The sequence below is a fragment of the Microcebus murinus genome, chromosome 26 (assembly GCF_040939455.1).
Source record: "Microcebus murinus isolate Inina chromosome 26, M.murinus_Inina_mat1.0, whole genome shotgun sequence".
NCBI lineage: Eukaryota > Metazoa > Chordata > Mammalia > Primates > Cheirogaleidae > Microcebus > Microcebus murinus.
This window is the reverse complement of record NC_134129.1, coordinates 6,640,331-6,712,419: the sequence shown is the minus strand read 5'-3', so window position 1 is coordinate 6,712,419 and position 72,089 is coordinate 6,640,331. Positions and strand designations below refer to the sequence as shown.

General features: G+C 35.9%; 1 protein-coding gene across 1 annotated transcript; it reads right to left on the bottom strand.

Annotated features, from left to right (window-relative positions):
- Positions 1-18,651: 18,651 nt before the first annotated feature.
- On the bottom strand, positions 18,652-66,433 carry CENPC (centromere protein C). The gene is made up of 19 exons (XM_012760993.3): positions 66,147-66,433; positions 65,002-65,048; positions 62,838-62,908; positions 62,054-62,148; positions 56,937-57,051; positions 55,455-55,740; positions 54,433-54,642; positions 50,373-50,986; positions 47,640-47,810; positions 44,134-44,428; positions 42,224-42,367; positions 40,220-40,302; positions 34,563-34,622; positions 32,011-32,115; positions 31,184-31,312; positions 28,814-28,909; positions 26,287-26,441; positions 19,911-20,001; positions 18,652-18,843 (listed from the first exon to the last, which is right to left on the bottom strand). The coding sequence occupies exons 1-19, from the start codon at positions 66,162-66,164 to the stop codon at positions 18,773-18,775; spliced, it is 2,856 nt and encodes a 951-aa protein (XP_012616447.1). The 5' UTR covers positions 66,165-66,433; the 3' UTR covers positions 18,652-18,772.
- Between the last annotated feature and the right edge of the window lie 5,656 nt (positions 66,434-72,089).

Genomic DNA, 72,089 nt, shown 5'->3' with positions numbered 1-72,089 from the left:
CCCTCTAAAAAGAAAGAATGTTTTCATATACATTTGGTGATAAATGAGACAAGATGTCGAGAAGAACAGCTGAGTTTACAAAGGGAGCCTGACACTTGTATAGTTCTGTGGATTTCTTACTTATAAGCTACATTCTCTGCCAGTGTATCATTCATAGTTTTTATCAGGACAACTAATCATACTCTTGGAAGACTCAACCAACGCAATTGAAAGCACTTAACTTGAAGACAAAGTGTTATTGTTCTGTTGTTGCCATTCTTGGTTTTTTGTTATTTTTTTTTAAGTTTTCATGCATGTGTCTGGATGTCTATTTCCTTCACCTTCCTCACTTCATTCAAACTCTGACAAAGAGGGAGCCCAAAACCTACCTTCATTGGCAGAGCCTTCTACATGGGCTAAGTGCACACAGCCTCAAGGTATCAGCACCAGGTCAAGAAGAACCTTAAACTCTCCAATTCCTCATCCACCTTTATTTCCATCACAGGCTTAAAACACACTCTTATTGACATAGCACATATAAAACAAAAATTTTCCCATGTTTCCATGGTTCCAAAAACAAACTATCAGAGATAACCTTTGAAGCTAAATGAAAACCACAGTTAAAACAAGTCTGTAATGTTCCAGCCAAAATTATAACGGAATGCTGGACTACACACCCATCGCCATTCTTAAATATGCCCTGCTTTGTCTCAGACACATTATGACTGAATTCACTAGAAAATACTTCCTATTCTGCATGGGTTAGCTATTGTAACACATAGTTAGCTGTGTACTCTCTATTAGTAAGCCACACAAGAAACTATCCCAAGACTTAGTGGCTTAAAATGGTTATTCTGCAATTCAACAGTTGGAGCTAGGTTGAGATGGGTGATGCTTCTGGTCTTCGCTGGGCTCCCATCTGCACCCATGGTCATTTGCTAGGTTGGCCAGAGGGTGGCTGGTCTAGCAAGGCCTCAGCTGCAGTGACGTGCCTCTACTGTTCATGGTCTCTCATCCTCCAGCAGGTTAGCGAAGGCTTGTTCTTCGCTAGATTAGTTAAGGCCTAAACTTGGAAGCGGACTGACAAGCATTCAAGGGCTCTTGAGGCCTCGGCTCAGCCTTGGCACGCTGCCATTTCTGTTGCAGTCCACTGGCCAGCAGGGTCACCTTGCAAAGGGCATGTGCACAGGGAGGAGCGAGAGATCGTGGCCATTTTTAGCAACCTGCCATTTTATACCCAACGCATGTAATGATCTCGCCTTTATTTGAAGACTTTTATATTTGTTGCCATTCAATTTAGGATAGTGATGTATTAATAACAGAGCAGACTCCCAGTGTTACCAAGAAGCTAATAACATTTCCATAGAAACTTATTCAGGTCATTTATACACATTTTCTACACAATACCAATCTTGTTTTAACCTGACTGTATTGTACATTAACTCCATAGATCGTAACTGGGAATTGATAATCAACCTCAGTGCCATACACAAAAACAATGCATTCTCGTGAAAAAAGTAGTGCACTAGGGCTCAGATAAAACAGCGGCATTTTCATTCTTCTGATGACTCCTATGATGATATCTTCATGATTAAACCAGGTAGCTATCTGAATTCATAAGATCCACTCAATCAAAATAAAAGGCACAAATGAAGAGAAGAGAGGTAGAGGTGTTACTTGAAAGGAAAAAGGAAAATTATTTTCCTGAAATATCCTTGCCAGAAGGAAGCCTGGCAGACTAGAAAGAGCACTGGCTTGAGAAATAAAAACCTAGGTTCTATTTCCACCTCTACCACTTATTTATTGGTGACTTTGAGAAAGAGCTTAAGAGGCCGGCATTTGTTCATTTCTATAAATTGAGGCAATGGACTAAAGTGGTCTAAAAAAATCACTGTCAGGCCAGGCGTGGTGGCTCACGCCTATAATCCTAGCACTCTGGGAGGCTGAAGCAGGCGGATCATTCGAGGTCAGGAATTCGAAACCAGTCTGAGCAAGAGCAAGACCCTGTCTCTACTATAAATAGAAAGAAATTAATTGGCCAACTAATATATATATAAAAAATTAGCCGGGCATGGTGGCGCATGCCTGTAGTCCCAGCTACTTGGGAGGCTGAGGCAGGAGGATGGCTTGAGCCCAGGAGTTTGAGGTTGCTGTGAGCTAGGCTGATGCCATGGCACTCACTCTAGCCTGGGCAACAAAGTGGATCTGTCTCAAAAAAAAAAAAAAAATCACTGTCAGCTCTTAAAAAAAAAAGTGTGGTGACTATGGAGCTTCCTGAGTCAGTGTGTAATTACTATGTCCAACTCCATCCTGGCTCATCCCCCCCTTCCACTACTTCCCACCCAGCTTTGGGAAAAAAAAATCCAAAAATATGTAAATTGAATGGCCTTAATCCAGTTGGGCTTAGAGTACTTGCAATGTAAATGATAGAATTCAATATGCTAACATTCGCAGTGAGTGACAACTTGTTTGACAATCAGATTACATGACAGACAGACAAGACAGGCTGCCAAGGCCTGTGTGGCTGGCGGTGGGGGTGTGAGGAATGACAGGGACAGGAAGGAAATAAAGGCATTTTTTCAGAAAACAGATTATCCAACAGAGTAAAAATGAAGCAGTTCTGAAGGCACATAAGACTTCCAGACAAATTGCTTCGCACAGGACTGGCAATGAGAAAAAGTATGAAAGCTAAAGTCCAGGATAGGAGTAGCGCTCGGGGGAGCGTAGTGAAGGAATGTGCCAGAAAAGAGGCAATTCAGAGTCATCCCTAGGGTTGGGGCTCCAGGAGGGACCCAGCACTTAATTCAACTGAACAAATTCAACAAATGTAGACTGAGAGCCTACATTATGCCAAGCACTTGTTTTGCAGCAAAATAAATTTTTATAAAACATACTCTTGTCCTCATGGAGCATTTTAGAAAGGGAAAACAGACAGCAATTTCGGTGGGAATAAATGAAGCACTGTAGAGTTGCTGTGTATGGTCAGGGAGGTTGCAATTTTGGAAAGGTTAGTCAGGGAAGGCTTCAAGGAGAAGGTGGCATCTGAGCAAAGACTAGAAGGAGTTGAGTCCAAAGGTCCCCTACCACTTGCATGAGCCTGGAGAGGCAGAGCGCGCACGAGAAGTCAGGCAAAGCAGATTTGTTACTCACAGATAGGCAGCAAGAAGAAACACAAGTCTAGAATCCATGGCAATCCAGTCCTCCAAGGCTCAGGAAAGCCCCCCAGGGCAGATGGCGTTCTGCCTGCATGTGCCCCATGTGGCACTACAGCTGGGGGACCCCAAAAGCACTCCACCCTGGGTTTTATACCATGCGTGTCACTGGGATCGCTGAGTTCAAGCATTACAGGACATCCTGATCTAGGAGGAATAGCCTGGATGAACAGACCCTTCGTATTGAGGACATTGCGTGCTTGGTTCATTCCACAGTTGATTCCGAGTACTACCGTGGGAGGTGGGAGAGCGAGATCAGCCCACGCCATCCAGACACCTGTCCTCCTACAGTGAGGGGATGACACCGGTGGACATCTGAGGACAGATGTTCAAAGTAGAACATGCCTCCTACATTCTAGGATCTGCAAAGAGGCCAGGAGAGCCAAAATGAAGTGAGCAGAGGAGAGAGACGTAAGAGACCAAAGAGAAGCTGGTGTGGGGGCATGTTGGGAGGACTTGAACTTTTACTCAGAGCATCACAGGAAGATTGATGTGAGCAGAGAGGCCTGACATGATGTCATGAAAGTCAGGGACTTTGGGCTCTGACCTTGTTGGTCACATAAACATACATCAAAAGGGCAAATGTGTAACAGAGTCAAGATCTCGAGATCAGTTTGTTCTTTATTCAATCAACAAATATCTAAGTGACCAAACAGAAGCCTAAACTCTAGGGATGCAACCGTGGCCATAGCACAGGCATGCCACAAGAACTTGCGATTTAGTGGGAGAGAGGAAGAAGAAAAGAGACACAACTCAGATGGAACGCTTCTTTATTCCTTTATAAATAACCTAATTTGCTGTAGATCTCGAGCTCCATTCAATAGCAGAAAAAAAAAATAGGTTGCCTATTCATGGTAATTTATTCACTTCTGCATTTAAAACGAAACAAAATCCTCTTCCAATTTGGTTCAGTCTCTGGTTCTGCCAGATGCCGGGGTATCTCCTCTTAGAGAATAGAGGAAAGCTTATACAACAAGAGAGAGGGGACTCTTCCCATGTTCATCTGCTGAGGAGTCCCGCCCACCTGGCCGTGCTTGTGAGCATCTCTCCTTTCAGCCTTTCTCAGCGGAAGTGTCCAATCCAGGCTGTTGTGTCAGCACCGTCAAGATCAATGGTCTCCCCAACCACTGAAGACTCAGCTTGGCTCTGGCGCTCGCAGATGGTGCTGGTTCTCTGCGACTTTCCCAGGACCCCCAACTTGGGACCATCCACTGCAAGCAGGTTAGCAGCACAAGTTCAGCCACAATCCGCATAATTGCACATACACAGAGTGATGTGCAAACACTTCCGCATCTTCTTCATGCTGCACACGGACCTCAAGGAATTAAGGAGGGTAAACTCCTACAACCAGCTTGCATGGGAGGGAAGCTCTCTGCAGGACATTTCCACACAAAGAAAGCCAGGCACAGATAGATGCACTCTGCTCTGTCATTTCTCAACCTCTCTAACTTGTTTTTATTTCCCCAAAAGTGCAAACCCTGAGGCGGGGACAGGGAGCAAACTCCTACACCCCATGTCCTGCTCCTTTTCTCCACCCAGGCTCCTACCCCAGCTAAGAAAGGTCACTAACTTCCCTCTGTGCGCTAAATACCCTGACATAGCTGCGATCCTCTGTACTCAACAGCTTGGTCTCAGGACCCCTTTACACTCCTAAAAAATGTGAGGAGCCCAAGGAGCTTTTGTGGGGGTGGTATCTATTAATAGTTAATACATTAGAAATTAAAACTGACGAAATTTCATAATATTGATTTCCAAATTAATTCTAAAATAACCATAAACTCATTCATTATATGTTAACAAAATACACATAACGTTTTACAGGGGAAAAACTAAATTGTTCAAAACAAATAGTAAAAAGAGTGACATTGTTTTATATTTTTGCAAATCTCTAATATCTGGCTTGGTAGAAGACAGCAGGATTCTCATCTCTGCTTCTGCATTCAATGTACCACAACATATTATTTTGGTTGAAGTATACGAACAAAATCTGGTCACACAGATAATGTAGTTGGAAAAGGGAGAAGTATGTGTTCAGATTCTAACATGTATTCTTCCATACTATGCCAAAACTGGCTAAGAAGTGTTTTCTTAAAGTTACTTGCAATATGACAGCATTTGAAAATCCATATTAATGAACTTTTTGAACCCCATTATGTTAAAAATCCATCGGTCTTTCTTACATTTTGAGTAGATCTTTTTACCCATATATGATTTCGTATCACGCATTGCTCATTCGAAAATATTAGTTCACTGAGTTATGTAGATCTTCCAAACGTTGAGGCATTTCACTATATCATATATAAAACTCACACTTGTTACTATATCATCAGCAAAGTCTTTATGTATTGGGCCATGGTGAAGTTCAAGGTGGCAGATATAAGTCTTCAAAGAAAATTCCAATTTTCACTTGAAAGCTCAAATTTATCACTGGAAACAAATACTGTCAGTTGTTTTCTCTGATGTTACAGGCTCATGTAGTTCACTTTCAAGAAAATATTTGCCAAATACCCAAGTCTGAATTACAATAGCTTGTCTGTCAATCACTCACTCAAGTAAAAATTGCGTTCCATGAACAAAGTACCTGCTCCAGCTCAAAAATCAAACAAAAGTGCTTTTCGTCTAGACTGCCATGGTATTTTTAAAATGGCTTTACTGAGATACAGTTCACACAATTCATCTCTTTAAGGGGTACATTTCAATGATTTTTAATATATTCACACAGTTGTACATTACACATTGTAACTGCAATCAATTTTAGAACATTTTCAATCACCAGCAAAAGAAACCCCCCACCTGGTTGCCTCCAATTCCTCCAACCTCCCCAGGCCTAGGCAACCAACTGATCCATTTTCTGTTTCTGTAGATTTATTTGTTCTAGACTTCCATGTAAATGAAATCATGAGGTCTTTTGTGACAGGCTTCTTTCACTTACCAGTGTTTTCAAGGTTTATCCAAGTTGTACCATCCCAGTACTTCATTCATTTTTATGGTCAGTTTAAAGTCTAGGTTATCCATACAATGAACTATTATTTGGCCATAAAATAAACAACCTAGCCAGGTTTGGTGGCAAGTGCCTGTCCAAACTAGTCAGGAGGCTGAGGCAGGAGGATCTCTTGAGCCCAGGGGTTTGAGGCCAACCTATACAACATAGCAAGACCTCCTCTCAAAAATTAAAAGTAAAAAAACTGATGATGTTTTCACTTTTGGGCTATTGGAATAATGCTGCTATGAACATTAGTGTACAAGTTTTTGTGTGGACATATATTTTAATTTTTCTTGGATATATATCTAGGAGTAGTATTGCTAAATCATATGGTAACTCTATGTTTAACCACTTGAGAACCTGCCAGACCATTTTCCAAGCAGCTGCACTATTTATCATACCCACCAGTAGTGTATAAAGGTTCCCATTTCTCCACATCCTCTCTAACACTTGTCTTTATCTGTCTTTTTTGCATTAACCACTCTAGCGGGTATGAAGTAGTATGTCTGTCACTATGGTTCTATTTGCATTTCCCTGATGGTTAATGATGCTGAGCATCTTTTCATGTGATTATTGGCCATTGGTATATCATCTTTGGAGAAATATATATTCAAATTCTTTGCCCATTTTTAAATCAGGTTACTCTTTATATGTTCTAGATACTATTCCAATTTACAATTTGCAAATATTTTCTCCCATTCTGTGTGTTGTCATTTCTCTGCATTGATGGTGTTCTTTGAAGCACAAATTTTTTTAATGGTCAAGATTTATTTGTCATTTTATAAGAAATGCTTTACTTTCATTTTCTAATATGATCCTCATAACCATCCTATAAGAAGAATGGAGTAATTATCCCCATCTTACAGGGGATAGAAGCGAGGCACAAATGGTTTAATATACCCTAAGTTACACACCCAGTAAGTGAAGTGGAGGTTCAAACTAAACAATCAGTCCAGAGCCTATGTTCTTCATCTACTGTACAATATAGCTTCCCTAACTGTACTCTTTTAACTTTTTAATTATTTTTTAAATTTCAAAATATTAAGGGGGGTACAAATGTTTTTATTACATGAATAGTTTTTACAATGCTTTAGTCAGGGCTATAAGTGTGCCCATCACCTGAATAGTGTTCATTGTAGGTAGGTTTTTACCCCTCCCCTCCACACACCCCTTCTTGATTTCCAACAATTTTTACTTCTTTCTGAAGCACAAATTTTTTAATTTTGAAGATGTCTTCTTTATATCTACTTTTGTCACTTGTGTTATTGGTGTCATAGCTAAGAAACCATTGCCTAATGCAAGGCCAACAAGATTTATGGTTATGTTTTCTTCCAAAAGTTTTATAGTTTTAGCTCTTAATTTAGGTCAATTCCTTTTGAATTTTTTGTACATTTTGTAGATATCCAAATTCATTCTTTTGCATGTGTGTATCCAGTTGTACCAGTAGTATTTGTTGAAGAGACTATATTCTTTTCCCATTGTTTTGACACCCTTGTTGAAAATCAGTTGACCATCGATGTATGTATAGATTTACTTCTGAACTCTCAATTCTGTTCCACTGACCCATATATTTATCCTTGTCCCAGTGCCATGTAGTCTTGATTACTGTGGCTTTGAGGTAAGTTTTGAAATAAAAAAAAAATGAGGATTTCACTTTGTTCTCTTTTTCACAATTGTTTTGGCTATTCTAGCTAGGTCCCTTGAATTTGTGTGAACTTTAGCTTGTCAGTTTCTGCAAAGAAAACAACTATTATTCTAACAGGAATTGTCTCAAATCTGTAGGGCAATTTGTGGGGTATTGCTACTATGATGGTTAATTTTAGGTGTCAACTTGACTGGATTAAGAAATATCTAGAGAACTGGTAAAGCGTTACTTCTTCATGTGTCTATGAAGATGTTTTGAGAGGAGTTTGGCATGTGAGTCAGAGGACTGAATGGAAAAGACACTCCCTGAATGTGGGCAAGCACCATGCGATCAGCTGTGGGCCCAAATAGGAACAAAGAAGGAGAGAAAATGATTTCCTTTCTCTCTCTCCAAGACCTGGAATACACTCTCCTCTTCCTGCCCCTGGACAGTAGAACCACATGCTGTGTGACAGGGGTCCTCAACTTTTTAAACAGGGGGCCAGGTCACTGTCCCTCAGACCGTTGGAGGGCCATTGGAGAGTGCGGCGCACATTCCACACATGCGCACTGTGGGCCCGGGAGAGTCGGCTGCTAAGCAGGACAGGCAGCGGTGGCAAAAACACCCAGCGGGCTGGATAAATGTCCTGGGCAGGCCAGGACTTTCAAACGCAGCTTCCCAGGTTCTCAAGCCTTCAGTTTAGTACTGAGAATTACACAACTGGCTTTCCTGGTTCTCAGGATTTAAGACTTAGACTTGGACTGACCCATGCTACCAGCATCCAGGGGCTCCAGTTTGCAGCAGCCCGTAGTGGGACTTAACCTCCATAATTTTGTGAGCCAATTCCCCTAACAAATCCCCATTCATCGGTTTGTCTATCTATTATGTATCTGTCTATAATATTGGCTCTGTCTCTCTGGAGATCCCTGACTACTACAGCTACCTTAACAAGTCTTTCAATCCATGAATACAGGATAGCTTTCTATTTATTTAGGTCTTCTTTAATTTAAAAAAAAAAAAAAAGTTTTGTAGTGTTCTGTGTACAATTCTTGCACTTTTAAAAAGTCTTTTCAATGCTATTTTAAATACATTGTTTTCTTAACTTTCAGATTGTTCATTGCAAGTGTATAGAAATATGATTGATTTTTGTATGTTGATCATGTGTCCAGTAATGTTACTGAATTCATGTCTTAGTTCAAATAGATTTTAGTAGATTCTTTAGGATTTTCTATCTACAAAATCATGTCATCTGCAAATAAAGACAGTTTTACCTCTTCGTTTCCAATATAGATGCCTTTTATTTCATTTACTTGTCTGATTGCCCCTAATAGAACCGACAGTATAATGCTGAATAGAAATGGCCAGAACAGATATCCTTGTCATGTTACCAATCTTACAGGGAAAGCATTCAGTCTTCCATCATTAATATGATGTTATTTGTGGGTTTTCTTATAGATGTCCTTTATCAGACTGAACAAGTTTCCTTCTATTCCTATTTATTTACTGTGTGTATCATGAAGAACTATTGAATGTTTTCAATTGCTTTCTCTGCTTACATTGAGAAGATTGTGTGGTTTTTGTCTTCTAGTCTATTGATGTGGTGTATTACATTAATTGATTTTCAGATGTTAAAACAACCTGTATTCCTAGAATAAATCATACTTGGTCGTGGTATATAATCCCTTTAATATATTGCTGGATTTGATTTGCTTGTGTTTTGTTGAGGAGTTTTGTGTCTATATTCATAAGAGATATTGATTTGTAGTTTTCTTATGATGTCTTTGCCTAGATTTGGTATCAAGATGTTTTTTTATAGAATGAATTGGAAAGTGTTATCTTTTATTTATTGGAAAAGCTTATCAAAATTAGCATTAATTCTCTAAATATTTGGAGGCATTTACCACTAAAGCTATCTAGTCCTGGGTTTTTCTTTATGAGAATATTTGTATTACACATTTGATCTCTTTACTTGTTATAGGTCTGTTCAGATTTCTAGTTCTTCTTGAATCAGTTCAGGTAGTTTGTGTCTTTCTAGAAATTTGTCCATTTCACCTAAGTTTTCCAATTTATTAGAATACATTTGTTTAGCTACAGAACTTTGATATGAAGCAGAAAAGTTTTATATATATTTTCCATTTCATCATACAGCACAATAAAAAATACATGCACTCAAGGTCAAGATTTAATAAAATTAAATTTGTACTGCTTCAGCAAGGACATTCTTAAGCTGCTTTAAAAAAAAAGAAGAAAAGCTTTAACTTCTTAGCGATGAAGAATGACTACTAGCGTATTTGGTGCCAGCTATTTAATTCATGCTAAGGTGAAACAGTTTTACTCATAATTGCTTTTGTACAATCAGTGTAAATATCAACACAATAAGAAAGACAAATCAAATCACTTCTTAGTTTTATTTATTTTTTTTAAGAACCCAACTACATCAAAGAATCTCAGAGATTTCCCTCTCCCGTACCCCTCGGAGTCTACACAGCATACTTTGAAAACTACTGGCTTATAGTAAAGACCCTATATTTCAAGTTTTGGACATTTGAACCATGTAAATCCTTTCTCTCTTGTAAAGTTCTCACAGAGGAAAGCCTTGCTTACCAGACTATTGTTTCTGCAATGCTCTTTTAACAAAATTTTTAAATCCAGTTAAAATATTCGACTTAGCAACGTCTTCTATGCTCTCAGTTATACCAGCTCTCACAATGAAGCAGTGGCGCCTAAACTTCAACAGATAAAGAGCTGCAGGGCAAAAAATGACAATACCAGGAAAGGAAAAATGGCTCAAAATCCCCAAATTTTATTTCATTTAACAGGCAATATTACGGTTTTATGGGTGCTCTTGAATCTATGGAAGCACAAAGAATGGGTGCCAAAAATCACTTCTAAGAGGAGGTAAGGCATAGGGGGTGAGGAAGAACATGCCACAGAGAAAGGGCACATGTAAAAGATCCAAAGGCCAGACAGAGCATCTGACCCAGTAGTGGACTTGGGCTACAAAGCAAAGTGAGAGGATATAGATTTAGAAATAAAACTGGCAAGGTAAATAGGGACCATATTGTATTATTCAGAGTTCTCTAGAGAAACAGAACCAATAAGATATATATATACACACACACACACACATATATATGTATAAAGAGAGAGATTTCTTATGAAGGATTGACTCATGATAGTGTGGAGGCAGACAAGTCCCATGACAAGCCCTCTACAATCTGGAGAACCAGGAAAGCCTGTGATGTAAATTATGCCAAATCCAAAGGCTTAAGAACAAGTGGAGCCAATGATATAATTTCAAGTCTGAGGGTAAATGCCTGAGAACCCAGAGCTCTGATGGCTAAGGGCAAGAGATGACGGATGTTCCAGCTCAAGGAGAACGTTAGTTCACACTGCCTCTGCCTTTTTGTTCTATGCAGTCCCTCCAGGGATTTTCTTAAATAACAGAAGTTTATTTCTCAAAGTTCTTGAGAAACTGCCTGGGCAATTCAAGATCAAAGTGCCAGCAGATTCAGTGTCTGGTGAGGGTCTTCTTCTATAAGGGCACTAATCTCATTTATGAGGGCTCTTCCCTCATGATCTAATTATCTCCCAAAGGCCCCAATCAATTTTTAAATTTAACATTTAAAAAATTTTATTTGTATATATTCATGGGGTACAAGTGCTATTTTTCTACATTGATGTATTACATTGTGGTGAAATCAGGGCATTCACTGCATCCTTCACTGGAGCAATGCACATTGTACTCACCAAGCAACCTCCCATCATCCACCTCCTCCTACCTCCCCACTCCTCCGAGTCTCCGCTGTCCATCATTCCATATTCAGCTTTCATGCGTACAAAGTATTTACTTCCTGATTGTAAGAACATGCAGTATTTGTCTGAGTTGTTTCATTTAATATAATGTCCTCCAGATCCATCCATGTTGTTACAAAAGACATGATTTCCTTCTTTTAATGGCTGAACACTATTCCATTGTGTATACGTATACCACATTTTCTTTATCAAATTGTCCACTGATGGACACTTATGTTGATTCCATGTCTTTGCTATTGTGACTAATGCTGCAATAAACATATTATAAACATCTTTTTACATATTATTTTCCTTTGGGTAAATACCCAGAAGAGGTATTATTGGAATGTATGATAGTTCCATTCTTATTTCTTTGAGAAATCTTCATACTGTTTTTCACAGAGGTTGCACTAATTCCACTAACAGTGTATAACAGTTCCCTTTTCTCTGAGTCCTTGCCAACATCTATTTTTTGTCATTTTAATAATAATCACTCTGAGGCCGGGCGCTGTGGCTCACGCCTGTAATCCTAGCTCTTGGGAGGCCGAGGCGGGCGGATTGCTCAAGGTCAGGAGTTCGAGACCAGCCTGAGCAAGAGCGAGACCCCGTCTCTACTATAAACAGAAAGAAATTAATTGGCCAACTGATATATATATATATAAAAAAAAAATTAGCCGGGCATAGTGGCGCATGCCTGTAGTCCCAGCTACTCGGGAGGCTGAGGCAGGAGGATCACTCGAGCCCAGGAGTTTGAGGTTGCTGTGAGCTAGGCTGACGCCACGGCACTCACTCTAGCCTGGACAACAAAGTGAAACTCTGTCTCAAAAAAAAAAAAATAATAATAATAATAATAATAATAATCACTCTGATTGGTATAAGATGGTATCTCACTGTACTTTTAATTTGCATTTCTATGATAATAGTGATGTGGAACATCTTTTCAAATGCTTTTTGGCCATTTGTCTTCTTTTGAAAAATGTCTCTTCATGTCCTTAGCCCACTTTTTAATAGGATTATTGGTTTTTTTGTTGTTGAGCTGTTTGAGTTCCTTGTAAATTCTGGATATTGGTCCTGCCAGGTGTATAGTTTGCAAATGCTCTCATTCTACAGGCCATTTGTTCACTCTGCTGATTATTTTGCTGTGCAGCTTTTTAGTTGAATTAAGTCCCATTTGTCTATTTTTATTTTGTTGCCTGTGCTTTTGAGGTCTTAGTCATGAATTCTTTGCCTAGACCAATGTCTAGAAAAGTTTTACCTAGGTTTTCTTCTCATATTTTTCATAGTTTCAGGTTTTACATTCAAATGTTTAATACATCTTGGGTTAATTTTTATACACAGTTGAGAGAAAGGAGTTTGGTTTTATTTTTCTGCCTATGGAAATCCAATTTTCCCAGTACCATTTATTAAAAAGGTATACTTTCCCCAATATATATTCTTGTTGACTGTGTCAAATATCAGTTGTCTCTAAGTTTGTACTTTATCTCTAATCTGTTCCATTGTTCTATGTATCTCTTTATATAGTACTACAATGCTGCTTTGGTTACTCTAGGAATTATATGATGTCAGCCCATATTGATAAGGGCAGATCTTTTTAAATTCAGTCTACTAATTTAAAGGCTAGTATCTTCTGGAAACATTCTCACAGATGTACCCAGAAATGTTTTACCAGCTATCTGGGCATCCCTCAGCCCAATCATTTGACACATAAAATTAACTATCACACATATCATGAAGGCTATTCATTGTTACATTAAGGACATCAAACATTTTATTGAGAGCAACAGGGGAGACATAGATCACTTTGGCTGTAGTGTGGAAAACAGATTAGAAAGGCAAGATGGGTCAGAAAAGCAGTTAGATTATTGAAGTAATCCAAATGAGAGAGAATGGGGGCATGAACAAATGCAGTAGCAATAGGTGGAAAGAAGTGATTTTTAAAATAAAAACATAAAAACATCAGGATTTTTTAATGCAGGGAGAGAGAAAGAAACTAAGGATAACTCCTAAGTTTCTGGTGGATGGTGTGGTGTGTTAAGATGCACAGGAATGAGATGGGGACATATATTTTAGGTGGGGAGTTAATTAGTTCACTCTGGCACAGGTTGAGTTTTGGGTGCTTATGGGACATATGAGTGGAAACATCTGGCAACAATTTAATAGAAGAATTTCTGAACCTCACTGAGAGTAGCTGAGTTAAGGACTATACATTTTTGGAGGTACCAATCTGCAAGTTGGTGTGACTTTTTTCAACCCTGCTCAGCAGCTTGGATGCAAGAGCTGGAGGCAAGAGGTTGATGACCTGGTGATGATGGAGCATGCTGGGATAATGGCACCAGTTCCAGAAATTCTAATTTTCAAGTGGTGATGAAGAGCTTTTGCCACAGAAGTCAGCAATTGTGGTCCTAAGGAATAATAGTATCCAGGAGCATCCTTCAACTGTGCAATTAAAACAGATAAATAGAGGGCTCAGAAGAAGAAAATCCGCAGAGGGAGAGAAAAAGATCAGCAGGGTTGCATTGCTTTAATCAGGGCTTTTTCTCAAGGCAAGATTCTTCTTGTAGAATGGGCATCTTCATTCTTTTTTTTTTTCACCTCTCCTTCCTCAGTTTTTTAGTCAGGATTCTTGCAAGGAAAAATCACTACATTTTAAGCAAGAAAGGACACGACACAGGAAATTAAGTGCTTACAAACCCATTGGTAGGGCAGATGGAGCAGGCCTCCTCAAATGACTCTCATGTAACAAAGAACTGACTTTTGAGCCTACTACCTCAGAGCCTGCCCCTGGAGCTATGCCAGAGCCACCCTTACAACTATCTCTGAACACCTAGGAAGATGGAGAACAGTCACCTGAAAATTCAATGCAAGAACTGGGAGTCACATCAAGAAATGACTATTGCCAGCATTGCTTCTCAATACCCAGGGTGCTGGAGAAAGGGGCCGAAACAATTCTGTGGGAAGACTGCATGTTTCCATAATGTCAGTTGCCAAAATCATAAGCCAATAACCGCTGTAGAATAGCCTCTCCTTTACTTCTACTTTCCAAATCTCATGTAAATGCACTTATTTGGGAGAACATAATATGCATTTAAAACCTAGCTTAGAAATGTAATTTTTACCTTTCCAACCACACTAAAAATAGAAAGAGACCAGAATGGAGTTTGGGAAGAACCAAATGGAGTTTGGGTGATTCAATTCAGAATACCCACTTCCTGGGGATGCCAACAAAGAAGAAAATGGAACTTTCAGGTTTTTCTTTCAGAAATGATGTGTATCCTCCTCGTCACCCTGTTCAGTGGATATGTGTCAAGAAGTGATTAGGAAGTTACATTTCTGCTCCTCAGATGAGGATTTACTAAGCCATCGATTTCTCTTATTTGGATTCTAATTTGAGGTTTCACATTTTCTCATACTTTCCTTAAACCTTCTGTAATACCTGATGGACTTTTCCCAACCTGGTGTCACTTTCAGGTCAGACATCCTCTCTCCCCAGCCTAACCAATGCCTTGAAACCACTCCTTAGTTGTGTAGAAAATATCTTGCATTGGAAATCTGGAGATGTAGGTTCTAGTCATAGCTTACTACTGACAAAATGTATAACCTAGGAAAAAAATCATAATCCTAGACTGAGCATATAGAAATGTCAGAACTCACTCATTCAGCAAATGTTTTTTTGAGAAACTACTAGTAAGTGACATTATTGAGTGGCAAGCACTGTTTGAGGCACTTAACATGCAAAAATGAACAAAGTAGTTGAAAAGCTCAGTCTTTATGGAGATCACATTCTAGAGGGAGGATAAACTAACGTAATGATTAAGTGAATAGAGTATTTTAGGAGGTGACCGGAGCAGTAGTTAGTCTAAGGATAATTGTCCTCCACTCTTGAGGCAAGATCCTTCTGAGTACTTTCATCAACGTCCCATGTCTCATGAGCTTTTCCAGTCCAGCTGGTGAGAACAGGCACCATGCACTGTTTCTCCTACTCCTCTCACATAGTTATTTCCCCAGCCTTGGGTGGTCTCTTCACAACCATGAGCCAATTACTACTCTGCTAAATACTTTAGAGGAACTCTCCAGTTTTCTGAGGTTCTGTGTGTAACTACTTTCTCTCTAGTACTATGTCCTGTCAACTCCAGCTGCCTTGGTCTCCCTTGATTCTCAACTCAGGGAATCTGCCAGATGTCCTTGAGTTTCCCCTTCTTTTACCCACATCCTGGAAGCTCTCTCAAGGAAATAAGCAGGAGTCATTGTAGGTCTCACTTCATTTGTCTCCCATTTTACAGAGTCATTGTATTTTATAGCATGATTTCCATTGTTTTATAATCTAATCTTTCATGTATTCTGTCTGCTTTGGGGGTTGTTTTAGGCAGGAGGGTAAATCTAGTCCCTTTTACCTCACTGTAACTGAAAGCAGATGTGGTGATGATATCCTTTCTATGTCCCAGTTGGTATGTTTACTAATTTTATGTAATGGTGAGACAAAATACATGAATATTTACCTCTGAACCATTACTACACTGATGAACCATATTGACGTTTAGATGTTGATTAGAAGTTTTATGAGGATTGATGAGATGGTTAATTTTAGGTGTCAATGCAGAAAAAGCATTTGAAAAAATTCAGCACCCTTCTATCATAACAATGCCTAAAAAATAGGCATAGATGGGACTTACCTCACAATGATAAAATCCATATATGACAAACCCACAGTCAACATCATACTGAACAGGGAAAACTGAAAGCAATCCCACTTAGAATTAGAACCAGAAAAGGTTGCTCACTACCACCTTTTCTATTCAACATAGTCCTGGAAGTCCTAGCCAGAGCAATCAGACAAGAAAAGGAAACCAAGGGCATCCAAATGGGGGCAGGAGAGGTCAAACTATCATTCTTACTGACAATATTATTTTTTATCTAGAAAACCCAAAAGATTCTGCCCAAAGACTCCTGGAACTGACAAATAAATTCAGCAAAGTCTCAGATTACAAAATCAATGTACACAAATCAGCAGCATTCTTATATGCCAACAGCAGCCAAGCTGAGAACCAAATCAAAGACAGAATACTTTTTACAATAGCAACAAAGAAAGTAAAATATCTAGGAATATATTTAACTAAGAAGGTGGAAGACCTGTATAGGGAAAACTATGCAACACTGAGGAAGAAGATAGCAGAGGATACAAACAGAGAGAAAAAGATACCATGCTCACTGATCAACAAAATCAATGTTGTTAAAATATCTATACGACCCAAAGTGATCTACAGATTCAATGTAATCCCTATTAAAATACCAACATCATTTTTTGCATATCTACAGAAAATAATTCTATGCTTTGTATGGAACCAGAGCTACCTTAAGCAAAAGGAACAAATTGGGAAGCATCAATTTACCAGACTTCAAGCTATACTACAAAGCTATAGTAAGCAAAACAGCATGGTACTGGCACAAGAACAGAGACAGACCAACAAATCAGTACAGAGAACCCAGATATAAAACCATCCTCACAAAGCCATCTGATCTTTGACAAAGCACACAAATACATACACTGGGGAAAAGAATCCCTATTCAATAAATGGTGCTGGGAAAATTATTCTCACTAATGATAGTAGTGTTAAGAACATCACAAGATAGCTATCTGATAAAGGATTCAATAATTATTAGAATAAATATTTTAAGCATTTTTATTTAAACTTAACATAACTTTGAGAAACCTTTATGATTTAAGAGAAATTGCAAAACAACGGCACGTAGATAAAATATATGTAAAACTTTGAGTAAGTTAGAAGATTGAAACAAATTACTAAAATCAAAGTATCCAACAAATGTTTAAGGTTTTCCCATTAAAGTAGTACCCCAAATTTTACTTGTAATACAGTAGTAACATTATTTCTACTTATAGAGAACTAGTAATAATGTTATTGGACTATTCAATAAAGAAAATGTCTAGCTGAAAATTATTTTTCTAATAAGAAAACTGTTTATATGTATGTATTTATAATCAGACTATAAAATACATGAACAGAAATCATACCAATTATATTTATTTCTATGAAACTCATTATTAACAACAAATTGGTCACAATGTAAAGATAAATAATCCTTCATTTTTATGGCAGTAAAAATTTAAAAAGCAAAGCACTAGAAAAAAACCTTTCATACCTCATTCCTCCTAAGCCCAACCTTCCAAACCTGTTTTGAATATATGTATTTAAATGTCAAATAACAAACCTGAAAAGGGGGCTGGCCTAGGACCATGAAATATCAAATTCTTCAGAGTTAATGATAATTATAAAATGCTATCTATATCAAATAAACTTTGATTAGACTCTTTAGCTTAGGTTTATTTATTGATGTATTTCATTTTGATATTAAAAAGAGGAAGGAGAATACACACAGAAAGCAGTAGAAAAGGACACTGCCTCCAGCAGAAAATATGAACAAAAGCATGATAGAAAAAAGTTTATAAGTAATAAATAGATGTCATGTGAAGACAAAGACACCAGAGGTGAAGATACCATATGACAATAGAGGTAGAGATTGAAGTGCTATAGTTGTAAGCCAAGGAATGCCAAACAAAGATTGCCAGCAAACCACCAGAAGTTAAGAAAGGGGAAGGAAAGATTCTCCCCAGTAGGTTTCAGAGACATCATAGACCTGACAATACTTCAATTTCAGACTTCAAGTCTCCAGAACTAAGACAATAAATTTCTGTTGTTTTAAGTCATTCAGTTTGTGGTACTTTGTTACAGCAACCCTAGGAAACTAATACAAATAGATACCATTCACCACAGTCCTCTACTATTGGATTATTTAATGCTCAGTGATTTAAAACTAATATTTGGAAAAGGTTTTTTAAATGAATAAGTATATTGGTCAAATCTCTTCTGACAAAGAGATGTCCTATATTTGGTTTTTGTATTCTTTTCATATTATTAAAGTAATATCATAAATATGAGTATCACTATAGGCCATGTGTATAGTCATGGAAAAATTATAAGGTATAAGTGGGAGTTTGAAATGTTAATCAAATACAAATTTACACAAAACTAAATAAAATTTTTATTTTAAAACATCACAAGTAATTACAATAAATGCCCCAACTATACAAACTGTTTTTTATATATATATATATATATGTATATATATGTACACACACGAATATATTTAAACTTGCTTCACCTTTCATCTTTTTATCTGAGTAAAAAGAAGAACACTTTCCTCATTCAGGAGATTTTTGATGTTATAATAATTACCTAAAAGTAAAATGATAAGAAAAGAAAAATTACTTCCAGAGAAATCATTTCCTTTTGATTAAATATTTAGTCATCACCTGGCAGTCATAGTATGTAACATAAAATAAAAACAATTTACCTAACCCAAAGTAATTCATTTAATTCTATGAACTGAAAGACTTTAGAGTTAGCCACCATATGTAATCTTAAAAGGCTTGAAAGAATAAAAATTTCCCATCATTATGGTAATGAATGCAGAGATAAGTTAGACCAAGGTGCAGGAAAGGAAAATCTTTTTCTGAAACATATCTTTAATAGGTCTCTAGAACTGCTATGGATTCTCCTAAACCAGACATAATGCATATACAAGGTAAGAATAAAAGGTACAGCGTTAAGTAAAATAAAATATCATAATTTAAAAAGACAAGTGCTATTCTTAAATGAGGTAATAAATAACAGCAAAAGTGAACTATAGATGACAGCAAGAATCACATATGGCACATCTAGTAATACTGCGTACTACTACTGAGACTTTCTATATATTAGAAATTGATACATACTAAGATTAACCAAGTTAATAAATATAAAGTATTCAAAACAGTGCTGGCTGGCACATACTAAGGACAATATCAACATAGCTATTATTATTGTCTCCTTGTTCGCTTATATATCCTAAACTTTCAGAATGGATTAAAATACCTATTTCCAATGACTCGTGCTCTTCAATAGCTGGAGGAAGCTCACTGTTACGTGTGTTTAAAATAACCCAATAAAACTTGTTTGAGTACATAATTTCTTAGAGATAACACGGGTGAAATAATTTTCCTTCTACCCTGATATACAACATATCCTCTAAATAAATATTTTTATGTTCAGCAATAAACAACTCTTGTTCATTTTTCACGTACCAAAACACTAATACATTTACCTAATGGTAAAATTAAAGGACAATATGTATCAGACTGCTTTGGCATCAGTCATATCACACTTCATTTTGACCATGGTGGCTTCAATTTTCATAGTGCCCATGAACAATTATATAGATACTATTTAACTATGTAAAATAAAATGTCTTTCATTATGCTTACCTGAAGGAATATAGAACGAATCCCCAGTAGTTATTATATAAGATGTTTCATGTAAGGTACACAAAAGGTCACCAAAGTTAACATAAAAAACCTGTAAAATTAAAAATAAAAATCTTATTCCAAAGTGAACCATGACAACACCACTCCAAAGAACCTTAAAGAAAATGTGGTAGGCAAAATAAAAATTCCCTATAAATGCCTGTGCTCTAATCTACATAATCTGTAAATATATTACATTGCAAAGGGAACCCAAGAGAAGGAAACTATCCTTGATGATGTAGGTGGACCCAATCTAATTGTATGAGCCCTTAAAAATGGAGAACTTTTGATTGCTGGAAGCAGAGAAGCAATGAAGCAGGAGTCAGAGAAACTCAAAGCACGGAAAGGATTTGCACTGTTGCTGGCGCTAAAGATATGGTGGCCACAAGCCAAGGAACGTGCACTATTTCTAGAAGCCGAGAAAGATACCCTGGCTGACAGCCAGTGAGGAAAAGGGAACCTCAGTCCCACAACCACATGGAAATGAATCTGCCAACAATCTGAGTAAGAGTGGAAGCTGAATGAAAGCAGATTCATCCTCATAACCTACAGAAATGAATACAGACCTGCCAACACCTTGATTCCAGCTAATACCAGCCAAACCTGCCAGACTTCTAACCTATATAACTGAGATAATAAAAGGTTATTGTTTTAAGCCACTAAATCTGTGGTACAGTCATGGGCCACACAACGATGTTTTGGTCAATGATGAATCACATAAAACAGTGGCAGTCCTATAAAGTTATAATGAAGCTAAAAAAATCTTATTGTCTAGTGACAACTCAACACATCACTCATGTTTGTGGTGATGCTGGTGTAAACAAACCTATAGCACTGACAGTCTTATAAAAAGCATAGTACAATTATGTACAGCTGCAGTCCCCAACCCCCTGGGCCACGGACCAGTACCGGTCCCCTTCTGTGGCCTGTTAGGAACCAGGTCACACAGTATGAGGTGAGCAGTGGACAAGAAAGCGAAACTTCATCTGTATTTATGGCTGCTCGCCATCACTTGCATCACTGCCTGAGTTCCGTCTCCTGTCAGATCAGCGTTGGCATTAGTTGCAGGAAAACAAGCTCAGCGCTGCTCCCACTGATTCTGCATTATAGTAAGCTGTATAATTACTTCATTATATATTACAATGTAATAATATTAGAAATAAAATGTACAATAGTATAATTCGCTTGAATCATCCCCAAACCACACCCCCCACTCAGGTCTTTGGAAAAATTGTCTCCATGAAACTGGTCCCTGGTGTCAAAAAGGTTGGGGCCTACTGATGTACAGTATATAATATTTTATAAACAACTACTTGTTGGTTTATGTATTTACTATACTATACTTTTTTAAATTAGAGTGTACTACTTCTATTTATTAAAACAAAAAATCTTAACTGTAAAACACCTTCAGACAGATCCTTTAGAAGGTATCATTAGGAGATGACAGCTCCATGTGTGTTACTGTCTCTGCTGACCTTACAAGAGGACAAGATGTGGAGATGGAAAACAGTGACACCGATGATTCTAACCCTCTGTAGGAATAGGCTTATTGTGTTTGTGTTTAGTTTTTAATAAAAAAGTTTAAAAAGCAAAAAAAAATTTAAAAATTTAAAAATAGAAAAAAGCTTATAAAATGATATAAAAAATTTGTACAATTGTACAATATGGTTGTGTTTTAAGTATTACAAGAGTCAAAGTTTATGAAGTAATGTCAAATCTCACACTATATACATAGGTGGCACACTGGCAATTATTTGTTTTTTAGGGGGCAACTAAAATTAAGAAGTGTAAGGCCTTCAAACACTCAGATTCTATATCTTCCACCAAAATTCATATTTTAAAATCTTAAGCGCCCAATGTGATCATATTAGGAGGTAAAGCCTTTGGAGGCTAATTAGGTCATGAGGATAGAGCCTTCATGAATGGACTTAGTGCCTTCATAAAACACACAGATCAAGGTCAATAGTATTCCTGTTATAGCAGCCCAAACTGACTAAGACATCCATCAAGAATATTTTGCCTCAGATAATTATTTGTCCTCCTCCTTGTTTTTGCTACTTTGTACGATGAGCCTATATCAGAATAATATACAGCACTTACTCTGTGCCAAGCACTGTTCTGAACATTATATTTTTTATTCATTTAATGTATGTGCCTACTAACAAGACAAGTACTATTTTAATAGCTTTTCACAGATGAAGACACTGAGTCACACAGAGAAAGTAAGTAATTTTCCAACATCACAATGTAAATGGCAGAGCTGGGATTTGACTCAAGCACTTTGATTCCAGAATTCATTCTCTTAAACGCTATGATATACTGTGTCTTTAAATGGGAAAAATGTTCTGAAATGTTCTAAAGGTATTTTTATAACTTAATAAGAAAAAAATTTTCTCATTATATCCAAAAAAGAATGTGCCTCAATTGAAAAGACAAAAAAGTAACACCAGAAAGTCAAGCATAGGGACTGGCATAGTGGTTCATGCCTATAATATGAGCATTTTGGGAGGCCAAGGCAGGAAGATTGCTTGAATCCAGGTCTCCAAGATCAGCCTGGGCAATATAGCAAGACCCTATCTCTAAAAAAAAAAATAAAAAAAAAAATTTTTTTTTAATTAGCTGGGCATAGTGTTGTGTGCCTTTGGTTCCAGCTATTCAGAAGGCTGAGGCAGGACAACTGCTTGAGCCTACGAGTTTGAAATAGCAGTGAGCTATGATGATGTCATTGCACTCTAGCCCAGGCAACAGAGATAGATAGTCAGTCAAGCATACATTTCTAGATGTTTTTTCCTTATCTATTCAATTTGTCTAAGAATACAACTCCTCATTTTTGTAAATATTAAGAAGGCTTTTAAAATACACAAATAGATTGATAAACTCCCATAAATACCTAATAGCAACAACCAGCCCAGCCAAGAGTCTACTTCTCTTGTTCCACATTATTTTGAAATGCCCATCATCACAATTCATCTGCAAATATTTCTGTGTGTACTGAAAGATCAAATGTTTTAATAACATAATGACAATACTGTTATCACATCTAAAAATAAGTATTTAATATCAAATATCCAGTCAATATTCAAATTTCCAAATCATCTTTTAAACAACAGTATTTTTAGGGATTTGTTTTAATCAGGATCCAATTAAGAGCCACACACATTGCCTGCTTGATCTGTTTCTTAAATCTGCCAATCAATATTAGTGGCTCTTGATCAAAGGTGATTTTGCCCCTCAGGGGACCACTGGCAATTTCTGGAGACATACATCACAATAACTAGAGTGGTGCTAGTGAAATCTAATGGGTAGAGGCCAGGTGAGCTTCTAAATACCCTACAATGAATAGGCCAGCCCCTCTACAGCAAAGAATTATCCAGTCCAAAATATCAACAGTGCCATGGTTGAGAAACTCTGATCTACAGATTCTACCTGTTTGTCTCATTTTCATTTCTTAAAGTTTATTTATTGAAAAAAATCAAGCAGTTCATCTTTAAAATCCTTACACAACTGGATTTTACCAATTATATCCCCAGGTGTCATTTGAAAGGTTCAACCATCGTTTATTTCCTGTAAAATAATAGTTAGATCTAGAGACTTGATCAGATTCTGGTTTTATACTTGCTTTTGGTTTCCTGCATAGTCTTTGGGAATAGTTTGCTATCAAGTATGAAAAAAATATTCCAAGCTCAGACTCAGGCCTGGAATCAAGTATTTCTCTAAGGAATTGGTTTCTTTAAGTGGGTTGCTGTCATTTTTTTAGTTCTAGAACATATATTGTCTAATTTAAAAAATATTTCCAACTATTTTTCGTTGGGATTTTTATCCCTCCTCTGGAAATTCCGATTATTTGAATATGTGGCATGTTTTTCTCTGTTCTCCACATTATTTAACTTCAATAGTTTCTATTTCTCGATTTCTTCTTGATGTCTTCTGAAAGAGCTCGAAAACCAGCTCTTATAATTAATTTGTTAATCTTTCTGTGGTTTGATTTGACAAATATTATTATTGTTATTCTTTCTTTCTTATACATTCTCCAGCACTGTGTTTGAAGAAGAAGAAAAAGAGTTAAAGGCCTGTGCTGGTTCTCCATCTTGTCCCCTTTATTCCTTTTTTTCAAAAGAATATATTTGTAAGTGTGCTTCATGTTTAAAGATATAAAAATACTCCTCCTATTATTAAATAACTTTGATTTCCATCAAGTTTTTATTCTTTAGATTTTAATATTTTAGTCAGAAAAATAGAAGCTATATATAAGAACTTTATCTTGCATGTTTGCTTAAATGTTTATTACCCCCAAATTCTTCTCATGTGGATATTCTTCAAAATAACATGCTTAAACTATTATGGTTTTTAAATACTTAGTACAGTACCTGGAACACACAAGTGCTATATAACTGTTTATTTTATCATATAATGGTTTATCCCATTACTAAGCCAAAATAAAAATATAACCATTTTCTTCCTGTAACACATTTTAGTGGTTCTCATTTTTGCAATTATAGCTAATAGTACAATAACTACACATGTTCATCTTTCTTCCTTTTAAATTATTTCCCCTAGGAAAAATTTCCAGAAATGATATCCATGTCACAGGTTATGAATATTTTTCTAATAATTTCTACTAACTCAGTAATTATAAACTGTCATTTGGCTTCAAATGTGGATTCCTTTGAACATTAGCCAGGTTAAACACTTTCAAACATTTCCTATTCAAATTTCCTTTTGTACAATAAAGGTATTATAGCTTAATGGTGATACTGGTTAAATGAAGACATTTCATGTTTATCCTCATTATTAATTTATCACCATGCAGGCACCATCTACTGCTTTTAAAATGTGTTGTTTTTACTCTTTTAATAATAATTGGAGGCCTGTAACATTTTAAGATTGGATAGAGTATTTTTTAGTGTTTTAAATCAGGTTTCTAGTTATAATAATAATGTAATATAATAATCAATGTAAAAATAAATTAATCTTTGATCCTCCTATGTACCTTCTCTTTTCCTTGCCTAAATTTGCCCTTCTTTGTTAATGTAAACTCAAGGGTCTTCGCAGTTTTTTTCTCATTTTTGAATTTACTTTAATTTTGTCAGTAAAAAGAATCACTTTGAATGTGATACTTCAGTAACTCATGATTTCACAGATTCCTAAAATATCACATACTGAAAAATGTCCCTTAGTTATGTTTTTAAATGCTGATATAATGTTTAAATTCTTAAAATTTGATGCTTTTCAAATTCTCCAATTTTCAAATTCAAAATATAGAAATATGTAAGTGTGTGTGTGTGTGTGTGTGTGTGTGTGTGTATGACTATGTTGCAGAGGTGTGTCTCTCCAACTGGGAGAGGAGAAGAGAAACAGAAGGGGGGGCGGAGAGGGAGAGGGAAAGACAGAGAAAGACAGGGAGAGAAAGATGAGTGAGAGAAAGAGACAGACAGACAGACAGACTCACCTTGAATCTTGTAACTCCAGCCAGTAAAACTGTTATATATAATAGTATGTTATCTAGTACTCATTGAGTCAACTAGCTCTTAGTCCTCAGCATACTGCTAAATAGTTAAGTAATTTTTAAAAATCTCACTCATTTTTATTTTTTTTTTCAGGTTACCATTTTAAATTGATACATAATATATTTCTCAATTGCATAATGAGAGAAATGTGGAACTAGATTTAATCTCTATAATCCCCTCCAGCTCTAAAATTCTAATGATTTGTTTGCAAACCTATATTTTCAGATTATTTTAAGTAAAGATCCTTCCTTAAACTTCTGGACTTCAAGACTACGATGTTATACATAGAACAGATACTTTTAAGTAACTGTTGGTTGGGTGACTCTAAATAGATTTAACAAATAAAAACATTTCTCTGGCCAGGCGAGGTGGCTCACGCCTGTAATCCTAGCTCTCTGGGAGGCCGAGGCGGGCAGATTGCTCGAGGTCAGGAGTTCGAAACCAGCCTGAGCAAGAGTGAGACCCCGTCTCTACTATAAATAGAAAGAAATTAATTGGCCAACTAATATATATAGAAAAAATTAGCCGGGCATGGTGGCGCATGCCTGTAGTCCCAGCTACTCGGGAGGCTGAGGCAAGAGGATTGCTTGAGCCCAGGAGTTTGAGGTTGCTGTGAGCTAGGCTGACGCCATGGCACTCACTGTAGCCTGGGCAACAAAGCGAGACTCTGCCTCAAAAAAAAAAAAGAAAAAAAACATTTCTCTGTGTAGTGTGTGTAGTGTGGCAATAGGATTTCATTTGAGAAAAAAAAATTTAAAGTCTCATCAAATCCAATAAATCAGAGTTGCATCTATAGCGAAACTTATAAATATATGAAGAAATATACTCACCAATATATCTGGGCCAACATGCTGCTTTCCCTTTTCTTGATGTGGTCCTAATACCAATTTCCCAGTAGAAAATAAGGGTGTATCCAATGTTTTATATACTTTCAACTCACCATGCGTAACAAAAAATTGGTATGTATCTCGTGGCCTTATAAGATCTAGGTAAAAATAGTAATACTAATATAAAGCAATGGCAATGACATTGGTCAATGATATAACTTACATACACATATAGAACAAAGAGTTATTTCTAGATATAAACCTGCTTTAAAGAGATAGAACCGATCACATCATTGATTCTGGAGCTAGAAAGTCAGAGGTCAAATCCAGCCTCTGCCTTATAAGGATCATGACCTTAGGCAAGTTAATTAAGCTCCTTTCCTCTGCCTCAATTTCCTTTTCTGTAAAATGGAATAATAAAAATTCATCTACATTAATTAGTTGGTGTGGATATCAAAGAATTAATGTGTGTAAACTATTTAAAACATTGTATGGCACAAAGTCAACACTTCGTTAGTCTTAGTTTTTAATAATGGCAACATTATTTCTACTATAGCTGAGACAGAAAATAAGATTAATTGAGATATAAGAAAGAATTCCTATTTTTAAAAAGTTTAAAATAAAGTCAAAACATGTCCCTTCTCTGCACAAAACACTCTAGTGACTTCCCATCTCACTCGCTGGAAAGGCCAACCTCCTTTCAATGGCATTGGAAGTCCTACATGATCTAAATTTCTATTTCTTCCCTCATCTCCTAATCTCTCCCCTTCTGTTACTCTATTCACACTGGCCTCCGTGAATATATGAAGTACATTCCTACCACAGGGCCTTTGAACTACTGTTCCTTCCGCATGAGATGCTCTTTCCCTGGAAAGCCACATATTTTGCTTTCTCACCTCCTCCAGTCACTTAACTAGAGAGGTAGCTCTTGGATCAACCTATAACACAGCAACCTCTTTCCCACACCATCTCCAGCATCACCTCCCACACCCCTTACCCTGCTTTATTTTTATCTACAGCACTTATTACTATCTGATGATTCATATATCTGTTCATCTATTTATTTTCACTTTTTAGCACACAAGAATATAAGCATATTGAGGTACAGAGACTTTATTATGTTTGCTGCTGTATTCCCAGTGCCTAAAACAATTCCTGGCACATAGTACTCAATAGACATGATTTGAGTAAATGAGTAAGTAAATGAATGTTGAGTGAATAAACGAATAAATGGATCAGGAGCTTGACTCCAATTATACTGCCAAAAATAAAAATTTTTAAATAGCCCCCAAGTGTATCATCACTATGCCAATATATTTTTTTTTCTGTTTGCTTGACTAATAAGACCTTTATTTATCAGGTAAAAGCTATGAGAAACCAGAGTTCTGTTACTCAGAAATTACTATCTCGCTTTCAAAAATTTCCCTTTTACTCACAAACCTTTCTAGATCTATAATAAACATTCTTCTCTCACCAGCTTCTGATTTTATTTTCCTGGATATTTTGGAATGTAAGTGATCCCATAGACTACAGATACAGAAAAATACACAGATATAAGAAATAGATAAAAAATGAACTTCTGATAACACTCGTAACTTTTCTAATCTGGTAGAGTACAGCAATGTTTTTTTAAGACACTACACTAAACAAAACTCTGTTTCCAGAAAATAATCTGAATATAGAAATAACTTGGCTAAGCTGTTAAGATGTCAAATGGAACCAATTTCATAGTCAAAATTTTAAGTGGGAATACTATTGCCTCTTTTTCTGGTTTGACTTAAATATATTCTGACTTAATACAAATAATCCTCAGTAATCAGTGACACAATCATAACTAACAGTTGTTAAAATATTTAAATATTTCCTATATGTAAATATTGCCTGGTTGGTAAATAGCTGAGTATTCCCTAAACCCCTACCCCACTATAGTCCATCTCTTAGAACCTTCCATAGCTTTCCAGAGACTGAATACTTAATGCATATCTAATATACCTAAAGGTTTCAAGGACCTTGTTGTCAGCCTTAAGGCTAAAGCTGGCATTTGTATGAATGACTGATGTCCTTGCTAGTCATCCTCACCAAGGTTTCATGTCTCAAGTACCATTATTGGCATCCACAAGCCCAGAAGGTTGTCTGTCCCCTGCTCTCAATCCCTGCCTAGCCCCACAGAGTGTACCCTTGGGTTTGTCAGCTAACTTGCTACAATTCCCCAGAAACAGCCCCTGTCCCTATATGTCTTCCTGGTCAATGAAGGCCTAGAGCGTTAGGAAAGACAATACTTCTGATGACAGCACTTGTACCCTAGTAGACAAATGCATGGTACTACATATCCCCTAAAGGTTGTCTGCCATCAATACTCCCCCACAACTGTCCTCACATAGGCTACTTAATGGAATTAGATCCTCTACTGGATGTTAGCACTGAAAGAATTCAGGATAGAAAGAGAAAATAGATAAGTTGATCATCAGGCAGGCAGTTTGTTATTACTAGTAGTTTAATTAAGTATTTCCAATACCATCCCTGATCTTACCCATGGGAATAATGTCTCTTGTTTCTGGGTCCTTTACTCTTGTTGGCTGCAAAGGATCTCCTAGAGGTATATCCAGATTTACCATTAATCTACTCTCTGCAAAAGAAATATCATTGAAATACAAACCAGTTACTTAAAATTCTTCTTAATTATTAAAAAGTTCAGTACAAAATATAGGTATAGAGAAGTTATAAAAGAAATATGCCAGAGGCATAACAGTCTCTTTCTGCTTATAAATGATCACTCTGATAAACCAAAATTCAAATTCAAAAACCTACATTTTTTTTTTAATGGATGGGGTCTGGCTGTACTGCCCAGGCTGGTATCAAACTCCTGGCCTCAAGCGTTCCTCCTGCCTTAGCCTCCCAAAGTGCTGGGATTAGAGTTGTGAGCCACCACCAAAAAATCTAGTGACCAAAAAATCTAGTGATTTAATAAAGAAGCAAATACCTTAAACTTCCTATTTTCTGTAAACCTATCATAACATGTCAACTTGAACTCTTATATCATCAAGAAGTTAAATGATGTTTTACAAATTCTCTAAGAGAGCTGGAAGTATGTAATAAGAAAGCATTCTTTAGGGTTCAGGAGCAAGATGATGGACTACAAGCAGCCTGTGCATGCTGCTGTCAAGGAGAGGATGTAAAATTGCAGGTGGATGCCCACCTACAGACAGGTCTTCTTGGAAAGAGCACTGTGAATCACTGGAGAAATGACGGGGGACATTCAGAGTGAAGGTCAAGGTGATAGGGAGATCCATTCTGCAAGACAGGAATGTACCTGGGGGCGGCATCCACACATGGGGAAAGACATGAGGAAGGAGCCCTGGAGTTCCATGTTCCCCCTAAGGAATTTCATAGCCACAGGTGGTGCCTTACCTGGTATGATGGGGAAGAGGGGGAAGAGGGAAAGAAAGTTTTCTAGCAATAAACTTCTAGAATGAACAGAAATCTACTACAATAAGGGGCCATTCCTAGAACCTGTGAGTGTGACCTTATAAAGGGCTATTATTCCTAGAACCTGAGTATGATCTTATTTGGAAAAAGGGTGTTTACAAGATGTACTAAAGGCTTCTGAAATGAGATCATCCTGGATTATCTGGTTGGGCTCTAAATCCAGTGAAATGTGTCCTTATAAGAGACACACAGAGAAGAAATATAAGAGGAGAGATCCACATGAAGGTGAGGAACTGATTAGCGCTATGCAGTTACAAGCCAAGGAATACCTAGAGAACCAGAAGGTAGATGGAGTACAGCCATACCAATATCATGATCTCAGAATACTGGCCTCTAGAACTGTGAGAATAAATTTCTCTTGTTTTCTGCCATCAAGTTTGTGGTAATTTGTTGCAGCATTCCTAGGAAACTAATACACTGGATGAAACCCAAAAGCATGCTAAGTGAAGAAAGCCAGTCACACAAGATCACCTATATAATTCCATTTATATGAAATGTCCAGAATGGGAAAATCTATCAACACAGAAAGCAGATTAGTATTTGCCTTAAGGCTAGGGGGTTGGAAGGAAATGGGAGTGAGTGCTAGGGGATATGGGGGATCTTTCTGAGGTGATGAAATAGTCTACAGTTGATTGTGGTGATAGTCACACAATTCTGTGAATATACTAAAACCATTGAATTATACATTTTAAATGAGTGAAGTGTATTTAAATTATATTTCAATAAAACTTTTTAAAAAATTAAAAAAGGGCCAGGCGCAGTGGCTCACACCTATAATCCTAGCCCTCTGGGAGGCCAAGGCGGGAGGATCATTTGAGCCCAGGAGTTCAGACCAGCCTGAGCAAGAGTAAGACCCCATCTCTACTAAAAAAATAGAAAGAAATTAGCTGAACAACTATAATATATATATATATATATATATTAATTAATTAACCGGGCATGGTGGCGCATGCCTGTAGTCCAGCTATTCAGGAGGCTGAGGCAGGAGGATCGCTTGAGCCCAGGAGTTTGAGCTTGCTGTGATCTAGGCTGATGCCATGGCACTCTAGCCCAGGCAACAGAGTGAGACACTGTCTCAAAAAAAATAAATAAATAAATAAATAAAAATAAATAAATAAAAGACTTCTTTAAAATGTCTTTTGTAACCTTAGTTTGGACATGAAAAAGATAAGCTTCATTTGACAGAGCAATTTACTCATGAGGAAATGTTTTATACTATACTATTAATAAATTTTTAATGAATAAAATTATCTTCCAAAATTTAAAAAAAAGTTAACATTAATAAATAAATTTTGCCTATAGTATCAGGTCTGAAGTTTTTAGAAGTAAATTTCAAATTTTATAAAGAGCTTCTTCTCAAAGCACTCTTATTTAAAATAAAATCTAAAAGTTACTTTCAGAAACAAATTCATACTTCTTTCATCGTTATCAAGACAGATCCTTTTCTGCATAGCTATTTTGTTGACTTTTCCCTCGTTTCCTTTTGCCTTCCTTTTAGACGGTATTATATCTGGGGATAGTATTCCACTAATCACAAATCCTCCTGAAATACAATAATAAGAAATGCAAAATATATACAGTAAGAAGTAAACCTCAAAGCAAAACTCTTTATTAATACAGCACATTGGCTTTCAAAATACCAAAGAATATATTATAGTTAACAGTTCAAATAACAACCAATTTCACTTATGTCTCTACCACACTAAATCTAGAAACACTGATAAAACATTACTGGATGATCTCTGTTGCTTACTTGAAATCAGTCATCAGAGTAAATGTTAAAACAAAAACAAAAAAGGCTAGCAATGAACTATTTATTGAAATCCACATGTAAGTTTAGTCCTTTGACTTACTTGATTTCCACCAAACAAAGGAAACAACTTTAAGATAACGCTATACTTGGTTGCTTACCATAAACCATTTTGTAGAAAAATATGAGAAAATGGTTGATAAGCATAATGGGAACTACTTTTCCAATCTAATGCTTTATTTTATGAAATTAGAAACCTTGTCAGATAATATAGAATAACAACACTTATAAAGTCACACAAATAACTACCAAGGAGAAAAAAAATACCAGCATCTCTAATCAGACAAATCTGGATTTGAATCCTATTCTTATCATTTTGGGGGAAGGTGATAATTAAATGAGGTAGTGTATGTAATGTGTAACACAGTACCTGGAACATAGTACACATAAATTTGTTGCAGATAGACATTACAGCATAAATTAAGTTTTACCTGATGGCCTTCCCTTATAATCTATTCGCTCGCCTCGCCAGTATTCCAAAGGTTTCAAACGTATTCTCTTGGTCCTGCGAACATTTGGTGTGTTGGAGGGCAATACTGTAAAAAGATGTCAGACAAAAATGTACACATGTAAATGTGCAGTTGAGAATACTTAGCAGTAGAAAGATTCATATTACCATTTAGAACATAAATACTTTTTTTAGAACATGAATGTTTTTCTAAACAAGACAAAAAAAAAAAAAGATATATTTGTTCTAATAATTGAATAAATGCCAATGAAAAAACTGGCTACCAGACCGGCAAAGATTTAAAAATTTGATAATGTCCAGGGTTGACAATGTTAAAAGTACACTCATCTTACCTGAACAATGCAAGGTTCTGCAGGTTATTAAGTATGGAATGTCCAATTTCATTAAGTATAAAGTTTGACAGCTGATATCTCTGACATTTTACTTTGACACTTGTTTTGGGGGTTTTTTTATTGTGAAGGTACTTCTTCATTCTTTCAAACACATATTTTGGCTTGTGATTATCTTTCAAATTTTTTTAGAGCAATTTTTGTAAGACTATGAATAACTCAAAAATTTATGTTATTTTTGAATATGAGTTCCACTGTGGAGCCAATGCAACACAGACAACTTGATATATCAACAAGTGTTTGGGAAGGATGTGGCTAATGAACACACGGTATGTCAATGGTTTGAGAAGTTCTGTTCTGGTGATTTTAATCTTGAAAGTGAGCCATGTGAGTAACCTAAGACAAGGTGGATAATGATGAGGCGAATGCTGTGGTGGAAGTGAATCTATCTCAACCTACATGTGAATTAGCAGCAAGGTTTGACATTATTATTCTAACAACATTGGATCATTTGAAACAAATCAGCAAAGTAAAGAAGCTGGATAGATGGATTCCATATGAATGAAATGAGTGTCAGAAGAGAAATCATCTTGAAGCTTGCCTTTCTTTGTTGTCGTGACAAAAGGCAAACCATTTCTATAACATATTGTTATGTGTGATAAAAAATTGATTCTATTTTACAACCGCAAGTGTTCAGCACAATGGTTGGATAAAGATGAAGTGCCGAAACACAGTCCAAAACTGAATAGTCATCAAAAAAAGCTAATGTTGTCTGTTTGGTGGTCCAGTGCTGGTATTATCCACTACAGCTTCATGAAACCTGGTCAATCGATTACGGTAGATGTCTACTGCAACCAACTGTATGAAATGATGAGGATGCTTGTAATTAAGCAGCTGCAATTGATCAACAGAGACAGGCCAATCCTCTTGCAAGACCACATCTCAAAAAACAATGCTGTTCAAACTACAGAAGCTGGACTTTGGATGATCATCCACCATAGTCACCAGAATTTGCACCAAGTGACTACCATTTCTTCCAGGCTTTGGACCACTTCTTGCAAGGAAAAATATGCAATTCTCAACAAGCTGTGGAAAATGCCTCTCACGATTTCATTGCCAGTCACTTTTCAGGCTTCTTTGCTGCTGGCATAAGCAAGCTACTGTTAAGATGGCAAAATGGTGTTGACAGTTTAGGCATATATTCTGCTTCTTGTCTGAGATACAGTAAACTATTGATTTTAAATGGGACATTTCATATTTAATGGCCTAATATATACCTGACTGAATTTGTTGGCTGTATTATCAAAATCCTATATTCTTACCTATTTTTTTGTTTGGTAGAGCTATCCAGAAGCTGTCCAAAAGGCAACCAGAAGCTGCCTACTACTCTTAGGTATAATGCTTGATTTTCCTCTCTGTGAATACTGGAAGTCCTGCTCAGGGACATTTTATTTCCCTTTGTCTACTCCTGACTCCACTCATCACTCATCATTTCACTTTAGGACAAGCATTAAATATTGAGAGGTATAGCAGTCTTTCTTCATATGGGCCCACGAAATGCTAACTGACAAAACATAAATTCTGGATGAAGCAATGAAAAAGCTTCACTCCTACTGGTTCTCTTCAGGTACAAGTGTGAGAGCAGGCACAGCCTCAAGTATAGGGAAGAACACAGTGCCTCCAATGTCACACAAAAGTGGGAGCTCCCATGAATCTTGACTGGCAAATATCTCTTTGGGAACCACAGATTTTTAATCCTCACATGGGCCTCTCCACAAGTTTTACAGTTCCCAGCTTTGCTTACTTACCGTTCTAGCTACTGATTTGTTTAGGAGTTAATTAGATGTAAGTGGAAGGAGAAGCTATCAGGGACACCATCTGCCTAGCAGTTATATTTTCTTTAAAATTTTCCACCCTAGTTTCTTAGATTCAGTGGGATCATATTCCCCACTATTGGGCAAAAGGTGAGAGGACTACAGGATTTATAAATGGACAAAAGACTAACTCAGTGGCTTGTGATGATTTACTGTGAAATTCATGAAAACTAAGTACATAATTTTAATTTAGCCACTAAATCAAATAATAGTATGTCCCCCACTTAAAAAAATTAAGTTATATTTAGAAACAGAGATTTAATTATAGCATTATCCTCTCTGGAAATGTTAAAAGAGAAAAATAATATTACCTAATTTGTGATGTATTTTGTTCTCTGGTATCACTTTAGATCTTTTTACTCTTGAGTCATCTACAAAAAGCAAAAGATAGTATCATGAGAAATGGCTGCAAACTCCAAGTTGACTTAAAAGTCATGGAGATTTCTCAAAGCATTAAAAGTAGACCTACCATTCAATCCTACTACTCAGTATCTACCCAAAGGAAAAGAAGTCATTATATCAAAAAGTCACATGCACTTGTATGTTTATCCCAACACAATTCACAATTGCAAAGATATGAAATCAACCTAAGTGCCCATCAACCTAGATAAGATAAATAAAATGTGATATATATATCACCCATATATTTATACCATGGAATACTACTCAGCCAGTCAACGAAAAGAATGAAATAATGTCTTTTCCAGTAACTTGGATGAAACTGGAGTCATTATCCTGTGTGAAGTATCTCAGGAACATAAAAACAAATACATCATGTTTTTACTTACAAGTGGGAGCTAAATGCTGGATATACGTAATCATACAAAGTGGCATAATGGACACTGGACTAAAGACTCAGAAGGGGAGAGAGGGGGTGAAGGATGAAAATTCACCTGTTGGGTACAATGTACAACATTTGGGAGTCAGGCACACTAAAAGCCCTAATTTAACCACTATATAATTCATCCATGTAACAAAAAAACCACAAGAATGTTCCCCCAAATCTAATGAAATTTTTAAAAATTAGAAACCTAAAATGGAAGTTTAAAATTAGGCAAATCATATGAGCCAGGTAGAGAATAAATATTATCAATAAACAAAAAAAAAAAAAAAAAAAGGAAAAATAGTGTATCATATCTATAGACTTTGTTACTATAAATATATATGAAGAGTATAACAGTTGTAGAGTGCTGGTGCCTCACATCTATAATCTCAGCACTCTGCGGTAGGAGAAATGCTAGCAGTCAGGAGTTTGGGACCAGCCTAGGCAACATAGCAAGATGCCATGTCTACAAAAAAATTAATAAATTAGCCAGACGTGGTGGGCATCAGTGTTACAAGCTTGCAGTCCAGCTACTCAGGAGGCTCAGGTGGGAGGATCGCTTGAGCCCAGGAATTCTAGGTTACAGTGAGCTATAACTGCTACTGCACACTAGCCTGTCAGCCTGGGGCATCATTTCTGTAGTATTCCTGTCAAATACGCTTGGCACACATTGGATCATGAGGAAACATCAGACTCAGGATGAAGGTCATTCTAAAGAATAAAAAGCCTGTACTCCTTAAAAATGCCAGTGTCGAGGAATTTAGGAAAAGACTGAGGATTGTTCAGTGTTGAAGGAAACTGAAGGAACATGACAGCTAAATGTCTCCCTCCCAGGGCTAGGCAGAGTGGCTCATGCCTGTAATCACAGCACTTTGGGTGGCCGAGGTGGGAGGATCGTTTGAGGCCAGGAGTTCAAGAGCAGCCTGGGCAACACAACATTTTATAATAATAATAATAAAAAAAGAAATTAGCTGGGCATAGTGGCATATAACCTGTAATCCTAGCTACTCAGGAGACTGAGGTGGGAGGATCACTTAAGCCCAGGAGTTCAAGGTTACAGTGAGCTGTGATCATGCTACTGCACTCCAGCCTGGGTGACAGAGCAAGACTCTGTCTCTAAAATAAATAAATAAACAACTGCAGTCCATGATCCATGACTAGATTCTGAGCCAGCAGGGTAAAAAGAACTACTGGTGAAATTTGAATAGAGTCCCTAAATGAATAGCAGTGTTGTATTAATGTTGTTTTCCTTATTTGGATGACAGGGGGTGATTATGTTCTTGTCTTGCTAAAATACATAATAGGGTATTTTAAGGAAAATAATACATGTCTACAGCTCCCTCTCAAATAGTTCAAAAAAGATGAACAATAATAAATGTGTAAATATTTATGTAGAGGAGGCAAGGAGGTAAATGGAACAATGTTATAAAATGTGGACAACTGTGAAATCTGAATAAAGAGGATATGCAATTTCTGCATAAATTTGAAATTATTTCAAAACAAATCATTTTTTAAAGCAGCTAATACAGAGATATCTCCTGAATTTCAAAGATTAAAGAACCCTAATAAGCCTAGGGATGGAAGAAAACAGGTTATCCACAAAGAAAAAAAGAAATAAGCTGCCATCAAATTTCTATTCATAAGCATTAGCTCTCATGAAGCAAAACAGCAGTGGCCAGATAGTTTAAAAGAAAAAAGATCATGACTCAAGATTATTTTTCCTATCTGATTGGTGGTTCATTGTGTTAAAAAAAAAAATCCTGAGTCCTTGCTAGTGTGATAATGCAGAATGTCTACCAACTTTACAAAGAAGTAACACACATACCTGTTGACAATAAGTATAAAGGGAAAAATACTAACACAAGTCAAAAATAATTCAATTATGTGCTATTTCTAAGCCAGTTTTAGTTCTCTAAGAATGGTTAAATAAAAGGATGAACAAAGATAAAAGAAACAACCAACCAAAAGAAAGCAGAGGTCACATTATTAATATTAGGCAAAATAGAATGCAAAGTAAAAAGCAATTAATAGGATCAAGAACATAAATTTGACAAAAGCAGGTATATTCCATATAAAGGCTTGCAAGTTCAGTAACAGCACTGAAATGTACATTTCAGTGTACAACAAAGACTGCAGGAAATACAAGAAACTGACAGACCATGTGGTAGGAACACTTTACTTCAACTCTAGCAGTTATTAATAGACCTCAAACCAACAGTAAGGATACAAATAATCAGAATAATATCAAACTTAACATGTCTAAATCTAATATCTGGTTCTTTTCCCCCAAATGAACTCTTTTTTAATAACTCCCAAATAAGGTTATAAAAATGCCATTCCTTCAGATGCTCTGGCCAAAAATCTTGATGTTATTCCTGACACCTTTCTCTTACACTCCATATCCCATCCATCAGGAAATGCTGTTGACTCTGCCTTCAAAACTACTTAAAAATCTTACTACTGCCCTCCACTTTCTATTGCTACCACCATGGTCCAAGCCACCATCTCTCACCAGAATTATTTTAATACCTCACCAACTAGTCTTCCTGCTTCCGACCTTTCCCTGCCCGCTCAATTCCATCAGTCCACTCCTTACACAGCAGTCACAGTGATTCTGTCAGGTCATGTCTCTCCTCTGCTCAAAACCCTCCAATGACTTCCCATTTCTCCTAGTAAAAGTCAAAAGTCCTTACAATAGCCTTTAACATCCTATGTGAGCTTTCATTCTGTTAACTCTGTGACATCATCTCCTAACCCCTTCTCTTCCTCTGCTCTATCCCCCTGGCCTCTCTGATGTTCCTTAATCAAGACAGACCCTTTACCAGATCAGAACCTTTGTCCTTGATCTTCCCTCTGTCTGGGACACTACCCAGACAGCTGCATGGTTTGCTATCTCACCTCTTCTACATCTTTGCTCAAATGATCACTTCCTCAGTAAAGGTCTTCTTTATTCATCTACCTAAAAATGTAGCTTCCATTTCCCACCCTAAAACCCCTGCCTTTTCTTCCCTTAACATCCAAGAAATCACAAATTTTTGCTCTCTTTTTATATTGTCTACCATCTGTCCCTCCAGGAAGTAAGTTCCAGGAGGACAGGAATTTTTGCCAGTTTTGTTCATTGCCAAATCCCTAAGCCCCTAAAAGAATATACAGTAAGTATTCCATAATATTCTATAAATAATTAAAAATTGTGTAAAGGCCGGGCGCTGTGGCTCACGCCTGTAATCCTAGCTCTTGGGAGGCCGAGGCGGGCGGATTGCTCAAGGTCAGGAGTTCAAAACCAGCCTGAGCAAGAGCGAGACTCCGTCTCTACTATAAATAGAAAGAAATTAATTGGCCAACTGATATATATATATAAAAAAAAAAAATTAGCCGGGCATGGTGGCGCATGCCTGTAGTCCCAGCTACCCGGGAGGCTGAGGCAGAAGGATCACTCGAGCCCAGGAGTTTGAGGTTGCTGTGAGCTAGGCTGACGCCACGGCACTCACTCTAGCCTGGGCAACAAAGTGAGACTCTGTCTCAAAAAAAAAAAAAAAAAAAAAAAAATTGTGTAAATATTCAAAGTATATTCAAAAAATATATCCACTTGTTATCGACAAAATAATCACTGGATATATATTTTTAAGTCCATATCTGTACACAAAATATTCCCTTTTTCAAGCCCCCATGGAAAACTTATTAAAACTAAACATACACTAGAACAAAAAGAAAATCTTAACGAATTCAAATAATAAATAATACTAGCCAATTTTTCCAGAATAGTGAAATGAGACATTAACGAACAAGAACAAAAAGCCAAAACACAACTTCTTAGAATAACAGCCACAATTGGGTATTTAACATACACCAGATATTAAACTAAACAAGGAACATATATTCACCATTATATATTATATATCACCATTATATATATATCATTATTTATATATTATATATATATGATCATAATATATATCACCAAAATATATTCAACATTATATCAACTTATGGGATTGTAACTGACATTACCATTTTACAGATAGGAAAACTGAAGTTAAGAACACTGAAATTTCTTACTCAAGATAACATAACTAGCTCTCTGGGAAGCCGAGGCAGGCGGATTGCTCGAGGTCAGGAGTTCAAAACCAGCCTGAGCAAGAGCAAGACCCCGTCTCTACTATAAATAGAAAGAAATTAATTGGCCAACTGATATATATATAAAAAATTAGCCAGGCATGGTGGCACATGCCTGTAGTCCCAGCTACTCGGGAGGCTAAGGCAGAAGGATTGCTTGAGCCCAGGAGTTTGAGGTTGCTGTGAGCTAGGCTGACGCCACGGCACTCACTGTAGCCTGGACAACAAAGTGAGACTCTGTCTCAAAAAAAAAAAAAAAAAAAGGATAACATAACCAGTAAGTAATAGAGCTGGATTCAATTCCAGGTCCCTGAATCTGGAGACCAAGCTCTTGACTGATGCATTCTTTTAAGTAACTGCTGGTTCAAAGAAAAATCACTATAAATTAGAGTATACTAACAATGACACCACATAGCAAAACCTATAAAATGAAGCTAAAACCATAGTCAGGAAAAACCATTACTTTTTCTTTATCAAATAAATAGGAGAAAAATATACAAAGTATTCAAGTTAAAACAAAAAAATAAAATAAATCTAAAGATGGGGAAAAATAATTTAAAAGGACAAAGAATTAGTGAATTAGGAAATAAAAAACAATATAACAGATTATATCCAAGCTCACACTTTTTCGGATTATAAAATTCTCTATTAAGAGACATTTTAAAAACTTTAGTATAGAAAGTTTCAAACATATTGAAAATAGAGAAAATAGTATAAATGAATCCAATACACCCATTGTTCCACTTCAGTAATCTTCCTTCACATATATACCCTTATCAGCTTAACAATTTTAAATACTGGAGGAGATACTTAAATACCAATATTTCATTGTGTCCTTAAAAAAACAAACTGTCATTTGTTATCTCTCTCTCACCTAAGTATAGGGTCTTACAAATCTCTAACTATCTAACATGGGTCTCAAGAGTAGGTACTCAATGTACATTTGCTATCAGTGATGATTTAAATAAAATATAACACACCTTATTCCTATACATGTCATAAAAATCAAGGCAGTTGAAAATAATAACTTACCTGAACTTTCCCAAACTTTCTCATCATTCACATCAGAATTCTTCTTTACAGACATTAAATAATTCTTGATCCTGGAAGGTCCACTTAAGAGGAGAAAAAAAAAACCAACTCACAAAATTTATGCTTTTATAATACATCTAATGTATCTACCTTAACAATCATTTTTCTCCTAAAACTGCCAGAGATTTCTTTCTCATAAAATCAATAATGATGTTACAGATCACAAAAATATACAGTTATACCTCAGTATCTGCAGGGAATTGGTTCTAGGATCACCCAGGAATACCAAAATTTGAGGACGTTCTAAAGTCCCTTATATACAATGATGCAGTATTTCCAAATAGCCTTCACACATCCTCCAGTATACTTTAAATAATCTCTAGATTACTTATAATACCTAAAACAATGTAAATAGTTCTTATACTGTTTTTTTATTTGTTATTATTTATTGTTGTATTGTTACTTTTTATTGTTTTTTAAGATTTTTTTCTGAATATTTTGATTCACGGTTGGTTGACTCAGCAGAACCTGTCGAGGTGGAACCTGCAGATAGGGAGGGTTGACTGTACTTACTATATAAAACAAACATTACAATTTAATCTAATAATTAATAGCCAAACATGCTAAACACTACATTTTTTATAATGTTTTAAATTAACTCATAGATCAGTTATGAATTTAGCCAACTCAAATGATAATATTCTTTGATAAAAATCATATTATAAGAAAGAAATTAGAAATAAATCAGTGTATCTTAACACACCTTACAGACACCTAAAACAGAAGACTAACCTGGAAATTTAACTGCAGTCCTAATCTCTGAGTTTTACTGATAAGAATTATAAAGAAAAGTTACAGGCTGGGTGTGGTGGTTCACGCCTGTAATCCTAGCACTCTGGGAGGCCAAGGCTGGAGGATAGCACAAGGTGAGAAGTTCAAGACCAGCCTGAGCAAGAGCGAGACCCTGTCTCTATTAAAGAAATTGAAATAAATTAATTGGCCAACAAAAAAATATATAAATAGAAAAAATTAACTGGGCATAGTGGCACATGCTTGTAGTCCCAGCTACTCGGGAGGCTGAGGCAGGAGGATTGCTTGAGCCCAGGAATTTGAGGTCGCTTTGAGCTAGGCTGACGCCACAGTACTCTAGCTAGGGCAACAGAGTGAGACTCTGTCACAAAAACAAACAAACAAACAAACAAACAAAACATATGTAACTTAAAATGGAGTACAGAACTAGAGATGATTCAGGTTATCGCAATCCTAGATTCCTTTCTTCCTATTATACACTCAGGATAGGCCTACTTATAATCTCACATATAGAAAAGAGATATTAGCCATCCCTTAAAAGTCTGAGAATTTCCTATAATTTACCATTTAGTTTTTAAAAGACATAATAAGAGTAGATTAATTAAATTTGCTCATTAAGTGTGGTTATCCACAAATTCTTCAATACTCCTCCTTTTAAGAGGTGGAGCCTAATTCCATCTCTCCCTGAATGCAGTCTGGACTCAATAATTTGTTGCCAATGAACAGAATTAAAGTAGAAGTGACAGTGTACAACGTCAAAGACTAAACCATTAAAAGGCACTGTGATTGCCATCATAGTCACAATTTCTCTTTGATCGCTTGCTTTGTGGGAAGCCAGGTACCATACTCAACAGCCAATAGGGCCACATGGCAAGAAACGAAGGTCTACTGACAACAGCCAGCAAGAAACTAGGATCTCCAGCCAACAGTCACGTGAGTGAGACATCTTATAAATGGAGCCTCCAGTTCCAGATAAGCCTTTAAAGGACTACAAACCAGAAAGACATCTTGACTGCTACTTCCTGAGAATCCATGAGCCAGAATTAGCTATCCCAGATTTCCGGCCCACAGAAACCATAAAATAAACATTTGCAAGCCAATAACAAAATTAAAAGTAAGTTTTGGAGTAATCTGTTACACACAACAGGTCACTAACATAGAGTAAATCCTATTACCCTTAGAAAACATGCATACCTTTCCTCCAAAACTGGAGCTTCAGATTCTCCAGAAACCAAGTTAGAATCTGTTGGTGTCTTGCACGTATAGCTACTGATCTTAGACTTTAGATGAACATTGTGTGCAGTCATATCATCTTGATCCTTTGAATTTCCTGTAGATCTACGAAAATAAAAAATATATAACTTTACATTTCCTTAAAAAATATTTCTTCCAGAAACAATACACAGGTGGGTATATAGACAATATAATATTGGCTATAACAAGTATCAAATTGCCTTGTTTAGATTCTAAGACTTAACGACTAGCTCGGGAAGGAAAATTGGGTTCTTGGCCCTATCGAGAATTCCAATTTTAAAAATTCTAATGAGAGAAATGGTGCAGACACGATTTAAGATGGAAGTGATGACGGAAGTACACTGGGAGACCTTAGCTACAGGCAGCTTATGATATGCACAACAGAGTTAATCTACCATGGCTTACTGGAGAATCGATAAACAACTAAAATTGTTTTCTTTGATACCCCCAGTCAGCCTACTAAGGGACAATATGGTCCTCAGAGGGACCCAGCTCATCTCTTCAGTAGCTGCCAGCTAAATAGTTTACCCCAAACATATGCAAACAAGATACACTATTCCTAGTGACTATTTATGTCTTTAGGATCTATTATCCTCCTGGGTCCTACCATTAGAGTCAAAAGAAATAAAAGGAATTGTAAGAGATCATTGTGAACAGCTTAATTCTAACAATCAGATAACCTAGATGAAATGGACAAAGTCCTAGAAACACAAATTACCAGAACTGATTCAAGAATAAACAATCTCAAAAGACCTATGAAATAAAATTAAAAATAAAAAATCTACCCAAAAAGAAAAGCTCAGGCGCAAATGGCTTCACCACTGAATTCTATCAAGCATTCAAAGAAAAATTAGTAAAAATTGTTGACCACCTCTTTCAAAAAATAGAACAGAATACTTCCTAACTCATTTTATAAAGCCAGTATTACCTTTATACCAAAACTAGACAAAGACATCATAAGGAAAGCAAACTACAGACAAGAACACTTCAATAAATTACTAGCAAACCAAAGCCAGTAACACGTAAAAAAGAGAGAACAATAATCCTACTAAGTCATAGTAAAAAGAGAAATAATTAAAAAAAAAAAAAAAAAAGAGAGAACAAATATGAGACTGCCTGAAAAAATTAAACAGAATGCATATGGGATTTCTTTATGACAATAATGACACACCCCAATATATTTTAGGGCATTCTAGCATTTATTTCAGTACATCCCTAGCACCTTGCTATTTCTAACACATAATACATGTTATTTGCTGAATGCATGTTATAGCAAAAAGCGAGAATGCCTTAAAAACAATACTTAACTCAATAGGTTGCTAAGACTAATGAGAATTCATTCAAAGCACCTAGAAAATACTTGGCACATAGTAAACACTCAAAAAATGTTAACTATTATCATTTAAGAAGAAAAAAACATATATATTTCTAATTATTGAGATATATTTCTAATTATTGAAATCACATTCATCTCACTTAAAAGGAAAACAATTTGAACTACACACTTAAAATGATTAAGATACTAAATTTTATGTTGTGTTTACCAGAATTTTTTTTTTTTTTTAAAAAGAATCAACTCTTGGGCAAGAATAGTATTTTATTAAATTTGATAGTTACAATCCCATGTGCTGTACATTATTCCTCACTTTAATGAGAAAAAAAATTCAGAGTACTACTTTGTCTGGGTGTTACCCAGCTAATGGTAGAGCCTGGATTTAATACCAACCAGGTCTGTCAGAATGCAGAGCACTTTATGTTAATACTGCTTCTTTGTCAATGATTAAATATCAGAAAAGCTATTAAATGCCAAAAAGCAAAAATAACTATATTGTACACATTACAGACATTACCCAGAATGATTATCAAGATTTTTCTTCTTCACCAGGTCTGCCTTGTCACTTTCCAATGGCTCAATCTGGGAACAACCGGAAATGTCATCATGGTCAATAATACCTTCAGAACCTTTAGCATTTAAAAACTTCTGTACTTTTGAGCTGTCTTCAGTTGCTGTCTTCTGCCTTCTAAATGGAATAGTTTTTTTCTCAATATTCTTAGATAGCTGATTGTTCTTCTCAGTAGGTTTCTTCCTACTATTGTGATGCACTGATAATTCATTTCTTATTGGAGAATTGCTATAAACAGGACCTGAAGGATTCAATGATAACCTATAGTTAGTATAATGTTTGTCCAGATGACCTGGATCATTGAAATACCCACACCATTTATATTTATATACAAACACATACACACACACACCAATCTCATAGACTAAATTTGTTTCCAAATTAAATTATTTAAACAATGCAGCTTTTCAATTTATAGATACAAGACCAGACTCTTTAAATTTGTCAGAAGCTTCTAAAACCACTCTCTGGCTCTGCCCACTACTCTTCAGGCCATCCTTAAGATCCTGGTATTCCCCAAAGGTTCTACCTTTATCTTTTTACTCTATATACTTTTTCTGAGGGACCTATCTATCCACAGCTTCATTATCTATATGCTGATACGTGTAATATCCACCTACCACTTTCCCCAAAATCTGCCTCTTAGGCTTTATTCCCTATCCTAATGAAAAATATAGCTATCTATCCAGATACCTAAATCAGAAATCTGAAATCAGAAATCTGAGTCATCCAAGACTCAATCAATCACTAAATCCTATCAGTTCTCCTATTTTTTAATGCCTCTCAGATCGACTTCTTTCAAGCTCTCCCACCTGTCATTAACAGAGGTCCTCATCATTTATCCAGATTGAAGAACAAGTCTAGAGAAGGGGAAATTAGTTAAGAGGCTCCCTTCTCTGGCCTTGTTCTTCAATACATTTTTCATACTGCTACAAGAATCATCTTTGGAAAACAAAAATTAAATTATTACAACCCTATTTAAAAGGTTTTATAGTAATTATTTACACCTTCAGGATTAAATCCAAATACTTTTAACATCAATTTATTTCTACTTTTAGAGTTTGCTTATTTCATTAATCACAATTCTCAACAGCACCCTCCAAACAAACCAAAAAAGGCCAGCAGTACTGAACTATTTGCAGTTTCTCTAAAGCATCTATTCCCAAGAGGCAATCCTTTGACCAGTAAGATCAACATTACCTAGGAATTTGTTTGAAATGTAAATTCTCAGGCCTCACCTCAGACCTACTGAATCAGAAACTCCCAGAGTCAGGCCCATTAATCTGTGTTTTAACAAGGCCTCCAGATAATTCTGAGGCACACTAAAGAAAAACCTAAAGAGAAGATCAAGCTCTCAGTTCCAGATCTCTGCACATGCTACTTCTGCTTAAAATAGTTAATCCTGCTTCCTCACCCTACCCAATTGCTTAACCCAATTCACATACTTCAATAAGCTTTCACTAATTTCCAAGTCTTAGGGTAGCACTCCTCTCAATCCTTTGATAATGTTTATCACACATCTGACTTTTACTTATCTCTATCTCTCACCTCCAAAAGACTGACAATTCCTTGAGACAACCAAGGAATTGACTGGCATTTTACCAATCTTTAAATTCTCAATATCTAACAACAGGGTTAGGGCTTTGGTGAAGCATGAAAGTAACCTTAGGTGGAAAGTTCAAGAAGGTACTCACTCAGGGTCATGCGAATAAGAGCCTTAACTCATAAACCCTGAGACCAGATGCCTTTAAATTCCCACTCTAGTGCCTCACTGCCTAACCCTAGTCCTGGTCCTACTTCATACCAATCCTGCTTCACAGCAAGTACTCCATAAACGTTTCTTCATATGTACAAAAGGGCACCAGTGCCACATGTGTACTACAAGCAGGCTGGGGGCAAGTCATATAGTCTTTCTGCATCATAAACTTTAGTTTCTTCTTCCATCAGATGAAGAAATTTGGACTATTTGATCTACAAGCATTCCTTCACTTCTGTGACTCCCAGCATTATCAGAAACCCAACATCTATTTCAGGACTGTTATATAAGTCTTTTTTAATAAGTTTCACAGTTTTAGCACATTTATCTAAGCTCTGTTAGGCTTTTATTTATCGGTATATTTACACATTCATTTACCATAATACTGCAGGGTTTCACGCAACCTGAAACAGGGGCAGAAAAGTAAGTCCCCCCCAACAGTAGTACTTAACATTTCAATACTAACTATATGCCACCTACTATGCCAATCACATTTAAACCCTATAGAAACTCAATGAAGTAGAGGTATCAGTAATTATGTTAAAGTGAGAAACTTTACAAAGTAATCTATCCAAAGTCATAGAAGAGTCATAATTTGAATTCAGATCCAACTCCAAAATCTAAAAAGGGCTGCAGCACAATAAATAGTACTTGCTGCTATCAATCAAGGATCCCAATGATTCAGTAAATCATAGTAACAAAGACTCACAGATGTGAGTCTTTGAGATGCACCCACTTTGATATCTAACAAAAACCTCAACATATCAAAACTTGAAATCTTGATATCCTTCCCAAGTCTGTTTCTCTCATACCTCTCCTCATCTCAGTAAAACGGTAGCTCCACTCTTCTACTAGCTCAAGCATTAAAAACACCTGTTAGTCATTCTAGACTCCTGCCTTTCACTCGCTGTAACTAATCTTTCAGTACTTCCTCTGGGTTACCTTCAAAAAATATTCTGAATCTAACCATTCTCATCTCTTCCCTCTACCAGCTTCCTAAAACTAATCACCATGCTTCCATTTTTGCCCAGGCATAGTTTCCTCTCCACACAACTGTAAGAAAGATCCTTTTGAAGGATGAGTCAATCATGTCACTTTATTGCTTAAAATCTTCCAGTAGCTTCTCAATATACTTCATCCAAACTTTATCATGGTCTGTCTTGCTGACTTCATTTCCCCTGGCTCACTCTGCTCCAGCCACATTGGGCCTTTACAAATACTGTTCCTTTGGCCTGAAATGCTCCACTCCAAGTGATTTGTATGGCTCCCACCCCTTATTCATAAATGTCACTAAAAGACTGTAACAGCCTCTCATTCTACCTATTTCATAAACACTCTATCCTAACCACCCTATCCCTGCCATCTGTCTCCCATCTCTTACCCTTCACCTGCTTTATTTTTCCTCATCATCTATCACAACATGAATTATTTATTTATATTGTCTTTCCCCACTAGAACGTAAGCTCCATAAAAGCAAGAACTTTCATTTTTGGCTTTGTTTTTCCACAGCTGTATTCCTCTTCCTAGAATACTATATTTATTAAAGAGCCAAAGAATTTCTTTATAATTGATTTAATATTTCTTTTGATGACCCAATTTAACTTGGTTCTCATGAGATTCACTCTAGATAATGAAATATAAATCAAACAGAGTGATTTTTTTGGGAGAATGAACACAATTTAATAAAATTACTTACTCTGGTCTGGTTTTACCACCCACCAATCAGATGGATGCCTGGAAATTCTTCGACTTCTTGTGACAGTTGAAGTCACTTCTTCAGGTACAACTTTGCTGTTCTTGGACTCATTCGAAAAACGCTTCTTTTTAGAGTCTTCCTTAACTTTTCTGGTACTACTTTTCTTACTTGCTAAGATAATGAAAACCATAAAAACAAAACAATTCACAATCTACAGAACCAGAGTTTTTAGGAAAACAAGACTTAAAAACAAAATTCTCAATTATAGGAACTTCTTAAATATATACTGTGGCCTTCTATTCATCTCTATTTTTTTAAAGTCACATTTTTGTCAATAATATCTCTAACTCTCTGTCCCATTATATGTGCTGCTGAAGCATGCAGTAACTTTCTGTCAATTAAATGCAAACTTTTCACACTGCTTGATAACTCTCATACACCTTAGCCAAAAAAATAAGTGATTTAAAATGATCTAAAAAGAAAAAAAAATGGTTCCTTCCTACTACTTACCCTTGTCCGAAGTGATAATAGGTAATTACTGCTTTTCTGTTTTAATCAATGACTTTTTCAACCTAATTTCTAGAAGACGAGATTGAAAATGTGATTAAGTCATAAACCTTGAAATGGAAAGATTATCCTGAATTGTCCAGTTTGACCCAATCTAACTACATGTGTCCTTTAAAGCTATGGTTAGAGAGAGAAGAGACGATGGAAGAAGAGGCAAGAGAAATTCAAAATGTGAAAAGACTAACATTGCTGGTTTTCAAGACAGAGGGGGAGGGGCAGGAGTCAAGGAACACAGGTAGCTTCAAGACACTGGAAAAGACAAAGAAACAGATTCTCTCCTAGAGCCACCAGAAAGGAATAAAGCCCCATCAACACCTTGATTTTAGCCCAGTGAGACTTCTGACCAACAGAACTGTAAGGTAATAAATGTGTGTTGTTTTAACACACTAAGTGTGTGCTGATTTGTTATGACAGCAATAGAAAATTAATACAACTGGCAAGGTATTATATTGAGTGAGATTATTTCACTAACCAATCTAGATAAAGTATATAAAAACTTGTGTGTAGAATACAGCAGTTATCTCAGTTAACGTTTAATATTTACAATTATAAAGAACATCTTTCAAGTATACTTCTTTCATATAATGTCTTTTCTTAAGAAATTATGGGTAAATCAGAATTTTGTACCTTCAAATTTTGTGACTTCATATTCTGCTTAAGGACTAGTAGGAAAAACTTTCTTGTAACTTATCACCTTCAGTTTAGTCAGATTCTTTATGTTGTACCTTTCTTAAAGAGCCAACAATTAATTAGAAATTGAATGAAGCAAAAGAATAAAGAACAAATTCAATAAAAAGAATATGAGACAAGACAGACATTTACAAAAGAAGTACTCAAAATAGAAAAGGTGTTTTTTTTCTCTATTTTAAGCAGAATTTTTCAAATACCCACACAAACAAAACTAAAGTCTGTCAACTATTATTCTAAGCTTTTTAAAGTCTATATTAAAATAACTGAGTAATTCAATGATAACTATATTAAAGTGAATTTTTAAAAATAAAAACTACCTTAAATATGTTGCTTTAATATGCTTTCTCTCTATATATTAGTAATATAGTATAGTCATCTGGAACCTTCACACACACATACAATTCTGGTCAAGAGTTTTCTCATAAGCTAATAGTTTTTCCTGTGAGCATCAAACACATTTTTACTTATTTCAAAACTTCTTGGTAGAGATGAAAGAACATGGGCTCTAAAGCAGGACAAATACTGGACCAGTTTTGTTTTGATTTTTAATCTCCCTGAGTGTTATCGCCTACTTATAAAATTGTCAAAAAAATTAAATTATATTACATAAAGTGCCTAATATTTGATAAGTGTTTTCTATTCCATGAACTATTCTAAAGATAATTCTTTCGGTAAGAACTACATTTCTATGATCTAAAAAGTGATACACAAATTGTCCTTTTCTTCATGACTCAGTGTCATCATTACAAACCCCAACCATGATACAATGATGATGTTAAGGAGAATGGCCACATTCAGGTTTGCCTGAGACAATCCCAGTTTATGCTTACTGTCCTGACACTCTCATTCTCAAAAGGGTCCTAATTTGGATGATAAATTATAATATATGGCCACCCACGATACAAAGATATACTGAGGTATTGGTTAATTGTTTTCTGTGCTTCTATTTTCATCCTATGAATGTATGTATATTTATCTGTTGGTTTACAGACCCTACCAAAATGATCTTAACAGTGGCAATTGTGTCTTAAGTAATTTTTGTGATTTTAGTGCCTAATATAGTATCTGGCATTTAACAACTATTATTTAAGTGCATGATAAAAAAGAATGGGTTTTTCTCTGTAAGAAATAACCCCACACTATCTGGGATTTTAAAAAAATAATTTATACTTTAATAACCATAAGGAATTCATGATTCTGTCTTATTTGTTTTCTGATAACTAACCTGTTTACAAGCCTTTCCCTTTCACATCTCCCTCTACATATGCTGCCATTTTAGAAGTTAAAAAAAAAAAAAACCGAGTGAGTTAGAATTGAATTATATATAAAATAAAAAGTCTAGAAAGAGTCTGTAGGCTTTTTGAGGCTCTTTGTTGATTTAGGTTTACTTTACCTACTTTCCAAAGCTAGGCATGGATATTAAAAAAACATAAAATGGTGTAATAAAGTTCACAGTTATATTTAATATAAACTTACCCACATGTATAACCTGTTTTTTGGAAATATGATCATTTCTCAACTCTTCACGCTCTTCCATATTTTTATCTGAATTTCTTTGAAACGTGCTTTGGGCAATATGTGACATATTTAAATTTTCAACATTAGATTGTCCCCTATCAAGCAGTTCGTCAGCTCCGTTGGCATTAAAGTTTCTTCTCTGTTTTTGTTTTATAGCCTTTTTGCTTCCAGGTGATTTTTCTGCAGTCTGAGAATATATTTCATATTTTGTAGATCTGTTATTATTTTCCATTTCATCTGTCAAAGGACAACTTGTACCCAGTTTTTGTTGACCTGACGGCTGAGAATTCTCTACTGGGTGAGCTTTATTGGAATCTTTGTCACTTGCCAAAGTCTTAGGTGATACATTGTGATGTTTTTCCCTTGACTCTTTACCTTGAAGGAGTGCAGTGTTCTCAGCAGGGGATATTGTGCGTTGTTTCACAGGCCCAGCTTTTCTTGGTATTGTAATCCAAGATCGATCAGCAAAACTTCTATCTGATTCATCAATTACAAATTCATCCTCTATCAACTTCATATCATTTGGAGGAGGCAAATGAGGTGGAGCAGTTGTTAAATGCCTAACAATGGGACTAAAACAGGATGTTACTTTAACAGCTCAAAAAAATGAAGCTTTTATCTTTGTTTCATGAAGAAAATAAAATTATCTATCTAGGAAATAAAATCTATACATCTTTTAAATAGCAGTTTACAAGTCTCCTCAATTTTCCCTTATACAGATCTTTTCCTCCTTTTACATTTCTATAATATCTGATCACCCTGATCAGATATATTAATATTTATTATTATTAACAGATATTAATATATTGATATCTGTTATTAATAGATATCAATATTTAATATCTATATGTTAATATATAATAAAATATAATATTAATGCAATCACAGAAATTTAGAGCTAAATGAAAACCTAAACATCAACTAATTTGATCCCCCCCACTCACCCATTTTATATACTAAAAAACCAAAACCCAAAGATATATAATTATAACCCAGATACACTGACTCACAGTTCAAAAATGAAGGGCCCTATTACATATTATATTAAATTATATGTTTGTTTAGGTGTCTTTGGGGGTCTGAATTTCTTCACATCCAAAACAAGAGTAGACAAGAGTATTTCTATGAAACCTCCAAGTCTAATATTCTAAGGGAACATTACTAAATTATAAGAGATTAGGCATCATTTCTTCTAATACTTTTTTTACATATCACAGGACTTCATACATAGCAGCAACAAATACACAGATATTGAATGCACGGAATGTAAAAATGATTCATATCACTGAACTATATTATATAAAAATTCATTCCAAGTTTAAATATCTTACATACATTTTCATATATATTTTAAGATTACAGTCATAGTATTGAAATAACTGATATATATCTAGAAAGGTAGCATAAGCACAAAAGAAATCTAGTGCCATAGAAACAGAAAAAAATAAAAGACAATTCTTACTACAAAATACACAATGCTATGCAATCCATTATAATTTGGTCAAATAATGCCTCCCAACTCTTTCTCCACACTCCTAGCTCAAAATTTATTTACTAAGAAAAAGTCTAGGTCACAAGCAGCACATTGGAATTAAATTAAACAGTAATTTTTCCAATTAGTTGGGAAAGTTTTCTAAAGAAGGAAGGAATTATTCAAAGGATGGTAATCTGACAGATTTACTCATTTTGCATTTCCTTGCTATTTATGATACCAGCCTCAAGCAAACCACATATTGCAGTGAGATATGCAAAATCAAAAACTTAGGGTAAACATCCAAAGTCCATTCACTACTATCTCTGACTTTTTCACTTGGGTAAGGAGGCTTAGCTATTTTTAGCCATAATAGAAACAAAGCTAGAATAGACAAATTATTCTTATGTGTTTTTCTCTTTTTATTAGGATATACAAAAAGATTCTAAAAGAAAAATGCTTTCTCTGCTCCTCCAATCTCAAACGGCTGATAAATCCTATAATGCAAAATAGTAAACATGCTAAGAAATATACTATTCTTCTAACAGGTAGTTTCACAAATTTATACAATTAGAAAACTCTATAAAACAAATAAAAGAATAAAGAATAAAAAAATAGAAGACATGAATGAATGTTTAATAAAATATTATTTTTCAACATTTAAAGAAATAGCCAAGCCGTTACAAATAAGTCTAATTTGCCTTATTACATAGTATTTGTAATACCTATTAGTTCTCTCTATATAAAGTAATGCTAAGAATTTACAAGTGAAGCCTTCCTAAACTAGCCAACAAGAACTCTCCTAATCTGCTCCTCTTCTACTATAACCAATTGTTCAACAAAGACATCCTTAGAAAACAACCTTAACACTATTAAATCTTAGAATATAAAAGATGACTTCTAGCTAGGTGGAAAAATCAAGAAAGACTTTGTGACATTTGAGCTGGATCATAAAGGACTGATAAGATTTGGTCATGAGGAAACAGAAGAGAATCAGAAGGAAGACCATAAACAAAAGCAATGATGCTAGAAAACACTGGGAATAGTGAGTAGTTATATCTGGTGACAACAATTAAATACAAAATTAACTTTACTCACTAGTTAACCAAAATCATTAAAAAAAATACTTCGTTACTCTTTTGGAAGTGATATAATTATCCCCTAAGTGTAACACATTTGTTTCAGATGGTACAGATAACATCCATGCAGGAGGTAAAGTATATATATAAAAAAGTATTGAGAAATCAACTACGGAAACAGAGACTGAACAAAAGGGGAAATTCATTCATTCATTCAACAAGTTTTTATAACAACTTCCTAATATTTTCACTAGCACTCTAACAGGTAACACAGAAAATACAATAGAAAACTCTAAACTTCTAGAAAGGAGGGCTTATGTTTTAATCTACTAAGAAAGACACCACATCAGCCGGGCGCTGTGGCTCACGCCTGTAATCCTAGCTCTTGGGAGGCCGAGGCGGGCGGATTGCTCAAGGTCAGGAGTTCAAAACCAGCCTGAGCAAGAGCGAGACCCCGTCTCTACTATAAATAGAAAGAAATTAATTGGCCAACTGATATATATATAAAAAATTAGCCGGGCATGGTGGCGCATGCCTGTAGTCCCAGCTACTCGGGAGGCTGAGGCAGAAGGATCACTCAAGCCCAGGAGTTTGAGGTTGCTGTGAGCTAGGCTGACGCCATGGCACTCACTCTAGCCTGGGCAACAAAGTGAGACTCTGTCTCAAAAAAAAAAAAAAAAGAAAGACACCACATCAAATAGTAATGCTACAATATGAGGTAAGAAACTGCTTAAAAAACAATAAAGTGGAACTTGGAAAAAACTAGAAGCCTAGCCTGTACCTTAAAAGAAAATGGAGATTGTCTGATCACAGGGGTAAAAGGTAGGACAAAGCAGACAACCGCAAGTGTATGTGACCAAGTGGGTAGAAACAGCAGACTACAGAAAGTGAAGCCCTTAAATATCAGCTGACAAATTTGAAGTTTATTCTATAGACCTGTGATTCTCAACCCTGACTGCCATTAATTCTAGGTAATTCTAATGTATAGTCAGGGCTGCAAATCATGATATGGACATTGTAGAACCAATGGAAGTTTTTAGGTAGGAAAGAACACATTAACATTTATTTTAGGACTACCCTTTTATTGCCACAATCAGAAGAAATGGAAAAAAGATTTAAAACCTATGATAGTGACATACAGGCACCCTGATATCATTCTATTTCTAAATATTGCACTGTCTTCATTCTTTAATATCATACAAACTAGAAAGTGTTGATGAGCAGAAGCAATGAGAACTGAATAAATTCATTTTCTTTCACCTCTAATTTAGTATCTACTAAAGGATGGCTTTGGTGGTGACTTACTGGTAAGAAACTACCTCTCCTTATAGGTCAGGGCAAAATTTCAATTAAAATTTGTGTCAATGAAAAGATTTATTTCTAAGTTAAATAACATTAAGAATCCTGAGATATGGTTCATGGAGTATAAAAGAAAAAAATGTCTCAAAGGACATTTTTAATAACTCACCTGGATTCACTTCTTTTTATGGTTTCTAAAAACAATGTTGAAAAACTCTTTTTAGATTGTGCTTGAGTTTCATATTCTGAATCTTGTATTCTTTTCTGAGATATTCTCACTGGTTTCTTTTCTTGTTGTCTTTCTGATATTTTATTCTCTCCTGATTCTTTATTCTCTACTTCTACTTTCTTCAAAATAACTTTATCTTCAAAGTTTAACCTAAAAGGTTAAAAGAAGGGCAAGCTGAATGATTCCAAAAGGTTTGTTGAGTTATGAGTCTTCCTGAACTCCTTTACAGAGATAATACAGACCACTTATAAAATTCTGCACTGAGCCTTTATTTAAAATTTGTAAATGCTGATTTGTAAATTCTAAATATATACAGGTAAATTGCAAAACTGTGTATTTGTCAATAGAAAAAATAAAAGAATGGTTAAATTATACCAAAGAAATGTATAGCTAAGCACTGGTTTTCAAAGTTCTATTATAAAACTGTGGTAGACCAAATTTTGAATAGCAAAGTTTTAGACTATACTTAACTCCTTGTCTCCTGGAATGACAAAAGACTGTAAACAGAAATTACACTCATTACAAAGGTCTCCAATAGCAAAGAACCTTAACAATCTACTGTGCTTCCTGAAGGCCAAAGGTAAAGCCCCAAGAAATGGAACTGGGTTTACCAAAATGCATTAACAATAATTATGTTTTGCTACCCTAGAAATGACTTGATACATACCTAACTTGCAATTACAAATAATATAGAGGTAAAACAAATTTTTTTCAGAAAAAAGAAAGAAAACACATTTTTCCATAGACTATAGAAACGTAAACCTCCAAACTTCTCTGAAGTATACTCTAAGGCCTTTCTCATTAATTAAAACTGAATATATACTAAATGTATACTGTTTTTCTCATAACATGTTAATAATCTTTAATCTTTACTACAAAACTACATAAAAAGACTGAATTACCACTTTTTAATATAAAATATAAAATTTTTAAAGTAGAATTAACACTATATAAAAGATTACCTTTTTTTGGTTTTAAGAGAAATCTCTGTGCTCGAAGACAGCATATTTACTGAATTTTCAAAAGTGTAAGTCTCTCTCTTTTGGGCAATAGATGGAATAGCATTTTGTGATACAGATGTTTTTGCATCCAAAACAGCAGAAGGTGAGCCAACAGATAAGTAAAATTCTTCATCAGCTTCACTGTGATGACTGTTTAGTTCTCCATTTGTCATTTTTTTAAAGCCAGGTGTATTTTTAGAATCAACATCAGTTGACAGATTTTTCTGACAAACTGCATGGGCTTGAACTAAAATAAAATTATATAAAGATACTTGTCAATTAAAAGAATAACATTAAAATCAAATTTGCCTTAGAAAATAAAGCAATAATTTAATTAGAAATAGTTTTCAGAAGACTTACAGATCATTAAGCTTAGAAATCAAAGATCTATAATTAAAATACATAAGCACTATAAGCTAAGGCAGCTAGATGATCACATATTTATACATATATATAGATATAACAGATATATAAATATAATGACACATATAGTATGTATATACACACATAAATATGCATGTATATATACACACCTCTCTATGTATATTTAAAGAGGAAAAATATATATATGTTCTTAACCCTCAACCTTCAAACATCAAAGAAAAAGAATGGCTGGGTAGTATTCATACTGATTCATAAACTTAAAAAAACTCAAAAGTAAAAATTCAAACTACAACAGCAAAGCAATTCTATTTCTGGAATGAGATGGCATTTCCCTGCTTCTTCCTCTAAACAAATTCTTCAGTAACTATCAACTAAATAATTCTTCAGTAACTTCAACTAAATTCTTCAGTAACTATCCATCAATCAAAATAATAGGACTCTGAAAACTAGAAAGAAGGCAGACTAGCTAGAAACCTTAAACTTATTGGCAATGATGGAAATGAACACTAAAATAACAACGAGATCACCTAATACCAATGAACTGACAAAAAGTAGAATAGTAATTGTCTATCAGGTAAAAGGTACTCTCTTGCATTGTTGGTAAGAAAGAAAATTTTAACAGACTCTTCTGAAAGCACAGACCGGTGTCGGAAACATACCCCCATGCACACTTATGTATTTTTTCATTTATGAGCACCAATGAAAGCATGGAAGGATTCAAAGGTTACCTCAGCAGAATCATGGGAGTAATGATTAAATTTTTCTTTTAAATCTTTGGTTCTATTACCTCAAATGGAATAGTACTCTTCTAAAATGAAAAGATAGCAAACTTTAAAAAGTAGCAACACATGTTACTGATTGAAGGAAATGAAGTAAAAGAAGAGAGGAAAAGAACACCAGCCATGAAACTGAGAAGGGATCAAAAACAAACTCATCCATTTCACAGTTCTGCCTAGGCTGACCCTGAACTTGTCACTCAAACCAACACATGTGCTACCTTTGGCATGTCTAACTTTTTAAATATACCAGGAAAATAACACCCTTAGGGATGCCACCAACCTGATTTGCTGGCAGTTTCACTTGGTTCTATAGTGAATTGCAGAGAGGCTTCTTTCTTCCTTGAAGAAACTGGAATTGACTTTTGATGGGATTTCTGGCACTGTAGATGGGATTTCTAGCATAGTAGAAATATAACTTTATTAAATTACCAATTCTGATTAAACATTTTTTTAATGTAGAAAAAAACCCAAGGATTTTAAAACAAGTCAGTAATAGCTGTATACTGAAGTAATTACTTTAGAAAACAATTTGACAATCTAGTAAAGTTGAGATTTCATATAACCCATCACAGAAACAATACAGCTCTGAACAGCAAAAAACTACACTAACAGGGGATTGAATAAATAAATTACAATACATTTATATAATATTACATACACAACAGTGAAACAAACTATAACATGAATAAATGATTATTTTCACAAACAAAAGTTGCAGAAGTACATATTAATCCAACCTACGCAAAGTTCAAAATATAATAGATACAAGGACATGTAAAACAATACAGTATTTAGAGATTCACTCTATATAGAAAAAGAGTTAACACAGGCAGCCTGATTATTTAACAGTCTAGCTTGCAGGGACAGCCTTCGGTTGACATCTAGAGGCTTGGCTTTTAGAATATTCCCTCCATTACCAACTGATAAGATTGTGGCTTCTGTACAAGCCTGACTAGACTGCAAACAATGTGATTTATGGTGAACACCTGCTTTCTTTCCTTCTGGAAGTGTAGAATTTTGGTGGGCAGAGAGTGCCTATGGGATGAGCCCCCAGTAAAAATGGGCCAAGTTTCAAAAGGCTTCCCTAGGAAGAAAGACTGTCCACATGTTACTGCATTTCACTGCCTGAAGCAATGAGTACACTCTACTTAGCACCTTTAGGGAAAACAGGAAACCTGCACATGAATTCCTCCAGACTCTGCCTAACTTGTCTTTCCCCCCTATTGACCCCAGCGGTATATCCTGATTGTATGGCTATAATTAATCTCAGTTGTGAGTATAACTATGCCAAGTCTCATGAGACCTTCTAATAAAGCAACAAACATGGATGGTAGTGGGACCTCTATCACAAGTGGTAGCAAAAGTGCTTACACAAATTGATATGCTAAAGAAAGAGAATGAAGAGCATGAAACTCAAGACAGTGGTTACCTCTGTCTAGAAAAGAGAGGAAGAACAGGATGGGAAAATGGCACATCAATGCTTCAAAGGTATTCACATTTCTTACACTAGTAATGGGTACATGAGTGTTTATATTATTTTTAATACCTTACTTGTGTATTATATTTTTGATAAATTTGAACTATTTCAAGCCATCAATTTAATATTTAATAATTTCATTTCAAACATTCATATTCTAGAGAAATTCAATTTATAACATGTACACAAAGGAGACATAAACAAAGATGTTCACCGCATCACTGTGATAATGAATAGACAAGAACAACCTAAAAATCTACCAATAGGGAAATAAATAAAGAACAAAGCCACTGCACTGCTGTTGAGTGGATAACTATGGAATTCATTTCCAGAAAAAAACAAAGGCTTTCAATTAATTTCTGCTCCCTCTTAAAACTTCAAGGATTTTTAAAAACATACAAATCCAGAAAGAGGAAGAGAAAGAGAAGGGAGTAAATGAGATATGTCAACAAACTTTCCGAAGTTGGAAAGATTAGTAGCAACTAATCAGACAGAACAGAAACACTCTAGCAGTGGAGAAAACTCAAAGGCAGACAGATTAATGTTTATGGAGAAACACATAAAGATCTGTAACTAGAGATACAGGACACCTTTAAAAGAGGGGGTACAGTTGGGACCTGCAACAGAGGGCTGTTAAAAGAATATAAAGAAAGTAGTGAAACAAAAGGGCTCCTCCCAACCCTATCAGAAAAAGAAAAAAAGGTACAAATGAGCAATATGTTGAATAAAAAAAGAAGAATTATAGATATGAGAAGGATCATAAAAGAAAGTTAACTATACTCAAAATACTCAAATTGAGAGGAAATAAACATAAAATGCCAAAAGAAATAGAAAAAAAAATCATTAAATAAATTAAAGTGGCAATCAAAAACATCTCCACAAAAAGAGTTCAACCATATGTTTTACAAATGATCTAAATTTGAAGGAACAGATCATTTTTGCTTAATCAAGTTTTTCCAAAAACAGAAGAAACGAATAATTTGCTTTATGAAACTAGGTTGTGTTTCAGTCAAAACCTAAGCAGTCATGTCTTGTTTTACTTAAAGACATACAAATATGAAATAATAACTAGACTTAGGAATCTCAATTCTCAAACAGAAAAGCCTATAAGATACATACAGGTAGGTCTGATAACCCACTTCATTTTCAAGTCAGGTAAACAAATTCTATTTCTTATGCATAAGGCCTTGGCCGAGCTTACTGTATGGAAAGGCCCTACCTGGAAAAATTCTAACACTTACAAAATCTCTGTTGTTTGGAAGCAACCATCTCAAGAATTAGAGAGAAAAAGTTAATAATATGAAGCTAAAAACAACATACAAGGAAGTAAAGAGAAAAATAATGAAACTAAAAACAAACATATGAGAGGATCAACAAAGTCAAACTTGGTTTTCTGAAAGACCAAAATTGATAAAACCTGACAAGACTAATCAAAGAAAAAGATAAGGCATAAATAACCAATGTTATTTTTAGGAATGAAAAAGAAGACATCACTATAGATACTGAAGACATTAACAAGATTGTAGAAGAATATCACAAAAAACTTTATCCAATAAATTTGAAAATTTAAATAAAATGAACAAATCCCTAGAAAAAGACTATTTAGAACTGTCCAAAAAAAAAAGGACAGAGAAAATAAAAATTATATTCCATTACTATTAAGTAGAATCAAAATTCTTTGTTCTGTATCTTGATCTAGGGAACAGTTGTAAATAGTCATCAAAAGATACCCTTATGATTTGTATACTTTAAGGGATTTCATAGAAAAAAACTGAATTCATATTTTAAAACCTTTCCAAAGAGAAGACTATCAATTCCAGCAAATGTTTAAGTAAGAAATAATACTAATTCATAAGAACCCTTCAGGAGAACAGAAAAAAAGGAAACTCATTTTACAAGGCCAACATAATATCTAGAGTACACCTTGATTTTCAACATTACTTCTTTCTTTTTTTTCTTTTGTTGAGATAGGTTCTCACTCTGTTGCCTGGGCTAGAGTGCAGTGGCCTCATCACAGCTCACTACAACCTCAAATACTGGGTTCAAGCAATCCTCCTGCCTCACCCTCCCAAGTAGCTGGGACTATAGGTGTGTGCCACCATGCTCAGCTAATTTTTTTATTTATTTTTTTTGTAAAGATGGGGTTTTGCTATGTTGCTCAAGCTGGTCTTGAAATCCTAGCCTCAAGTTATCCCCCTGCCTCAGCCTCCCAAATTGCTAGGATTATAGGTGTGAGCCACCACACCTGGCTCTTATTTCTTAATATACATTAAAGTCATGAATTCCCTCTAACACTATTTTAGCTAAATCTCAAAAGTTTTGTTTGTTTTAATATGGTACTTTGAGAGTATCATAAATCTCAAAAGTTTTGATAACTCACATTTTTATCATTCAGTTCATAATATTTTCTATTCCTAGTGTGCTTTCTTCTTTGGCCCAAAGTTATTTAGAAGTCATTGCAAAAGACCTCTGCTTTAGAACAAGATGTAATATAGTAACAGCAACCAGATGTACCATCTTGCCTGAAACAATTTTAAAAACAGCCAAAATATACAAGATTCTCAAGAAATTTGACATCAAACAAGAGGACAGGGATCTTTGAGAAGCAGGGAACAAATAAAGTGAACCCTCTGATTGTCCTAGCTTATATCCTGGAGAGTTTCCACGTTATGGTACAAGGAGAGTGAACTCCTAGTTGAGGAGCCAAGGCTGGGGATAAGATGGCCAAAGGGGTTAGAATCTGTAGGGTAAAGTACTAGACAGGAGATAGCAACACAGAGAAAGAACTTCAGAGATGTACAAAAGATCTCCCTCAAGCATTCAATTAAATATTGATCAGAGCATGCATTGTGAAAAAAATGAGAAAGGCTGGGGAAAGAAATACCTGAAGCCTGAGGAGGAATATTCTCTCAGTCATATATATGACTGCACCTATCAGCTAGAATGGAAAACTTCCATAAGTTAGGGGACAATGAGTAGAGCACACAGAGGTGTTTTGCCTCACAAGGGAAGAAAATTAGTTATAGACTATTTGGTGATAGTCTTTATTGTTTCTACAGCTCCCCACATCTCTAAAAATAAAATTTGTTTTGCATTTTATTTTTTTTAATTAGCTGTTTTAGCAAATGTGTTAGCCTATGATTTATTACATCCTATCTAGAAGAGGAACCTGTAGTACAACCCTGACAACAAAGCTATACAAGAACATCTTAAGAGAAAATATGATTCATGAACATAGATGCAAACATCTTCAATATTAACCAAATAAAAATATTAATACTCTATGACCAAGTCAAGTTTATCCCATGAAACTTAAATTGATTTAACTTTCGAAAATCAATGTAACTTATCACATTACAGAAAGAAATAGTCCTGTCTTCATTCCTTAGAATGAAAAGGCTATATGTAATATATGTGTTTAATATGCTGATTGCCTGTTTATAATTTTCTAATGAATGTTATTTCTAGCCTACATGATTTTTGTCATTAGTATTGTGCTTTTGAACAATTTGCCTTAAATCATTAGCTTCTAAAACGCTATTTGAAAGTCTGCTATTTATTATATTGAAGTCAACAATGAGGTGCCTTCAGTCTTCAGAAAATATCCAAACTTGTCAATATGTGATCAGCAATTTCAATAGCTGCCCACTTTTTAAAAACCTAATTTAAGTATTATTTTAGGAGAAATCAAAAGTGATTGTTATAATTTGACAACTGTAATTCCCAGACCCTCAATTTCAAACACAGAAAATATCAAATCAAAAATTTCACAAACTATCTCCAAATTTTACAGAAAGTCAATGGGAATATAGGATCTTCTTTCAAGAATAAGACTTAACAACTAAAATGTACATAAGTACATTGTGTATAATTTCATTATTAATATATTAAACCTGTACCAGTTCTCCTTTATGACTTACCTCTTTGCTCGGTGACTGAATACAAATGTCTTTTATTTGGGATGTGGAATAAAGCACTGATTTTGTAGAATTTGTGCTCAAATCATTGGCAAGACCTAAAAACAAGTATGAAATTTTTGAAAACAAAATACAGTGTACTATCTAGGGGTTAAAATTAAAATTAGCTCTATTTGAAGTATGAAGAATTGTCTATTGACTCTTTAAACACAATTAACTTAAATCAAGTACAGACATCAATTCAATATTCTTTGAGAAAGACAAGACTCCTAAGGAAGTATGTGTCAGCTCTTCTTTCAGAGAATGTATAAAAGAGATACTCTTCTACCATCTACCCTTATTTCTTTGGCTGGCCTATTCTCTTACTAACTTTTGACGCTGACTGGCACTTAGAAAAATTTTTGCCATAATTCAACATTTCCTTAGAAAGGAATGTGAATTGCTAAATATTATCTCAAACTCTCTAGTGATGTCAAGAATTCTGCACATCTATTTCTATTATATGAAATACTTTTGCTTGTGCATGGTAATTATGTATGGATTTCCACATTACAGGAATCTAGTATGAACTAAAGGAGATGACAAATTATTGTCAATAATTTTTGTCAGTATTATCCTAAGTATACCAGAAGGTACATGAAGAGCTGCATATGAGCTCATATTCTGGGGAAAATATTTTGCATATATTTATAGGCTAGAACATATTTGCCCCATTTGATATTAATATGACATATTTATATTTTCATCTATCCCAACCATCAAAGTCCATCCAGAAATGAAACCTTACTTTTTTCTTCAAAACAGTCTTTTAAGATTTCCAGTATGTTCTGGCCTTGCTCTGTGTTAATGTCAGGTCCCCTAATAAGAAAGAAACAATATGTAAACAAATGGGTATGCTCCAATAAAACTGAAACAAAACCTGTTACAAAACAATTAGCTAGCCTATGGGCTGTAGGAGTTTACTGACCCTTGCAAGATCTATAACATTCCTATTTTTCTTGAGAGTTTGAAAAGTACTTTATATGAAGTAACTCAAGATCATGGGCCACAATGCTTTATCGGATCATCCATCAGAATTTTATAACTGAAAGATCTCAGAAAACACCTAGCCCAATAATTATCATCCAAATATGTGCATAAAATTGCCTTGACAGAAATACACATAAGTGCCCATATCCCCCAAACCAAATGAATCAGATTTTCTAGGATAATTCATGTAAATCCTGATGTACAAATCTGATTAAAAACCACTAACTGAATCCCATAACCTCATTTTGCAGATAGAAAAACTGAAATACAATTGGTCAAATGACCTGCCCAAGTGTGTAAACCTAATTAGTATTAATGGCAGAGGTTATACCAGAATATAGGATACTATTGTAAATTCTGTCCTTGACACCACCCAAGAATACTACATACATGTACATATACTGCAGCAATATAAATACACCCCTGCTATCACCCATTTCACAGATCAGACTCAGGCAGATCAAGTGACTTGCCAAAGGTGATAATATAGTCACTATTGGAACACAGGCCACCAATATATAGTCTAGAACACACTCTAGACTAGTTGTCAAACAGAAAGTCTAGCTGATACAGTATGGATGTAATCTTCTGGCAGTTACCAAATGATTCTACTTTATAGAATAGACTTTATTCAATCATTTGGTGAAAGAAATCACTATTTTTTTTATAGTCAATCATTTGGGGAAAAAATCACTTACCAAGTCCTACAGCTTTTTCCACATTTTTTCAATATTTTCTCCAATTTACCTTTTCTTCCTCCTTCTCATTACTACCTTATCATAAAAGCACCCCAACTATGCCTAGATTATTGAAACCCCTACATTAGGCTATCATACAAACATCACACTACTCTTCTTTGCTTTTTTAAAATGCAGTGTATGTGTGTGTTCACATTTGGTAGGCCTTATTCCAAAGAGGATTTAAGATAGTTTATTCAAACCTATAATAGATGCCTAAAGAACACGATATCCATTTTCTGGCTCTACCCAATTCATATGGTCTTGTTTTCTACTTTTACCCAACATAATCACCATCTTAAATCAGGTCTACCTGATTGACAAACCACAATATATGTATTCCTATTGTGGTTCCTTTGTTTATGATACTTCCTAGGTCTGGAATGTACTTTACCTTTGTCTTTAAATCTTTATGCAAGGTCCACCTAAGTTACACCACAACTTTAAAGCTTTCCCTTAATATCAACAGCACGCATATTCCTTCCTAACTTCTTACATGACTGCCTATACAAGTTAATGCTTAATTACATACAGGCCTGCTCTTTATGACACACAAATTATTATTACAAGTATTATTTTTGTTCATTAAATTAATTCAATATTCACCTTCCGAAAAGGAAAGCTGCTCGTGAGCAAAAGAACATATTTCTATGTTCTCGTAGAATCCAAGCTCAATAAACAAGATGTTATTGATAATAACATCTTCACTTTAAAAAGCACGTTTTTCATTCTATTACCACTCAATATTTAACTAGAAAATTTAACTTTACAGGTTTTACAACTAAAAGGACCAAAGCAACTCAAATAAGCACCCAACACAAAAATTCATGACAGTATGCATTATTTTTCTTTTTGCGCCACTGAATAAGCTACGTCTGTCTAGTTTTACCATTCAATCCACTCTACAAAGTGCTTTTCCCACAGCTTTCACTTAGAACTGAGACTGCCTCTTCCTGGTCCTACCATCTTACCAGGTGAATTTCTTTTCTCACTGCCTACTTGCATTAATATTGCACTATTTGCATTAATATTTTTCTGTTAGTATAAGATGACTACACTTAATCACTGGACGTAGAAATCATTATTTTAGTCATAGGTGATGGTTTTTGCTTTCTTCATTTAAAAATCCACTTTGTAAAGATAGGAATAAAAAAATCATCTTAAAAGCTTAAGTATATAAATCACCTGGAAGGTCGGCAAAATCTTCTTCTATAGTCATTTTTGAGATGATCCTGAAAGAAAAGCAAATCATCAATTTGGTTTCTTTGTTTAAAATATATTCAAATACAATTTACCTTCAAAGTAATTTCACCCCAATATGGGCATGCCACACAACAAATATCTCCCAGGAGGCAAAAGAGCCCCCAGTTGAGAACCACTGAAAGTACATGAATGCCTGAGGATAATCTCCCAACTTCTCTTCCCTTGTCTTTTAAATGGATTATGATACAAAGTCAGATATTAGAACTAAAAGACTCAAAACAGGTTATGACGGGCATTTGAAAAAATGAATTGTAAGCATTTAGTAAGTTGCATTCCCCTTGTTTTCCCCCAGTGAGAATTTGGCTTTATTGCTTTCTAATTATATGTAATATGTAAACAATACATGTGCTCATATTAAAAAGCACACACTAGCCTTTCATACATTTCTTTATGCATACATGTATAATGTTACATAACGGGAGCTCACTGACATTGAAGATTTTCTTAGAAGGGGAGATAAACAAGAAAAGAGGTGACATGGGTCTTACAACATATGGTAACCATGAACAAAGTCTGAAATGCAGAAAAGTGAATACCGAGGAAGTCCAGACACAGGAAAGCAAAAAGCGAGTCCCCGCCCCCGTTAGTCGCTCACACCTCGCACCTGTTTGCCAACAGTTGCCTTTCAGAGGACTTATCGCTAACAGATGCCCCATAAAAGCCTCAAAAACGGCACATAAGGGTCAACGAAATTTGACAAAAGAAATGAGAAAGTCAAATTATTTCGAGACAAATCTGTCACATGATCGGTGTTTCTCCAGACCGGACAGTATGACGCAAAAGCACACTTTTAAGGCATTTAATGCTTCTACTGTAAATAGACTAAAAAGTAGAAATCCCAAGACTCTGGCTAGACAGACCCAGTCACAGACGAAATCGTGCCGTGCAACCTTAAGGGAAAAGCACAGTAAATTAATCTGCACACGACCACACGGGATTTCAAACATTCGTGCGTCTTTCCCACTGACAGCCCTGACAGGCCCGGCCCGGCCTAACGCCCGCTTCCTCCCCGCCCGCGCCGCGCCGCGCCCGTCCGCTCCTCAGCGGGAGCCGAGGCCCGCACGTACCAGACCGGACGCCGCCATCTTCCGGCCCGCGCAGGGTTCCGAGGAGGAAGCCCGCACCGGACACGGCTCGACAAGGCGGAGCAAGGACAGAAATCGCCCAACTAGCTGCGAAGCGACGATCCGGTGACAACTTTAAGGCGAGATGCGGCGGCCGCTACGGCTGCGATCCTCAGACCGCGCGCTTCCGGTGTCCCGGGTCCATTGACTCCACCCACAACAACAAGAGCGCCCGGGCGCGCCTCAGAGTTTGAAACGGATGGCACATGCGCACAACGGACCGCGCGGTCTAATAGTAAGCAAGCCGTTACTGGGCCCGCCCCTCACTTCTGTAGGGTGCTGCCCCGCCCTCCCTCCCGCAGCCCCGCCCTCCCTCCCGCAGCCCCGCCCTCCCTCCCGCAGCCCCGTCCTCCCTCCCGCAGCCCCGCCCTCCCTCCCGCAGCCCCGCCCCTGGAGCCCCGCCCTCTTAAAGCCCCGCCCCCACAGCCTGGTTCCCGCCTCCCACCCGAGCCCCGGCAGCTGATGCGCGTGAGGCCGAGCTTTTTGCCGGAAGGCACCATCTTGGAAGCCGCCTTTGCCGCTTGCGCCCAGTGTAAAACTTCTCAACACTTCTATTACGGAACAATTAGTACTACTTGTAAGGATAACGGGTAGAATTGGCAGAAAACGTTTCGGAGAGAGAAAGATTTCCCTGTGCAGCCTCGTCAGCCACGCCCAGCCCGTCTAGACATCGTCTCTGGAAATAGTGCCACTGTGTGATGATGATGGTAACGGTGGCTTGCGTTTCTTTTCAGGCCCGGGGGTGACGTTTTTCAGATGCGCTGCCAACAGAACGACCTGTGTGAGGGCATCACGCAAGCATGACGTTCTGAAAAGAAGTCTGCAGCAAGAGCCCGGGCCCTGCGCAGCCGCCGACCCGCTACCCTGTCGCCCAGGGCAAGCTGGTGCCAGCGCTCCCAGTGTCGCCCGGATGACATAACGACAGAGTTCTTTAAAACTGTGTCCTCTTTTTACGATTTAACCAAAAACTGTGAGACAGCTTTAATCAGAAAATAGATTGCTTATTGAATAAATACATTAATCAGGAGTTGAGCTAGTCATTTTTTAAAATTTGTAATGCTTTAACAAATGCTGTCACCTGTCAAAGCCACTTTTTATTTTATTTATTTACTTTTGGCAGGGAATCTAAAAGGGTCATGAACTCTGACCCTGAAATCAGACATGCCTGGGTTGCACTCTACTCCAGTAATTCTGCGATCATTGCTGCAAGTTAATTAAGTTGTCTGTTCCTCAATTTTCCTATCTGTAAAATGGGAATGATATTAAAGTTGTTGAGATGTCAGAATTAAATAATTCCTGTTAAGATCTAAGCCCAATGCCTGGAACATAGTAAGAATTTAGTAATGAAGCTATTGGTATTTGTGAAGAGATCCATTTAAAAAAAAAAAACACAAAGCTACTAGTATCATTATGGAGAATTTTTTACTACATTTAGCAGTTTTGTCAATCAATCTACATTATATATAATTTGGTGCTATCAGATTTGGAATAGATAATAAAAACTAATATTTAGCGAGCATGCCAAATTCTGTGAATGCTCCAAATGCATATGAAGTATTTGGAACATGCCTGTGACAGACCAATTAATATCCCTATTTTATAAACATGGTCACTGGAACACAGAGACTTAAGTAACTTGCTCAAGATCACACCACCACTAAATGGCAGAGCTAGTAGTTTGGGGATTCTGACTCCACAACTGAGCTCTTAATAACTATACCAGGAGTGGGAAACCTACGTCCTTAAGGCTTCTAGGACCTTTAGTGCAGCCTTTTGACTACATCCAAATTTATAGAACAAATTCTTTTATTTTTACTAATATATTTTTGTCTTTTATATTTTTATTTTATTTTTAAAATGAACATATTTAAAATACCAAAGAATAAAACAAGTTTCAACAAAATAATCCTTCCAGATTGACCAGCACAACTGGAACATTAGTAAGCCATAAGGGCTAAATTGACGGGTGCTACACTCATGATTTAGTTCTAACTTCCCCCACCTGACTGGTGCCACTATCACACGAAGCTGGTAGGTGAGAGTTTATGGGGGTCTAGTACACCAGTCTCTTATCAGCTTTTTTTTTTTTTTTTTTTTTTTTTTGAGACAGAGTCTCACTTTGTTGCCCAGGCTAGAGTGAGTGCCGTGGCGTCAGCCTAGCTCACAGCAACCTCAAACTCCTGGGCTCAAGCGATCCTCCTGCCTCAACCTCCCAAGTAGCTGGGACTACAGGCATGCACCACCATGCCCGGCTAATTTTTTCTATATATATATTAGTTGGCCAATTAATTTCTTTCTATTTATAGTAGAGATGGGGGTCTTGCTCTTGCTCAGGCTGGTTTTGAACTCCCGACCTCAAGCAATCCACCTGCCTCGGCCTTCCAGAGTGCTAGGATTACAGGCGTGAGCCACCGCGCCCAGCCTCTTATCAGTTTTTGACAACAGTGAATTGTGTTTCTGTTTGAAGTGGAATTTGTGAATAGTTGCACAGCTCCACAGTAATTTTTAATTGTCTGCTTAACAGCCCATCATGTCAAAGAAGACCAAGACAACACCAAAGGAAAAAAACAGATTTTTTTAATGAGGATGGAAATTGTAATATTATCTTGTTTCTGTTACAGATGATTTGCTTGCTTTGGGATACTACAATATCAACATTAAAGAACTTCAATGCTCATCAACATTATAATACTCATAAGGACCACAAATATTTTAAATTAGAGGGAGAGGTGTGAAAGTTTGTATTGCAGAGATAAAAGATGAAAAGCAAAAGCAAACACAATTCTTTCAAGCAGCAATAAGACCTGGAAATAATGTCACTGAAGCAACTTATAAAGTTGCTTACATACTCGGAGGGAAAAAAGGGAAGCCCTTCAGTGATGTAGAAATTGTGAAAGAATGTATTGTTCAAGTCGTAGGATGCTTAGACCGCGATAACATTTCAAAGTACCAATAACTGCCTCTTTGAAGGAGAACCATAACTGATCAGCAGCATGAATTAGCCCTCAACTTAACAGAACAACTTCATGCAATACTTCAAAAGGAAAACATATATTATTCAATCACTTTGGATGAATCAACTGATACTACTGACTTGGCACAGGTTTTACACTTTATTCAGATCAGAAGATTTTCTTTGCTACAAAGAGTTACTCGCTTTGGGCACTTTTGTGAGCACAACACAGGGAATAGAGATATCTTCAACAACTTTCAAGATAAATGTGAAGTTGGACTGAATTTGGTAAATTTAGTGAGTGTATGTACAGATGATGCACCTTCCATGACAGGAAAACATGAAGGGTTCATTGCACAGATAAAGTATTAACAGATCCAGATGCTCTCATTTCTTTCCATTGTATTTTGCATCAGCAGAATATCTGTGCTAAAGCTACTATTTTAAGTGACATTTTACAACAAGTTATAAGTATTGTTAGCTATATCCCTGCAATTGTAAGACAGCATCATCACTTTCTTAACATGCTGAAGTTGAGCTATGAGGTATTCAGTGTGGATTTGCCATATCATTCTAAAGTGTGTTGGCTACTGCAGGGACAGGTGTTAGCCAAAATTTTTATCTCTGCAAGAACAGATAGTTAAATTTATGAAGAACATAATCAGCAATGTGAATTATTGAAGGAATATTTCTATAGGAAAGCAACATTTCTATGTGATATGTCAAATCAAAACAATTGGAATATTTCTTTGCAAGGTAAAACTAAGTCTACATATGATATATGTCCAAAAGAAAAATCTCAGCATTTTGAAAGAAGTTATCTTTTTCCAAAACACTTCTTCTAAAGGAAATTTGGATGAACATTTTCCTCAGTTAGCAAAGGTCACTGATGAGCAGGATGACATATGTGAATCATTTGAAGAACACGCAGCTGTTAGAGACCTATTAATTAAAGAATATAATGAAAGTTTCACTGACTTTGGGAATCACCACATCACACTCATATTAGCATTTAAGCCTCACGTGGTTGATCTCACCAAGCACCTAAAGAACTACAGATGGAATTGACTGAGCTCTCAGTAGATGACATTGAATGGTTAATAGTAGATGACAATATTTAATTGTTTAATGCTAAGAAAGATCCAATTGAAATACAAAAAAAAAAATGCAATAGAATACCCACTTCTTTGGCAACATGCCCAAAAAGTGATTTCTTGCTTTTCAACCACTTATTGCTGTGAATCTACATTCTCCTACCTAACCCAAATCAAGACACCCTTAGGGTCACAAATGACTAATACCCACCTACAGGATCAACTGAAACTGGGGGCCTCCATGCTGCAACCAATATTCAAATGCTTTCCAACAAAAATCAGACACAAGAAACTCATTAAGATGTTAGTTAACTTTAAAATTAACAAATAGTTTTCATTTTTTGAAATTGTTAAGTACATAATAGATTTTTACAAAATAATGTACATTTTTAATTATATCTAATTGAACTTTCATGCATGCAGCCTTATTTGATTACAGCTGAATTAATGTGGCCTTCCAACATGAAAAGGTTCCCCACCCCTGAACTATACTCTTTGCCTCTCAGTCAGAAATTTTAGCAAGCACAATCATAGATGAAAAATTCCACATGTAAAATTATATCCTCTTGCTTCTGCTGGAAACAGTAACTCCCAGTTATTTAGAGAAACTGGAAATGCAATGGCTTGTGCTGGTGTGAAATGCAGGGCATAGAGAGGGTTGGGAATGAAACTTTGTTCTAGAAAGAAAATTGAGCAGCAGTTTCTAGAAAGAAAATCGTTATGAAAACAGAGTTATGGAGACTCCACAATTTCCGGACAAGCTTTTCAGTTCTAGTACTTAATAGCCCCACCATGGTTTCAGTATCCTAAAATAGGATTGCTAATTAATGTGGGAGTTACATTCATTTAAAGTCTCAGGTTTGTCATTATAAATCCCCCCAAAAAATGCATCAATATTACTCCTTATGAATTACTATGACAACTGATTGAATCTTTAAGTTTTCTTTCACAGCTACTCATCTAGGTAAGGGGTGTGTGTGTGTATGTGCATGTGTGTTTACATATAAGTCTACAGAAGTGTATGCAATTAGAAGTGTGTATGGAGAAAGTAAAGTATCCAGAAATTTAGCTTGAGAAGGCAAGTGAAAACTGGTAGTTATTTATGATTTAGGTAGATAATTTAAAATTTCTAAATTTTAAAACTTTTCAAGGAATATTTATTTTAGACCTTTGATTTGCATTGAATAATTATGACCTGGGTATTTATTATAAAATCTCTTCAGTTACAAGGTTCCATAAAGAAATAGAAGTCATGGCACAAAAAGATTCACAAGTGAACTGACCACTTAAAACTAAGTTCACATTTAATCCCACCTCACAGTCTCACATGAGCATCTGTCCTGGATAAACAAAGTGCTGTACATGGATACAGTATAATAGTCCTCAGTGATCAAAACAAACTACTGATACACACAAAATATGGATGAATCTCAAAGGCATTATACTAAGTGAAAGAAGCCAAATGTCAATGACTATATGAAAAGAAATCTGATCAATGGTTGATGGGGTGAGTAGAGAGAGACTATAAAGAGGCATGAGAGAACTTTTTGCAGTGGTGGAAATATTTTATGTCTTGATTATGGTGGTAATTACATGACTATATATATTTGGCAAAACTAGAACTGTGCTTCTTAACAAAAGGTAACTTTTCTGTAATTTACACCTAAACCCGACTGAGGCAGGGGAAGAGGGAGAGAGAAAATGAGAGAAAGAGAGGTGCAAATGAACTGTTTGAAAACCAAATGCAATGTGTGAATCTTGATCAGAGTCCAGTTCAAAACAAAGTAGCTATAAAGAGCATTAGGCAACAAGTGGAAAATGAAAATATTAATTATCAGA

Bases quoted from the DNA above. Each gene is read 5' to 3' on its own strand.
- CENPC (XM_012760993.3), bottom strand. The intron at 62,909-65,001 runs GTGATTTATATA...CTTTCTTATTAG, and splicing joins AGATTTTGCCGACCTTCCAG to GGGACCTGACATTAACACAG. The intron at 40,303-42,223 runs GTATGCATGTTT...TCTCCTCTTAAG, and splicing joins GCTCCAGTTTTGGAGGAAAG to TGGACCTTCCAGGATCAAGA.